General features: G+C 48.0%; 1 protein-coding gene and 1 long non-coding RNA gene across 9 annotated transcripts; both read right to left on the minus strand.

Moving 5' to 3' along the window:
- Nucleotides 1-11,567: 11,567 nt before the first annotated feature.
- LOC119363117 lies at nucleotides 11,568-19,233 on the minus strand. Of its 7 annotated transcripts, XR_005173781.1 has the most exons (11): nucleotides 18,984-19,233; nucleotides 18,626-18,887; nucleotides 16,387-16,628; nucleotides 16,179-16,290; nucleotides 15,587-15,688; nucleotides 15,371-15,507; nucleotides 14,601-14,753; nucleotides 14,360-14,495; nucleotides 13,064-13,245; nucleotides 12,475-12,714; nucleotides 11,568-11,898 (listed from the first exon to the last, which is right to left on the minus strand). It is a non-coding gene; the product is annotated as an uncharacterized LOC119363117 (long non-coding RNA). The 7 variants fall into 7 exon arrangements; XR_005173777.1 differs by having other exon boundaries at nucleotides 14,360-14,753; nucleotides 16,387-16,618; XR_005173780.1 differs by having other exon boundaries at nucleotides 14,360-14,753; nucleotides 16,179-16,324; nucleotides 16,409-16,628.
- A 1,266-nt stretch (nucleotides 19,234-20,499) lies between these two features.
- On the minus strand, nucleotides 20,500-25,843 carry LOC119363119 (probable mitochondrial saccharopine dehydrogenase-like oxidoreductase At5g39410). Of its 2 annotated transcripts, none has more exons than XM_037628426.1 (2): nucleotides 25,072-25,821; nucleotides 20,500-21,483 (listed from the first exon to the last, which is right to left on the minus strand). In XM_037628426.1, the coding sequence occupies exons 1-2, from the start codon at nucleotides 25,738-25,740 to the stop codon at nucleotides 20,794-20,796; spliced, it is 1,359 nt and encodes a 452-aa protein (XP_037484323.1). In that variant the 5' UTR covers nucleotides 25,741-25,821; the 3' UTR covers nucleotides 20,500-20,793. The 2 variants fall into 2 exon arrangements, with proteins under 2 accessions (XP_037484323.1, XP_037484322.1); XM_037628425.1 differs by lacking the exon at nucleotides 20,500-21,483 and adding an exon at nucleotides 21,937-22,841 and having other exon boundaries at nucleotides 25,072-25,843.
- Nucleotides 25,844-72,089: the final 46,246 nt, after the last annotated feature.

The raw sequence follows: 72,089 nt of genomic DNA on the forward strand, positions 1-72,089 counted from the left end.
GGCGCTTCCGACTATGGAAGATATCGACCTGCCGACAAGGTGCGAGGGAAGCCTGGGCCATGGTAAAGACGCGGTACACCAAGGTTGACCCGAATCACATGGCCCTAGTCGGTCCTATAGGGTTAGATGGGAAAGAAATTCCCGTTAGTCTGGTATATGACCAGGTAAGATTAGCCGCAAAGTATTCCCAACGGGATTGTAGGCTAGACAGCCTGTTGGATGGTATAGAAGAAGAATTTAGCCATTCTAAGTGACTATGTACTTTAGTGGACGTATTTTGTCCCTAGCCGAATTGTAAATCATTTGTCATGGCGGACCTTTTCGCTTCAGCCTCCGGACCCGACAGTCCGAAGTGTATCCGAATACCCGCTCAGTTATGTAAATCCGGGTACGCGTGGAAACCAGGCGTAGGGGTCATAAGTGCTTGAACAGACAAGTACCCAACTAGCTATGTTATATTACATGGATAGTAGGAAACATCTTCCAGAGAGAATAGTTCGGTTAAGGGTTCCTTTCCCTGGGTACACATGCATTAATGTGCATGTCCGAACTGCGAACAGAGATGCGGGATACAAAACATCTGGGGATTTATATTGTAATAGGTAAAAAACATAGGGCATAAACACAGGAGCCAGGCAACCCAGCTTGGCCAAAACTTAAGTCATATCGATGCATATAATGGCGAAGAAAAGGTACATATGGAAAAGTTACACATATGCAGTTGGCATGAAGCCCGGAAAATAGTTATATTAAGCTTCTGTATAAGAAGCCCCCAGGTATAGTTAGCGCGCATAGCGCGTCAAAATTGTGTAAACGAGTCACACTTGAAGCTTTTTAGGGCTATATATGAAAAGGAAAGAAAGAAAAAGAGAGAGGATATAATTTAAAAAGGCGGAGGTAAGGAGATGAACACAGAGTCTGACGCTAGGCGTAGAATCTTCGGAGTCTGGTCGCGTTCCATGGGTTCGGCTCTAGTCGATTATCTGATGCATCAGGCAAGCGGTACGCTCCTCCGGTGAGAACTTTATCAATGATGAAGGGACCCTCCCACTTGGGCTTGATCTTGTCCTTTTTCTTCTCCGGTAGGCGTAGAACGAGTTCGCCAATGTTATAAGTTTTGGCCCGTACTTCTCTGCTTTGATACCTTCGAGCCTGTTGCTAATACAATGCGGAACGGGCTTTTGCGATGTCGCGCTCCTCCTCCAGGGCATCTAGGTTGTCCTGCCAATCGAGCTCGGCTTCTCTCTCTTCATACATGAGCACCCGAGGTGAGTCATGAATTATATCGCAGGGCAATACCGCTTCTGCACCGTACACCATGAAGAATGGTGTGTATCTGGTAGTGCGATTCGGTGTGGTCCGCAGTCCCTATAGTACGGAGTCGAGCTCCTCGACCCAGTGCGTATCTGACTCCTTCAAGGATCGCACTAGTCTAGGTTTTATTCTGCTCATAATAAGACCATTTGTTTGTTCAACTTGACCATTTGTTTGGGGGTGATAGACAGAGGCGTAATCGAGCTTAATGCCCATGTTACCGCACCAAGTTTTCACCTCATCAGCTGTGAAGTTTGAGCCATTATCGATGATGATGCTGTGGAGGACACCGTAACGGTGTACAACCCCTGATATGAAGTATATCACTGGTCCGGATTCGCCCATTTTAACTGGTTTGGCCTTTATCCATTTGGTGAACTTGTCCACCATGACCAATAAGTATTTTTTTTCTTATGGCTTCCTCCTTTAAGGGGTCCGACCATATCGAGCTCCTAGACCACGAAGGGCCAAGTTATGGGGATTGTTTGCAGAGCGGCAGGGGCATAGGGCTTTGCTTTGCGAAAAGCTGGCAACCGACGCAATGTTGGACGAGGTCCTGTGCGTCTGCTCGGGATGTCGGCCAGTAGAAACCTGTACGGAAGGCCTTGCTTACAAGGGCCCGAGCTGTGGCGTGGTGGCCGCCGAGTCCAGCGTGAATTTTGGCCAAGAGCAGCCGCCCTTCCTCTTCGGAGATGCATCTTTGGAGCACTCCGGTAGCGCTTTTCTTATAAAGCTCTCCCTCGTGGACCTTGTAGGCTTTAGAGCACCGCACAATGCAACGTGCCTCATTTTGGTCCTCGGGGAGTTCTTGCCTATTTAAGTAGGCTAAGAAGGGTTTGGTCCACGGGGCGATGGCAGCCATGGTTACGTGGGCCGAAGGTGTTATTTCGGTGGCGGAGCCTCCGATTATGTCAGTATGTTCGGTATCTGGGGTTGTGATCGGATTCGGACTAGTATTGCCGGTCTCCCCTTGCCACAACACGGATGGATTGAACAGCCTTTCCAAGAAGATATTAGGTGGGACGGGGTCGCACTTGGCGCCGATGCGGGCGAGGATATCTGCCGCTTGATTATTTTCTCGGACCACATGATGGAATTCGAGCCCCTCGAACCGAGTTGACATTTTGAGGACGACATTACGATAGGCCGCCATTTTTGGGTCCTTGGCGTCAAAGTCTCCATTTATTTGATATATTGCTAGGTTCGAATCCCCACGCACTTCTAGGCGTTGGATGCCCATGGAGACTGCCATCCGAAGACCATGCAATAGAGTCTCGTATTCGGCTGCATTGTTGGAGTCCATGTATAGTATTTGGAGTACGTATTGGACTGTATCTCCGGTGGGGGATGTCAAGACAACACCCGCTCCCAGACCAGCCAGCATCTTAGAGTCGTCAAAGTGCATGATCCAATTGGAGTAGGCGCCGTACTCTTTAGGGAGTTCAGCTTCTGTCCATTCGGCAACGAAGTCGGCCAGTACTTGCAACTTAATGGCTCATCGTGGTTTATATATGATGTCGAACGGGAGGAGCTCGATGGCCCACTTAGCAATCCGGTCCGTGGCATCGCGGTTATTTATTATATCGTTGAGTGGTACTTCGGAGGCCACCGTGATCGAACACTCTTGAAAGTAGTGTGTGGTTTTCGGGATGCCATGAAGACCGCGTATGCTATTTTTTTATAATGTGGGTACCGTGACTTGCATGGTGTGAGGACCGTGGATACGTAGTACACCGGCTTTTGGATTGGGAACTTATGTCCGTCCTCTTCTCGTCCGACAACGAGCACTGCGCTTACAACTTGGTGCGTTGCGGCTATATATAGCAGCATGGGTTCGCCGATGTTTGGTGCGGCTAGGATTGGGTTGTCCGCCAAGAGGGCCTTTATTTCTTCCAATCCGGCCGTGGCCGCATCCGTCCACTCGAAGCGTTCGGTGCGTCGAAGAAGGCGATAGAGAGGCAGTGCCTTTTCTCCCAATCGGGAGATAAAGCGGCTTAAGGCAGCCACACATCCCGTTAATTTTTGGATTTGCTTGAGGTCTGTTGGGGTAGCCAACTGTGACAAAGCTCGGATTTTGGCCGGATTTGCTTCAATTCCTCTATTGGAAACAATGAAACCTAGGAGCTTTCCGGCAGGAACGCCGAAAACATATTTTTCTGGATTGAGCTTGATGTCATATGTTCGGAGATTGTCGAATGTGAGCCTCAGGTCGTCTATTAAGGATTCGACGTGTCTGGTCTTGATGACCACGTCGTCTACGTATGCCTCAACTGTTTTGCCGATTTGTTTTTCCAGGCATGTCTGAATCATGCGTTGATAGGTTGCTCCGGCATTTTTTAGCCCAAAAGGCATGGTATTGAAATAGAAGGGGCCGTATGGAGTGATGAATGCCGTTGCGGCTTGATCGGACTCCGCCATCTTGATTTGATGGTATCCGGAGTATGCGTCGAGGAAGCACAGTGAATTGTATCCTGCGGTTGCGTCGATGATTTGATCGATGCAGGGGAGAAGGAAGGGATCCTTGGGGCAAGCCTTATTAAGGTCCTTGAAATCGACACATAGGCACCAGGATTTGTCCTTCTTTGGTACCATCACCAGGTTTGCTAGCCAGTCCGGGTGTTTTATTTCTCTGATAAATCCATCTTCGAGTAACTTGGCTAGCTCCTCTCCCATGGCTTGTTGTTTAGGTTCAGAAAAGCGCCGAAGAGTCTGCTTGACCGGCTTGTATCCCTTCAATATGTTTAGGCTATGCTCGTCCAGCCTGCGTGGGATACCTGGCATGTCTAAAGGGTTCCAGGCGAAGATGTCCCAATTCTCGAGCAAGAACGCCCGCAATGCGGTGTCTATTGTGGGGTTCAGCTACGCCCCGATGGATGCTGTTTTTGTAGAGTTCGTTGGGTGGACTTGGAATTTGACTATCTCGTCCACTGGTTTGAAAGATGTGGACTTGGATCATTTGCCGAGTACCACGTCGTCCTTGTCCACTGTGGAGCGCAGTGCAGTTAGTTCTTCTGGCGCGAGGGCTTTGGATAGTGCCTCAAGGGCGAGGGCAGCGGTTTTATTTTCGGCGCGGAGTGCTACGTCCGGATCACTGGCTAGCATGATGATTCCATTGGTCCCGGACATCTTGAGCTTCATGTACCCGTAATGGGGTATAGCTTGGAAGCTTGTGAATGTGTCCCGCCCTAAAAGGGCGTGGTATCCGCTACTGAACGGGGCCACTTGGAATGTTATTTCTTCAGACCTGTAATTTTCTAGCGTGCCAAATACCACATTGAGTGTGATTTTCCCGCACATCGTGCCTCCCGACTAGGGATAATTCCTGTGAAGGTCGTGCTGCTTTGCTCAATGCGGCTCTTGTCTATTTCCATTTTGTTGAGAGTTTCCTCGTAGATGAGGTTTAATCCGCTGCCACCGTCCATGAGCACTTTAGCAAGCCGGAAGCCGTCCTCAATTGGACTAAGGACCAAAGCGGCTGGTGCTCGGACTATTCGGAATTGAGGTTCGTCACTGGCATTAAATGTTATGGCCGTGTCGTTCCATGGATTTATTACTGTAGCGCGGCAGACTTCGGCGAGGCTGCGGAGTGCTCTCTTGCGCCTATTATTTGAGGCGAAAGTCTCGAAGACTGTCAAAACTGTATAGTTGTTTTCTGTGGGATGATGCTCTGCGACATTGTTATCGAGGAGATCCTCGCCGCTCTTGGCCACCTGCCGAAGTATCCAACATGCTCTAAGGCTATGTGTTGATATGGTATCCGGCGTGGTATGAATTTTGCATGGCCCATTGAGCCATCCCTCCAATACGGTTCCACGCCCTGTAGTGGGCTTTAGTTTCTTTGTAATTGAATCGGGTGACTTGCAAAGAGTATGCCCTTTTAGTTTGGGCGGAGGGTTCTGTGAGAGCCAGAGGATCCCAGAATTTTGCTTGGGTTTTCCAGGCGCTTTCCATTGCATAGTACTTCTGTACTATGGCCACCAAGTCAGCAAAGTGTGCCATGTTACGGCGACTTATGGCGTTGAGAATTCCCTTGTCCGTGCAATTTTTTCGAAAGAATGAGATTGTGTCTTCTTCACGACAGTCCTTGACCTTGCTCATTACAAGGAGGAATCTGGCCCAAAAGTGATGTATTGTCTCTTGGGATTGTTGTCTAATGTGGGAAAGATCGCTTGTATCTGGGTGGGTGGGTGGATTTAAGTCCTAACCTTGACCCGATCTAAGACCCAGGGGAACTTCCGAGCTCGGCAGTTCGGGTTCCGGGATGTTACCCAATTTTTCTGGCCCGCTGCCCGATTCTAAGTTTGGGGTTTGGGTCATGTCCTCCCGCGAACGGGTATCCGGCTCAGAGAGCTCGGGAATCCGGACATAGTTCGTCCTCAGAATAGAGGAAGAATCGCCGCATTGTTCCTCCACCACCGCTATCTAATGGGTGACTGGCGGAGAGTCAATCTCTCTTTGATCGGGTTTAAGCCCAATCCGATCATAGTCCATAGCGACTCCCAAGGCGGTGATGCGATCTAAGAGCTCGTTCAAGGACGAGAGCTCCATTGGATCCATCTGCTCGGCGTATTCCGAGCTGACGTGGAGGCTGTTTTTGATGACCCGAGAAGTCATCGTCAGCGCGACCACTGAACGGGCGGTCATAATGAAGCCGCCTAGTCGGAGGGTTTGGCTTGAAGCCAAGGCTCCCCCAGAGGTGATGTTGTTCTTGATAACAAGGTGAGCCATCAAACCTTTTTCGACGTCACAGTGGAACTCTCAATGAAAGCACCAATGTCGGTGTCAAAACCGGTGGATCTCAGGTAGGGGGTCCCAAACTGTGTGTCTAAGGCTAATGGTAACAGGAGGCGGGGGACACAATGTTTACCCAGGTTCGGGCCCTCTCTATGGAGGTAGTACCCTACTTCCTGCTTGATTGATCTTGATGATATGAGTATTACAAGAGTTGATCTACCACGAGATCGTAGAGGCTAAACCCTAGAAGCTAGCCTATGATTATGATTGTTGTTGTCCTACGGACTAAACCCTCCGGTTTATATAGACATCCGAGGGGGCTAGGGTTACATAGAGTCGGTTACAAAGAAGGAGATCTACACATCTGAATTGCCAAGCTTGCCTTCCACGCAGAGGAGAGTCCCTCCCGGACACGGGACGAAGTCTTCAATCTTGTATCTTCATAGTCCAACAGTCCGGCATAAGCATATAGTCCGGCTGTCCGAGGACCCCATAATCCAGGACTCCCTCAGATGCCGCTTTACGGTGTTTGTGACAGTCCACGTCGGTTACTAGACGCGGCGGAGGCGCGAGGTCCTGCACCTGCTGGCACGTCCGCGCATCGTCGAAATTCATCTGCGAGCGTGGCCTCAAGAGGCGCCACACCGCTGCATCATACGCACTGGCGGGTGCGCGGTCTTGAACGTCCTGAGACCGAGACGCACGCCGTCGGAGCGGATCTCCGCATTGAACATGCCGGAGGGGCGCATGCGGACGCCGCGGTAGTTGGTGCTGCTCCAGACGCGCGACGACATGTCGGCGGCGGAGGGAGAAGGCGTCGGGAGAAGGGCGCTACAGCGAGGGGAGAAGGCGTCGGGAGAAGGGCGCGGCGGCGGGGCGCTGGATGCGAGGAAGAAGGGGGCGGCGGCGGGGCAGTGGGCCGGCTCGAGCGCGCGCATTTTATAGTGCGTGTCGGGCCGCTTTTTCGCGCGTCGCGCGTCGGAATTTCCCGCGCCCTCTGGAGCGTGCGCGCTAAAACACAGGTTTCCCCCGCGCGCGTGATATTTACCGCCGCCGTTGGAGATGCTCTTATGCTTTAGGCCTCGATATCCAACGGTCAGAAGCATGTAGTCGTTGTTTACCTTCCCTACCTCTTTTTTTTAACAATTCTCCCCTACCTCTTGGTTCTTCATCCTCCTTCTTAACGGCGGTTATCACTGCCTCATCGCCCTGACCTCCACCCGTAACTTTATTGGCCGTTACCCCAACCATCCCTTAAGCGATGAACAACTCTGGTGACCCCCCGCACCTCCTATCCTAATATAGACTAGATCGGCAACGCACCTTGGCGCGAGGGTGCCGGTCCTAACCTTTTGTCAAGCAGGTAATGCTAAATCAGTAAGAAGCACGCCCTGAAGTATGTAATCAATGCACCGTTCAACACCAAAAGCAATGCAAATCTTTAACCTCGTGAATTTTCCAATCAAAGTACATATCACAGAGTACAATTGAGGCACATGCACAAAGGAATAGGCCAAGTAATGTTTAATAGATCAGGCTTGAGTAGCACATAGGCAGCAAGACAGTACAAAATATTGAAAGCGAAGCATTTACACAGGAGGCTAGTGACAATCAGATAGCAGTCCTTCGCCAAGGACGGTTGAAATTCCTCGTCGCTAAAAGAAAAGTTCAGTAGCATTGGCCTAAAAGTGAAGAAAAAACCATATTCCTCGAGAAGATATCTCAACATTTTTACGACAATAGACATCTACAGTGACCAAGAAGGAACTATCAAGAAGGCAAGATTAATAAACCAACATCAAGCAACATATTCCTGGAAAGGTTTAGCACGATTAGTAAACTGACATTCTGTAGACCAAGGAAACATACATGTCTTTGACCAACCTAATTTAAAGGAGAATTTCTTTCAATCTTTGACCAACATGTAGTTATTGTCACTCCATCCACACCTTATAAAAATGATCAGAGGAGTAAAATAACAAAACACGGTGCTTTAGTTAATGCAACAAAATATGAACCCTAACAAACATGAAGGCATAGGATGATGGTTAAGAAAGTCAATAGCAAATAAGTAGTGAGAAAGTAGGTCACCTCACTTAATCTACCTTCTGCAATATACAATACGATCAACACTTCTTTTTTTCATGTAAAGACCAGTACCAACTCTGGGTGTTAGTGAAATAGTTAATGGAAAGACCAATGTTGGGGTTTGTAATGTTTCAAATAGATACTCTACATAGTAGGTGACAGATGCAAATCCAAAACTTTGTCACGAGACACTCTTGATTGTTGATCGGATGTTTTCCCTTTATTAGTACATTGTACAATTTTTTGGCTGGTGAGAATAGGCAACCAATACTAACCCTGTCATACAACAGTTCAGGTCCACAATGTTGTTAAAATCAATTCCATAGATCCATCAAAATAAAATGTTGCTCACAAACCATTCTCTTATGGAAGACCAAATTTTAGCAGTACCAAAATGATCCATGGTGCTACTGGTTTTACTAATGTGACAAAACAAAATCCACACTCTAAAAATGAATTACTAAACACATGATTAGGCAGTGGACACATTTTCTATGGCTTAGGCAGACCAAATTAAGGAGAACTGAGAACATCTTTGTTAACGTCACAGGGTGTACAATGTACAATGTTCTCAATTCTACTGACTATGAAACATATGTTCTCTACGGTCTTACAACATTATAAAAATTATCTTATCAACGACTGCATTAAGAAAGAGAACAAAGAAGTCCTAGCAAAATAGCGGACGGGAGCACATTTTAGTATCCACATGAATGAGGTACACATGATGCCGGTCCTTGTACCACCTAACTATCATTTTAACTACAAACTTTGGATCTTCAGTTGGATAAATCACAAGGCTTTGGTTTCAGTTAGATTTAAAAACTTTGGACCTTCAGACAACAAATGTACCAGCAATCAAATGTACCTTCTGCTGACCTGGGCGTCAAGGTTGGGGGTGACGGTGACCTCGCCATCAGGGTTGACGCTGCCAGCAACCTTGGGGTCGGGGTAGGGGCTCGCGACGATCTGGCCATCACGTCCTAGTGCAGTAAAGAGTAACATGGTTTCAATATTGTAACAAGCATCAACTAAAGAAGTGCACCTATATGTAGAACAAGCACATTTGTTGCTAGCTCTCGTCTCACATCACATCTTAATCCATTCATGTACAAAGACTAACAATCAATCATGGCAAGAATCTGAACCCTTTGGCTAACAAGTTGAACAAAATAGAGAAATAATGGATGGAGGAGAAGAGGACATTGGAGGGGAGTTCATACCTGCAGAGGCGGATCTCAGGTTGGCGTGGGTGCCACGAATCGGACCGGCGAGCTGCGTGCTGCTCTGGGGCTGCGCATGATCCGGCGAGCCACGTGGGCTCAGGGGCGGCCGGAAGAGCAGTGTGCCGCCGGTGTTGCCATAGTCGTGAGACATACACACGGATACGCCAAATGGTATTTCCCTGACGAAGCAGGGACACAAGATTGAACTCCATCTGTAGAAATAGCAATCATCAAATATTAGATAGCCTCCGGAGAAAAGATTAAAAGACAAACCCGTTGCGCCGATGGCTCAAGGGGCGAGAGTAAGCCAAGTACGAAAAGAGTGAACATAAATATATTAAGGGGCAGATTGGTACACATGGATTATTCATCATACATAGCGTTCTAAGTAGCTTACGATAGAATATTTACAATGCTATTAGGAAGGAAGGTAGACAGTGAGAGATTCATCTCATGGGCTTTATGCTTGGTGGACCATCGGTGCTGCAATTGTTTGTAGTGGCTGGGGTTGAATGTTTGCATTGTTCATAACAGAAATTCTTTCAACATCATCATCCAGGCTCCAGTAGTACTTGTTTGTTTGTTGGAGTTCATACTCTGATTGCATGGCTATATCAGTGAGACGATCAGCAACATATCTTACTTGCGGCAATATATGATTCAGATCATTGTCTTTGGATGTTGATCCAGCCGTGAAGTTGCTATCTATTATACGGTAAAGCTCCTTTGCTGTCATGTGATCTCCCTGAGGCTATGTCTCCAGCTGTTGCTAAAAGAGTCTATTAGGTTTTCCTTTTCTTTCTGTTGATGCTCAAGAGTTTCACACTTTTGTTGGAGTAGCTGCATCTTGTCGTAGCTTATGTCCTGCAGCACTTTATTGTGGATGCTCTTCATGTACTTGAGAGCTTCGTTTGCTAGTTGGTCTTCAGCATCTTCTAGGTTGTTGGATACATGGATTGATATTGATTGTCTTGGAAGATTGTTGTCGAGCTGATGCTTGGAGGGATAGAAGTGAATAGTTGCGTCTATACCAACTGCTCCTACTTCATGTGTTGAGTAGATTGCAGTTGGGAGGCCTAGTTGTTGAATCATGGCATCGAACAACACTTTTGTTGGGATTTTGATTTTTTTCATCACCGTAGGCTGATGACAAAGAAGAAGGTAGTATGAGTAATCGTCTATACATCATGTGAGAAGATAATAAAATGATTCAGAATAGGAGGGGTCTGATTTTGTTGTAAGTGCCATTGCACCGATGGCGCAAAAAGTAGGGTCGAACCATGGATGCATGCCGTGAGTATTCAAATATTGAAATACAAATTGAAGCACACCACAAATTACTTGGTGTGTTCTGATTGACCAAACAAAAAGATCTTGTAATATCATTCTCCAAGATCCAGCACTTCTTTTCGATTTATTCATACAATACTTTGAATGCGCAGTTGGATTATTAAGATGTCCAGCATTGTATACTACATGTGATAAAAAATGATGCAGATTGCAGTTTTTGGATGGTTTAGATTACCTGATCAGTAATGTTATGATTAGTACTCACCAGTATGAAATATGAACATGTATAAAATGATTTTTGAAAACATTAGTAAACAACATGAACAACAAAAGGGTGACATGTCATCAGTCATTTAGTCATGGTACAGAAGATGGCATCTTCAGCAACTATACAAGCAATATGATTAAATAGCATGAGCCAAATCTCAGCAAAAGCTGTCCTTTGCAGCCTGTCCTATATGGCCTCAAACAAATCTCAGTAGGATTAAAAATATTCAAAAGAAAAAGGCCAAACTAAATTTGCAGAGAATGTATATTCCATGGACATGGAAATAATTTAGATCAATAAAACTAAACTTAATTAGAATACATAACATATCAAACATACACACAAAGAGAGAGGGGAATAGGGCTAAGGATAAACTCGCCGGCGGAAGGGAAAATCTGAGTATGCAAAAGAAATCAACAATTTTGTCCCCTGGACCTGATAGCAAAGACAAATAATTTCTATTAGCAAGCAGCGAAGGTGAAAAGAAGAAATGCCTTTCAGAACAGTGATGATCAGCTTCCTTTGGTTCAATCTCGTGCAACACCATTGTTGCACCACCGCTCTTGTTGCACCGCCGCTCCTGGCAGCACAGTGAGAAGTCTCCATTTTCCTCGCCTAAAAAAATAGTCTATAGTTTCCTTTTATCAAAACAAACCTGATTGCTCATCGTTTCTTAACAATAGATAGATTGTACATAATCATATCTTGAGTCAAAACATAGCATCCAAGATCCAACAGTAGTTTAGCACACAGGCACACGAACCAAAATCGCAAGACTGGACATAACTAAAGTTTAACGACACATGACGCTTAATTTGACTTAAATTTAAAAACATCAAGTAGACAGCAGCAAGCAGCGTGCAAGATCAGTATCACTGGCATCCCCCAACTTGTAAACTTCAAGCTTCATTGGTCCTGCAGAGTTGAAGTAGGCACGGAAGCTTCTGTCCTCATGATTTCACGAGGCTCGGAGGACATCTACAATCAACAAAGTTGCATCGATCAATAAGGATTTAGTAATACGAGCAATGACCAAAATCCCCACTACTTGTTAGCAAGAATTCTGTATTACTCTAAAATAAAATAATATCTATGTGTGAACTGTACGCCTCGTTTAATACATGATTCACAACAGCATGGTCCTATAGATACAGTGAATGTACACTGACAACATACCGTTTTTGCAGTTGATATCTAACTAAGACATCTCTTCCCAAATTCCCCAGATTGAAAAATTGTTCCGATGGTTACCACAGCGGACGCCAGCCAACATAATGGTCGTCCTCAAATATTGTCGTGCCCAAACAACAAATAAGCGACAACTAACTCTAGTTGTTCACGGCAAAAGACAACACAACATGTGAATTGCACACGATCCCTGTACTTTTATTTTGGTTGCAAGACTTTCACATTCGTACAAAATTCAAAAGTTCAGATACAGAAAAAATCATCAAAAGTGCAACAAAGTCACTTCAGGTGAATGATCAAACCATACAGTCTACACAGCAATTGAATTAGGAATAGAAGACAGTGAGAAACAGAACAAGAACATACAGCCTGCAGGAACGTCCTGTGTCCGTCGACTCGTCGGTATTCTTCAGGTCCAGCAAATTAGCAGGATGGTTGCGCGGGTAAAACTACTTGAGCTGCTGGTTGTGCTCCTATGGATCCGTCTCCAGCGAGCTTGGTAGGGTACGGAGATCCTTCTCTCCTGTGACCGCGAGTCACGTTGCTAGGGCTGCCATCGACCATGGTTGTAGGAGGTCACCGGGGTGGGTCTCTTCTCTATCAGATCTGAGACAAACCATACAAAATCTATATTAACCATCAAGTTAGCATGGCATATATTTACATAGAAACAACACAACATCCTAATTGATAATTTTCCTTCTTCCTTATAGTTCTAATTTTGAACATGGCACAATGATTTATTCCCCATTTTAATCTTATACTCGAATTCAAATTCTATCTGTGACACGCATGTCTATACGCCCAATCTAAAATCTGAGAAGAGCGGAAAAAGTGAGGAAGTTCCCTCGGTTATCCCAAGTTTCTAGCTAAATGGAAGGTACATGAAAAAAATATGCATTGCTGGAGTCAGAAGCATGAAATTTAGCACAATCCCAGAATACAAAGTTCATACCTGCATGGTCGTCTTGTTTATTATCGCCATTGTAACCTAGAATGCAAAAATGCATTACTATCTTGCAAGGGCTTGATCGACTATAGTGTAGCCTGCTCATAAACAGCCAAACAGGCTCGACATGCACAACCCCAGAAAAACCTCCGCTCTGACAAATGGTAAAAACTCAAGTTTTACCCCGCCTGCAAGAACTGAACCTCCTCAGCAACATCAGAAATGTAGGACAAGGCATGTAAGTGACATTATTTTGAGGATGAAAAAAATGTATATATATATACATCAGTTGGGAACTGATTATATGCCTTTAGATTCAATAACTCAATTATCCTATAAAGATATTAAGCCTAGAGAGCCCTTTATAGCAGAAGAAAGCTTCACATACATGATAGCCATTTTTTTAATGTAAATCAATATAGCAAATGCAACGAGTAGTAGACGTGTGAGGTCAGTGTTGCTTGCTGGCAAGAAAATGGAAGCGGAAACATGTGAATAAACAACAACTGTATACATGTGGTATTACTAATATTTTTTGCCTTGGACAAACATGTGATATGGAATTTAACTGTTGGAACCATATATGAACTGAACAATGTGCATTGTCTAAAGCTAGCACAACATCTCTTCCTATGATATGGTTCATATGTATTCAACCAATTCAAGCCCTTGTGCTTAACCAGTTCTACTTTCAGTTCAGCATACAAAAGGAACGAATAGGAAGTTGAGTAAACGAAAACAAATTTCGATAAAAATGATGCTAGTGGTTGCTTTGGTAGTTGAACTGATTCACAGAACTGATCAAATCTGAGAAAGTTATTGGTTGCAACGGAAATGTGACATTATCCTACACACCTATATTAACCATCAAGTTAGCATGGCATATATTTACACAGAAACAACACAACATCCTAATTGATAATTTTCCTTCTTCCCTATAGTTCTAATTTTGAACATGGCACAATGATCTATTCCCCATTTTAATCTTATACTCGAATTCAAATTCAATCTGTGACACACATGTCTATATGCCCAATCTAAAATCTGAGAAGAGCGGAAAAAGTGAGAAAGTTCCCTTTGTTATCCCAAGTTTCTAGCTAAATGGAAGGTACATGAAAAAAATGCATTTCTGGAGTCAGAAGCATGAAATTTAGCACAATCCCAGAATACAAAGTTCATATCTGCATGGTCTGTCTTGTTTATTACTCGCCATTGTAACCCCAGAATGCAAAAATGCATTAATATCTTGAGAAATTAACTAAGCACTGGACCCAACTGGACCCCTGATCATAGAGATTTTACTTGCATGTGTCATCGATGAGACCGATATCTCCCTCAAACTGAGATCATCATCCAAATGAATCCAGGCATGCTTAATGACCTATACTTGGAGATGCAGTTGCTTCTGATACTCAACGGCCCCATCAAGAATTGATGCCTAACCCCGCAGACCAATGCAAACATGAACCCATTAATTTCATCACAAACATAAACGCAGGAGCACCAAATTCAGCGACAAAGAAAGAAGGAAAAATGGAGTGACCTTGTTGGAATTGGGTAGCAGGCTCTGCAACACCTTCAATCTTCCAGCCGATCGACCCAGGCAACGTCTTCCTTGCTCTTCTTGTTCCTCTTCTTCCTCTTTCATTTCTTCTCACCTTCTCACCCTCCTCTTTGCTCTTAGGTACCAAAGTGCCTGCACAATCACTACCATCAACAAAACTGGAAACCCAAGGTGTTACATGGAATAACCTTTTTTCAGAAATAATTCAACTCTATCGTGAAGCAAGCTATGAACAAAACAAGACCAGACCGTTCATAGTATATACAGTTGTTGAAGAGCAAGTAGTATATAAAATTTAGAGCTAAGTATCATTAAGGGCTCCTTTAACACAAGCAGAGATAGCATGATCATAATATACTCCCTCCGTTCCTTGATATAAGGTGTATAGATTTTTGAGAAAAAGTCCGAAATATAAGGTGTATTGCGTTGCACCACTCGTTTGGATAATTTTTTTAGGGATTGCAGACAGGAACTACAGACCGGACCACGATCGTAGCTAAAAGAACTGAAGAGCGAGCAAGCTCCCTATAAGTCGAAGTATATTCATAATTAAAGCAAGAATGAATCTACATTGTCTTGAGCCTAAAACCTCATCATGCTCAGGGAATCTCTTCCGGGCACCTCCGGCAAGGCAAGGCAAGGCAGATCTAACTGATTTAACACCTCCGGCAAGCACGCACGCACACAAAGAGTCACAGTATCCTCATTTTGATGAAAGCAAAAATGTATCATGTACTGTAAATACATACCTTGACCTGGAAAAGGTATGGCCCAGTCTCAATTGACAGTCTTAATGATTCATGTTGGCCTTTAGATAAGTTTTTTAACAACAATTTTGCTTGCGGCTTGTAGATCAACTATATTATCACAAGAAAATAAATGGCTCCTGAAATTACAATTTGGGTATTTGGTGAACTATCAAACAAAACAAATAATCAGAATATTTGATTAACAACGCAGGAAACCTCATGAGGAGCCGGAGAAACCAACGGCAGGTGACAGCGAGGCTCAATAAGTCACTTCCGTTAAGGTGCCTGTCCACCATCATACAAATGTCCATGTCATACCTGCACCAACAACAAAAACAATATTAAGACTCCCTCAATTTGATGCAGTGCAAATCACATATCATGTAGATAAAGTAGGAAACCACAACTTGAATCTCAGTATTATATCAAAAAGCAGAGTCCTGGGCATATGAACAGCAAATTTGAACACACACACACACCCACACACACAAGAGAGAGAGAGAGGGAGGGAGGGAGGGAGGCTACACTGCTACTACCAGCAGCTGTAGGCACACAGGAAAGGCAACAGCCATATGCATCCGCATGTTTTTTACACAAGCAAGCAATCAAACCACTTGCCCCGAACAATTTTTCTTCTGTTCTTCTAGCTGTAGTACGCTAATCAAGCATATGTTTGGGGAATAATTCTATGAATTATTGACTCACTTTCCTAGCATTGCTCGTCAGATTCAGAGGCATTTAAATTACAACAATGGAAATTTGAACTTAATAATCGACAAAAGGATTGAGAGAGAAGGCAACATCTTACCAGTTGAAAGAGATGCAAGAGTATGGCTTTGCCCAGGCCGTATTCTTCCACAACACCACCTCCTCCTGTGGTTGTGTGCAGCTACCCGCCGGAGAATCGTGTCTAGTGAAATCTGCCCGTCATGTGATTCTTCTGACAGTAAACAACTGTTGCAAAATCCAAGCAAAAAGAAGTCTCAAATCGGGTGAAAATAGAGGGAGGCACTAACCGTGAAAGGATCCGTGATGAACCTAGGATACACGAGCACGTTGTCGTTGACGGCCTCGAGGTACTTAAGCCCGGCGTCGAACACGGTGCTGCCCTCATCCCCTGCCGCCCCGTCCGGCGTCAAACCCGGCACTGCCCTCGTCGCCCTCGCCCCGCGTCGCCACGACGGAGATGGGGAAGATGAAGACCCGGGGCGAGGATACCGAGATGAGCGCGTCGAGGCCCCGTCCAAACTGAAACAAGCTATCAAGCAGAAAGTAAAAACCAAGAAACAGAACATGGCATATACAAAAGCAACCGGCAATGTGTTGATTCTACTTCAAACCAATGTTCAAGAAAGCGGAAAGCGTAAGCGAAGCGGAAGGCCACAGCTTAGAGCAATGAGCGCTTAAGCGCAGCTTAATCGCACTTAAGCGTTTTTTGAAATTGGCTAGAATTTGACAGATTTTGAATGATATACACATGAAAATAGGAAGCTTGGCACATGGGTAATTGAAGTAGCATCTGAAATACAGTTCACACAATAGCAAATACATATCAGGTTCGCATAGCAAGCAAAATAACAACTAAAATGCAGTTCAGTTCAAATAGACGTAACCTAACAGATATCATGTGGACAGAATTTTGCCAAAATATGAAGGAAATAGTTCTTGAACATAGCCTAGTAATAAGATAAATAGCATATTGCCATTATTGCACAAGCAGACCAACAGAAGTAGTACAAAAATTGCCAAATTTTGGTCAAATTTAAATAAAAAATGCTTAATCTACCGCTTAGGACAAAAGCGAAGCGCTTTGCCATCGCTCAGCGCTTAATCGCGCTTAAGCGTTGCTTAAAAACGCTTTCTTGAACACTGCTTCAAACCTGAAAATGGCAACAAAACCTAGAATGGCATCTATCCTTGAGATTGCTAGCTTGTACTCAGCTCTGATTAGACACGATTTTAAAATTTTTGAACTGATAAATGATGACACACAAAATATATGTGATACCAAATCTGATCCTCGGGGACTTCAAGGATATCAAAAAATATACCATTTCATGATTTAGATTGATTTTAGCTATTTGTCATGGCTCAACGTGGTGATCACTTCTTTGTATGGACCAATTTTTCAATTTTGTAATGAGAGGGGGAGGTTCAAGGAGAGGGTGAAGTTTCTGTTCATGTTGGGATAGAGCAGAAGCACCCTATGCATAGCAGATTGCTTACAAAAATTTGTTTCATTCTGCAGCACAACAATTCTCTATCATTACTTGCAAACAAAGTTGCAACAGAAAGATTCACTTTCTGCTTAGCATGTCTGCATGGAATTTCCTACATAATTTTCCTGGACTCAGGCAATGGCCTGTAATAATTAAGTAGACAATTTAAGTAGACTAATTTTAGTAGCCCAGATACGAAAACAATTAAATAACAAGCAATAGGAAACAATTAAAAGCCTGATCCAGAACTACAACCAAACTGGAGCGAGCAGTAGATTTCTTAGTCTGGCAAAATCTGATTTGGTAGTGCTTATACATCAAAAAATGTTTATCGACAAAAAAACTATGTGATGCAGTATTTACACAATCCAATATTTTCATATAGGGTCAGCACCAAAGAAACAATTCTGATGCACTGAGATAAACAATTCCAATGTACTTGTTCATATGAATGTTTGGGTGTTTCCACGAGCATGTTTGGGTGTTCTTACAATGCTGAAATTCTATTATTAAGACTAGTGCAATAAGCCATTAACCGACATTTTTATTTATTATTCTATCATAATGGCTATACTATCCAAGAGCTATCACTCCCCCTAATTTTCTATCTCGGAGAAGATGCACATTGGTCCATCAAAATAAAACACTAAAGCCTGGAGCTCGTTAGGAGGCAGTGATATCCCAACATGCAGCTAGCCGAAGATCACCTAAAGAAGGGACTATAGTACCATATAGTTGGAGTTGAATCATTGAGTTACATGCCTGGGAATTTGAATGGGACTCTAGATAATTCCCTGGGTTCAGAACAAGGCGCCTATATCTCCCCTCTTGTAGCAATTTACTCTTTATAATTCACTTCATCAAGTTCTAGCTATCTCTCTCCCAAATTGAGGGATGGGGCAGCAAATATTCATATGCTCACTTCAACAAGTTCTAGCTATCTCTCTCCCAAATTAAGGGATGGAGCAGCAAATACTCATATTCTCATGGGAAATAAGAAGACACGAAAAGAGAAAAAGGAGTGAGGAATTTTTACCTGCGCCACAAGGCTCGCAAATCTACGTCGCCCTCCGCCAACAACAGTGCCAAGATGTCCGGTTCTTGTGGATGGCGCCCATGGATTTGAAGTGGGGTGACTTCAATCCCCTCCCTTGATATGGCTTGCTGTTGCCTTTTGAAGTTTGTCCATGGAGAAGAGAAGCGGAGGTCGTTGGCCCAGCACCGCACCGGAGCAGACGACGGCGAGCTCGACCATGTGCGGGCCGTGGTGGTCGTCCTCGTCCATGGGAGGATGGTGGCTGCAGCACCGAATCGAAGAAATAAGCGAGTGGGGCGGGGAGAGACGGAAGAAGGGGAGAGGAGAGGGCATGAATCGAGGAAAGAGGAGAGCTCACCTCGCCGGAGTTGGAGGCGGCCGAAACCCTAGCCACGGGGAGGGGTCGCGCGCGAGTGCTCGCAGCCGTGAGGAGCGGATCTGGCCGGAGTGCAGCGGTGGCGGCGAGCTCGGCGGCTGGAGAGGAACGGGGAGGAAAGGAGGGTAGCGCGGCGGCGGCCGCAGGGCCTGCTAGGTAGCGGCGGCTAGGGTTGGGATGGGAAGGAGAGGGAGCTACGCGAGGAAAAGGATCGGGATGCTGCACGAGTGCGGGAGGAGCTGTCCACGGGAGGTGTTGGTTTTTATACGCCTGTACGCAGAATGACCAAAATACCCCGGTGGGGGCACGGTATTTACATTTTGCTGCCATTACTATTCATTCCAGCAGTGTTCATCTCGGATCCGACGGCCCGGGTTCATCCAAATCTTGATCCGAAGCCCAGAAATGCATCAAGCAAATCGATCCGACGGCCGAGAGTCGCTGATCTCTGAGGAGGCTTGTACATCCATCCTTCTCTTATTTCTGGATAATAGGATTGTTGCTTCCACCTAGAAAACGAAGCTATAGCTTCCCCTAAAATAGATAGTGTGGTTGGTTCTCCGGTGAGGTGCGGCCTCCCCATCTTGCGCGCTCGGGAAGAAAAAAAGAAGAAGAAAAAAGTGACTAACGCAACAAAAAAATTCAGGTACCCAATAAATAGCAAAAACCGATATAATACACATGGAGTTGTGTAGTGGCAAAGCAACTTGACCGTGTGCGTGCGCAACAACCTCCTGGTTTTGTTTGGCCTGGTGCGATCGGGCGGTCGCTGTCTTGGACCATGAGTCCACGGTCCACCATGGCCGCTGTTCATGGAGACCAAAGGCGGCAAGCGGTCAAAGATTGCGATGGACGGCTGTTTTGCGATGCACATGGTACTAGCATGGAAACACACCGTCCAAGTCTTTTACAAAGCCGTTGGTAAAGCGCGTGGGTCGGTGCTCAATCCATGGCCATGGGGGGCAGGGCAAAAGCGCGGTCTCAACAGAAAGCTCACGGATCATCATGATCCAAAACGCGACGCGAACGTCTTCCATCATGGCGTCGTCCCGTATCGGATCCGTAGGGGACACTGCACTACTGGAACGGGATAAGGCGAGGCGTGCACGGCTGGTCTGGTGAGGTGAGTCGCCGCTGTCTCACTGCCCGGCGCGCCGCTGTTGGCTTCCTCCTCGCAAGTACCCAACCAAAACCTTTCCGTTTTGCTTTCCTCCGGTCTAGGAAGGCTGCTGCCGAGCGCGTGTGGGCGGGCAGGAAGGCGCCGCTCGCGCGTGTTGGCTCGATCGACCCACCTACACACAGATGAGATAAGTTTCCTAGAACTGCTACAGGACAAATGTGTCGTCCGATACTCATCCCACGGTAAGCCATCGCCCTTGGATCAAACATTGGACTGCAAATCTGACCATGCTGTGAGAATGCCGGTTCCAGAATTCCAGCAGACAGCGCAAACAGGATGAGATAGACATGCAGGTTCCACATCAATCTTGAACTAACGTCACAACATTTCTTCCCTTCAGGGACTACACGCTTATTATACGTATGTTTCACCCATACGATTCACATTACACGACCACATCCTATTCTTTCTTTCATTCATGCGCGCTAGTAATAACAGTAGTAGTACGGTTTACTTCACATAAACACAGCATACAGGACACTGTTTCTTCACAAATACGTAGTATAAGGCCATTGAGCCTGCTAGACACTCAGGTGACAGGTGGTAGAGAAGCAGCGGCAGATAGCTGGTTTAACGATGAGATCAGGTGTAGGAAGCACGAGCCTGTTAATCTCAAGGGAGGGTCTTCGTAGATATGAGCTCGAACGACAGCCCATTCTCCTCGAGGCGCTTCTGGAGATCTGTGGGGCCGAAGACGGCGCCCGGCGTGTAGACCCCGCCCTTCGGCAGATTGGCCCGCTGGCTCAGCAGGACGAGGGCACACTGGACGAGGACGATCGGGGTGGTGATGTACCCGATCTCAGGCCCCGAAACTCTGGTCACGATCTCCTTGTCTGGCTTGCTTCCACGCTCTGATGCGCGGGCCGAGTCGCTGTACCCGCGGCCGATGAACCACATTTTGAACAAGGCGCTGCAGACCTCCTCTTCTGTTGGCCCGGTCTTCCTGAACAGCCCGATGGAGAAGAACTCAGGGAATTTCAGCAAGAGGGACCTGCCGAAGGAGAAACCCCCCAGGATGCCGATGAAAAGTCCAGTGCACAGCCACAAGAAAAGGCCCAGGATCGAACGGCTGCTGATCTTCACACCGAAATGTGCAGGTTTGATAGAGGACCAGAATTCCTTCCTATGCTCCGCAAATTCTGGGGTTTCGTCCGCACCAGGAAGGCCCTCGGGATGCTCTGTCACTTTTGCTAGGGTTCTCTTCACAACCACTGTGTCGGCAGAAGGTAGCTTCATCACCCACAGTCCTAGTGCCTTGTCATGCTCAATCAGTGATCCTTTGGGAGGCGGAGGCCCCGGAATCTGCACAAAGGGAGAAGAAACCTTAGCATCAAATGTGATCATTATACAATAAAAGAATGATTCCATCATAATTTCACCAACTCATCATCGCAGGCATTGGATTCAGGGATTCAAAGGCTATAACAAATGTGGTGGACATATTCGCTAGGATCTTTATTCCACGACTTACTAGTTACTACTCCCTCCATTCCTAAATATTTGTCTTTCTAGAGATTTCAACAAGTGACTACATACGAAGCAAAATGAGTGAATCTACACTCTAAAATATGTCTATGTACATCCGTATGTGGTAGTCCATTTGAAATCTCTAAAAAGACAAATATTTAGGAACCGAGGGAGTATAAAACATTTAACAATATTGAAGATTATATCACAAGAAAGGTCAGGGCAGCTTCTGATGATGGGGGTGGGGGAGAACCTTGCCGCTAACACAAGGAAGAGGAAAGCGAACAATGGGATTTCATAGACACTTGTGATATATTTTACCCATACGATTCACATTACACAAGCACATCCTATTCTTTCTTTCAGGCGCGGTAGTAATACTGTCTTGTCTTATTTCACATACGACACTCAGGTGATAGCTGGTTTAATGATGAAAGAAAGCAGACTGATTGTCCAAGAACACCACAGATCAGGTTCAGGAAGCACAAGCCTTTTTGTTAATCTGAAGGGAGGGTCCTTGTGGAGATGAGGTCAAACGACACTCCGTTCTCCTCGAGACGCTTCTGGAGATCTGTGGGGCCGAACATGACGCCCGGCGTGTACACCCCGCCTTTCGGCAGATTGGCTCGCTGCCTCAGCAGGACGAGGGCGCACTGGACGACGACGATCGGAGTGGTGATGTACCCGATCTCTGGCCCTGAAACTCTGGTGACCACCTCCATGTCTGGCTTGGTTCCACGCTCTGATGCACGGGCCAAATCGTTGTACCCATGGCCGACGAACCACAGTTTGAACGAGGCGTTGTTCACCTCGTCTTCTGTTGGTCCAGTCTTTCTACACAACCCAAGGGAGAAGAACTCGGGGAATTTTAGCAAGAGAGACCTACCCAGGGAGAAACCCCCAAGGATGCCGATGAAAAGTCCAGTACACAGCCACCGCACAAGGCCCAGGATGGAACGGGTGCCGATCTTCACACCAAAATGTGCAGGTTTGATAGAGGACCAGAATTCCTTCCTGCAGTCCACAAATTCTGAGGTTTCATCCACACCAGGAAGGCCCTCAGGATGCTCTGTCACTTTTGCTAGGGTTCTCTTCACAACCACTGTGTCAGCAGAAGGTAACTTCACCACCCACAATCCTAATGCCTTGTCATGCTCGATCAGTGATCCTTTGGGAGGTGCAGGCCCCGGAATCTACCCAGAAGGAGAAACCTTGGCATCAAATGATCATTCTCCAATAAAAATTTGATTCCATCATAGTTTCGCCAATTCATCACACATTGGATTCACAGATTCAAAAGCTATAACAAATGTGGTAGACATTTTCGCTAGGATCTTTACACTATGACTTGCTACAAAACATTTAAGAATATTGAATATTCTATATGACATGTCCAATCTATCACAACAAAGATGGGGGCAGCTAGAAATAATGGGCCTAAGTTGAATTCAGATTGTGGCATTGCCGAAGCCAACCCATTTTGCTTTGTCTTTATAAAACATTCAGCCACACAAAAATTTGTGTGGGCATCGGTATTTAGATCAACCACACAAAATTTACATCCAATCCAAACGGGCCCCAAATGAAAGAATGAATCCATTATTAAGGGCAAGCAAGGCAAATGTGGAGTGAATTACTACCAACAAAATGGCAAAGGGGTAATATTAGCCATTAGAAATACCCATTCTTCATGAAGTAGCAGTGTAGCACATACATTTACACAACAAAAGGCATGGCAGACACCATTCATATGTGAGAAGACCAATGTTAATCTGAGCTTAAGAATTATTCAGTAGCTAGTAGTTGGTCCATGATACTCCCTCTGTTCCTAAATATGTCTTTGGAGAAATTACACTATGGACCACATTCGGAGCAAAATGAGTGAATCCACATTCTAAAATGCATCTATATACATCCGTATGTAGTTCATAGTGAACTCTCTAGAAAGACTTATATTTAGGAACGGAGGGAGTATATGTCAGCTTGATTTTATAGTCCTTATTGGAGCAGCCAGTTAGCACAACATACACGGCCGAACAAAAGAACTACATATAAAATTTTGACGCCTTCAAACAAAGGTGATGATCAGGCGTAAGCAATCTATTATTTCTAAGACAATAAAGAAACAGAACTATACCAGGTTGTACACAAGTACGCAAACACCATATATAACCCAGACATCAGCAGTAAGGCGACGGTCAGGAGTAGGCAATAGTTTTCTTGCAAGAAAATAAAAAGGCAAAACTAACAATACCAGGTTGTCCACGACCACAAGTGCCCCTAGACCATACATAGCACAGGCATTAGCAGTAGTGTATATTCATTCTTAATGATAGAAGACAAGCAACTAGATTTGTGTCCTCCCTATCGTCTGTAAGTCTCTATCTAGCTATAACCGTCCGCCTTCTTAGTTACTCCCTCCGTCCGGAAATACTTGTCATCAAAATGAATAAAAGGGGATGTATCTAGATGTATTTTAGTTCTAGATACATCCCTTTTTGTCCATTTTGATGACAAGTATTTTCGACGGAGGGAGTATATAATAAGAAACTATGCCACACATATTCCGTCGTATCTCGACCTGCATCAATAACTTTTAGATTGTATTTTCTAGTGCTAGTAGTACACTATACCAGCACACATAGTACATACTTCCTCCATCCCAAAATAAGTGTCGCGGACTTGGTACAACTTATTTTGGGACGGAGGGAGTACATCTTTGTAGGTGGTCCAAAATTGGCACTTAGAAAGAAAATCCAAATGTTCTGAGACAGATAACTGGATTTTATAATAAAGAAAGTGCCAGTTTTATGATAACTAACAGAGCAATGCTATTTACAGATTCTACAAAAAACATTACGTTCTGGTTCAATCTGCCGATGGCTAGCTATAACCATGGGGTACTTGCAATTCAAAAAGAACTAGTACGTACAGTTTTCGTAAAAGTCTTATGTAGAAATAGGATTTTCGTAGGTGCAAAGGCAAGGATCAGGGATCTGGCCTAACAAAGCTGTCAATTAGCAGTGTTATGGTATGTGCGCTTATCATGAAAGTCAAGGATAAGGAAAGACATAAATCCTCCTTCTAACTGAATGTATTAGTTTCTATGGGTTTGCTAAAGCACATCTAGATGTGCCATCTAAGTTTTGCACATCTAAGTTATATGTCATTGATTGTACGCAGAGATTCGTGCGGGTATTTTCTCTTTTCTTTTTCCTTCTCTTTTTATGTTGATAGTCACTTAGATGTGCACTAACTAGACTACTAGAGCACGTCTAGATTTGTCCTAGTTTCATCCCTATGACGGCGTACTGTTAATCCCCTCAGCCTCAGCCTCATGAATCACTACCGTCCAAGCAGATTGCTGTGATGAAATAAGTAAATCAATTCCGAAACTACAATGCGAGAATTTTAGTAACTCACCCTGGGCTTCGCCGGCCTTGGCCTGGATCGGCGCAGCGCCTGCAGCTCGCTGGCGTTGGCCACGCCGAGAACGGCCGACTGAAACGTGCCGAAGTTCCCGACGATCTTCCTGTCTGACTCCAGGTTGACGTAGGCGACCACGCTCACCGGCGCGGAGGGCGGCGTCCACTGCCTGGAGTTGAACAGGAACCCGAGCTCCGCGGGGATGGAGTCAAACCCGCAGGCGGAGACAATCAGCGACCCGTTCTTGGCGGCGACCTCGTGGAGGTCGGCCTCGACGCGCTCCATGAACTCGGGCTCGCCGGAGATGTCGAGGCAGTCGGCCCCCGCCTCGGCGCAGGCCGCGGCCACCTGGCGGCCGTGGAGGCGGAAGGGCCCTGCGCAGGAGAGCAGGACGCGCGCCCGCGCGGCGACCGCGGCGAGGGAGGCCGGGTCGGAGGCGTCGGCGACGAGGATGGGGACGTCGGGGGCGGGCCCCGGCGCGGCGGCCCAGCGTAGCGCGGCGGCGACGCGGTCCCGGCTGCGGCCCGCGAGCGCGAGGGAACGCAGCGGGGAGGCGTTGGGGGGCAGGAACTTGAGCGCCTCGCGGATGACGTACTTGCCGGTGAAGCCCGAGGCCCCGAAGATGACGACGTCGAACACCTCCGGCCCCGGCACTGGCGCCGCCATGGAAGAGGGGCTTGGGCTCTCACTCGGGTGCGGCGCGTTGGAGTTGGACTGACTGGTGCGAGGTGGCTTTGGCCTCTCCTTCTCGGTGCGACCGCTTTTGACGTTGCTGTGGGAGGGACGCCGTCACGTTTTCAAGCCTGATCTCGCAGCGTTTTGTTGTGCGTAGTTTGCAGGTAGGTGGCTGTTCGCTGCTTGCAATTTGCATGCAATGCACAGTTGGTTTGCTAGCAGGTGTGGTGTTGCTCGAGCATCAGTCACAATAGGAGTATGACGAATTACGAGTGGACATGATGCCACGCGAGGCTGGTATCACATCCGTTCGTTGTGTGTGATGCATGTCGTATTCATATAACTTGTTGGATATGTGCATTTCACAGTTTGAAGTGACCATGTCCGACCAGGCTGACAAGAGTCGTTCATCTATACACAACGGGCGGGCTAACGGCATGCACCACCGGTTTAAATGCAACATGCAGACCATCCTGCGTTTCCTCTTTCACCTATCATGCTTCTCTATTCTTACGACTTTGTTTCATGTGCAACATGGCTACTAGTTAGAACTCACTCATGGAGATGTGGAGCTCCCTCTGGAAAAAATACCCCCATCCCAGCTCATAGCTCCTCCCCTCTCATTCCCCCTCTTTCCCTTAGCCATTTTCTTTCGTTCTAGTGCTTGAGCAACTTTTATGGCGTTGTGCATAGTGCACAACGGTGAAGATAGGCTAATTTGTTCTACAGGATGATCCAGCTCTTCTCATGTAGCTTGTCATTCAATTAGTATTTCTCTTAAGGTCCGCCCTACGTGTGCTAAGTAGTAATCATCACTTAGTTACCGACGATGTCATCAGTTAGATATAACCCACTATGAATGGCAAACAACATTTTCTTCCAATCCTGGATTGCGTTGTCCAGCATGCTCACTAATAAAATAAAATAAAGTAACTCATATAGATTAAATAGACTATTTGAATCAGGACCAGCTACTCTACGACATGAATCAATTAGCATGGTGTGAGGAGGCAAAAGTACATTGAGGCTTGATTTGTTTATATCTAACAGTGGGCGGTTGAAACCTACTAGGAGTAGCAACCCAGAAGAGCTTCACATAACAGAACATGGAGTGGCTTATTATGCCTAGCAGATCAGACGCCAGACTTAGAAAATGCACCTAAGCGGGTGTTATTTATTGCTTGGCTACCCGTTGCCTGGTTGGGATCCCTTAGACCGAACAAAACATTGTCTGGCGAATAACTCCACCAATTAAATGGTGTAATGCATGTTGTTGGCAAATTAACATTTCTGCCATTGCACTGAAAATGTATGCAATCTCCTTTATGGTTGACATTTAAAATGGAAACTATAGTTAGTTGAGCATAAAAACTTGTTTGAATTGGATTGCTTCAGCATTGATGCACATGACGGTAATATACAATATTTAGATTATTAGATATAACTGCTTGTTTTAGGAGATGATTAACTGGCCAGTGCAACATGGAGCAGCTAATGACCCCTAGAGCTTGGATCTTGAGATGAACTAGCAGAGTCACTTCGGAAGAGGATGAATGGAAGGGGTAGACGACATCAGGAGGAGCTTCTTCTTCAGCGACAACATCTCTCACTGAACTTGACAGTACTAGGGAACACCCAACTCCTCTCCTCACTATGTGCTACCTCCCCGTGTTACTCCCTCACACTCCTCTACTCGCTGCTCCACTCGCACACACACATGGCGAGAGAGAGAGAGAGAGAGAGAGAGAGTGTGGAGACGAGGCACATATCCTATCACATCTCCCCTGGCATTGGGCAGCATTAATGCCAATTATGTTCTCTGGCCTGTTCCAAGTATTTACATCATGTATTTGCAAACTCTACGATTGCTTATCCCCTCGTATTCAATTCATCGCTATACTAAGTACGCATCTCAAAGCTTCAATGGACTACCTGAATATCATCCTCGCGTGCCACCATGTCCCAAAAATTTGCCTCCAATATGGCAGTATTAAAAAGCTAAGGAACAAAGTATTTTAGTTGTTAAACAAAAAAATTAGGAATGTTAGCTAAAAAGCTAAGCATCAATGCATTGAAAGAGAACAATTAATAAGATTTTTAATACACTTAGCACCTCATCTAAGCATTCGTGCATTAAAAAAGTCCTGATACTACCTACTATCAAGATTGCCAGTTGAACAAGATAAGGTAGGTATACCCGGGTCTCCTAGATTTTTCGGTATCTTCTCTTCAAAGGGGTATTCTGTTATCGTAGCCACATGTTCTTTTAGATTCAAACTTCTCTTATTGTTAACAATGTCGTGCATGAACTTACCAAAGGTAGGAATTTCCAGTAACCAGTTACATGCAAAGAAACTTTAAGATCAACAACAGCTTTAAGAAAGGAAGAGTAGTGTACATCATTTGAAGGTGGTCTTACAACTTTAAGGTAAGGTAGGGTTTTCTTAGTTTTACATCTCTTTTTTCTCTTCACCTTTTTCTTTATTTTTTAAGCCTGACTGCTTTCTCCTCTAGTTGGATAAGGTGGAAAGGTGTTCTATTCCACTCTTGTCTCTTTAGTTCTTTCATCTTCTGGTGCTTCTTCTTCTTCATTATTATCACCATCTACCGTTTCTGTATCGGGATCAACTTCTTTATCAGCCTCTTATTTTGCTTCATTGTTTTGTGCATCTTGATGGACATGCTCCTCTGGTTCTTCTTCCCCAAATAGGAGTTCTATATTTTCTGGAGTTTGGTTCTGACTCTCTCTTCTCCTCTCTTCTTGTTCCTTCTTGTACAATTCCAGTCCTTTAGGGTCCTACGTTCTTTTACCACAACGCGTTTCAACTCCATCAGCAGAAACAAAGTTGTATTTATCTAATTGAGCAAGAATTAAAAATTAAGTTTCAGAATTTGAGAGCATTGGATTTCTATCATGCGAGAGTGTTTATCAAGATTCTTCACTGCATAACTTAGCCCTTCTACCTCCTCGGAGAGGTAGGCTATAACCTTCTCATTATGAAGAATGCATCTTCGGAAGTGTCTGTTGAAGTTGTCTTGGTGAAACTTGAATTTATTCATCGTTTCTTGAAGTTCGTCATCCTGCTGATAGATACTAAGTATATCCACCTTTTCATTGATAACTTGTTCAACAAGTTTACCTTTTTAATAACCTTTTTAAATTCTTCCATGTCTTCAACATGATATATTTTTCCAGTTGGCTTCATTGGCTCCTCAATATTCCACTGCTCTTTAGCAATCATAATCTTTTATATAAGTGCTCGTCCTTCTTCAAGAGTTAGAGACATGAAACATCCTCCCGCCTTTAGATCAAGAATAGATTTTTGATCCATCGTTAATCCTATGATAAAAGATCTGAAGTATGACATGTTCAACATAACCATGGTTAGGGCAAAGGTTTAAATTTTTAGAACATTTTTCCCAGGCTCCATTGTCAGTGTACAAAAGTATGGGCTCTTTTGTACCCCTTACTTATGCACGGGCAGTTGTAGCCACGCCTATGGCCGGGCCCGGCAGGGTAGCAGAGGATAAAACACGAAGACTACCAAGGAAGATACTCAAGTCAAGGAACAAGGAGCAGAGGGCGAGCTGGACCTCCCCCGGCAACACCCTTGCCGGGGCAACCTACGCAGCACCAGCGAGCCCATCACCCTTGAGGCTGAGACTTCTGACACCATCGACAATGTTAAGACCAAGATTTAGCAATGCATGCATGATAGCATACAGATCTTCACGGAGATTGATAGCCTGCGGGTCCATGTGGGACCAGAAGACGAACACCCCCAGCAAGACCCTTGCCGGGGACAACTGCAAGGCCCCCGACAAGCCTTGCCAGGAACGATTGCTGGGCCGCAGCCAGGCCCGCGCCCGGCAAGGATTTGCCACCTCACCACCACTCCAGTACAATGTCCAGTGTGCCAACTAAGCAGGCGCCTGCGTGGCGGCATGCAGATCTTCGTGGAGGCTCTACCATCGCGCCAACATAGCAACTAGTTAGCCAGCATGGCACTGCATACCTCGTTAACCTGGACGCGTGTCGGAGCAAGGAGGGGCGGCAACAGACAAGATGGCTTCTGTTGCCGTCCCTGATAAAGTATGAGGGCACGTAGGCAACGCATTAAATGCGTTTGTCCTACGGTGCCGAGTGATAAGCTCATACACTGTAGCTTGCTTTCCACCTCCTGTGTGCCACTGTGGCAACCCCTTTATGTATAAAAGGAGGCCCGGGGCGTACAGAGAGAGGATTCGGACTTTTGGACCATGCATGCACTACAGGCTAGTTCAAAAGCTCAAGAACACATATATCCAGACAAGCAGGACTAGGGTATTATGCATCTTTGCGGCCCGAACCTAGGTAACCCCCCCCCCTTTGTGCTGACTGCTAGACCTGCTCTTCATGCAGCTACTTTCCCCGCCGAACGTAGAAGGGATTCCTGTGATCCCATATGTGTTCGTTTCCCCGACATCTTTGGCGTGCCAGGTAGGGGGAGTTAGTTGTGAGAATCTGGTCTATTAGTTAGTGCAGTAAGTTTCTTCATCGCCATGGCTTCGAAGAAGAAGAGGATCGCGGCGGTCGGCCCGCACGGAGCCGCTCTGCCCGTGCCCTCACGGGCGAGCAATGTAGCAGACGCCAGTGGTGGAGGAGATCAAGATCGTCCACGCCACCCAGATAGGAGAAGCCAGACGAGCGGCGTCGTCCGCAATGGAGACAATGGTCCGCACGCTGCCACGCCCAAGGATGGAGCTGCGCTACCTGCGGGTGGCGCGGGGACCTCCAAGGGCAGGAAGACAACCCCGCCAGCGCATGCGCTGCGGTCCTCTCAGCTCGTGTGCGACGAACATCGCCGTGATGTTGAAGACCCCGGGCGTCGCCACGACAAAAGCCCTCAACATCACTCTCAAGACGCGCAGGGCTGACATGCACGCCATGATGCTGGCGAAAAGGGCGCGCGGGCGCAGAATCGTGATGGGACTCCTTCTAACATAGTTAGAAGTCCGAGTTCCTCCCATTCCTTGCGCCTGTCGCTGCCACCCACACGAGCAGAAGCATTGGCACGAGCGCAGCTACTCCTCGACTTTCCTCCTGCTCTAGAGAAGCAAGAAGAGTGGAGGGTTGCCATCCAAAGCCTTATTGGCCATGCCAACAGGGATGGCCACTAGGAAGCAAGTCCCTCGCGGTGCCGGGCCACCGAGCCGGCACGCATTGACAGTGGAAGGGTTGGAGGCACCGCAACCACGGTGCACTCCCCTCCATCGCGGCCAGCCCGTCGGGTTGACGCCCGTGACAATGTGTCCATGGCGTTGTCTGACCCATGGGCACGTTGCGACCAACATCAAGTTCTTCGAGAGCGGCTCAAGGAAGACGCCCAGACCACTATCGAGCGGCGACGGGAGGCACGTCACCAATCTGATAGGCGTGATGGGCCTACTGCATACAGGCCTGCGCTAAGGAATGTTGGCGACTTTCCCTATGCAATAACTTGTCCAGCGTTCATCCATGAGCTGTGGCAGATTCAGTGGCCCAACACCCGCACGTTCAAACTGGAGGTTCCGGAGAAGTACGATGGCAAGACCCATCCGTCTAAGTTCCTGAGCGTTTACACCATCGTGACACAAGTCGCCGGAGCACGGGACGACAAGGTACTTGCCAACTATTTCCCGTTGGCACTCAAGCCCAACGTCAGGTCATGGTTGATGCATTTGCCGATAGACTCCATCTCCTCTTGGTCCGATCTGTGCCACGAGTTTGTTGGTGCCTTCACGGGCGGCCACGTAGCTCCTGGCTAGGCAAGCGATTTGCATGTGATCCCCCAGAGGGACGGCGAATGCTTGCGCAAGTACATATAAAGATTCAGCCGCGTGCAGTACAACATCCCCGATGTTCATCCCGCCGCTATCATCAGCGTGTTCCATTAGAACGTGCGCAATCGTAAGATGCGTGAAGAGCTAGCGATGAACAAGGTTGCAGATGTTGCCGAACTATATGTTCTGGCCGACAGATATTCCCGAGCTGAGGAAGGAAGAAAGTACCCCGGCGAACATGCCGACATGGGAAGTGACTCAGAAGACGAAGACATCATCGCCCCGGCAAAGAAGGGTCGACGATGTAATAGGAAGCGCAAGGGCAAGATTGTCCTTGCCGTCAAAGAATCTGGCGACCCCGGCACCGCCAAGAAGGCCAAGGTTGACGACCACGACAAGGAGATTGCCGGGTGCAACGCCTGCCGGCCTTGCGCCGGCAAGTCAGAGGGCTCCGACAAGCAGTACTGCAATATTCACCATACCAAGGGCCACGACCTCCAAAATTGCCGCCAAATGGAGCTGCTAATGGAGAAGTAAATGGCTGAGTATGAGAGACGAGACAAGGAGAAGGGCCAAGGTGGCGCTGAAGGATCCGACAAGAAGCACGGCAGCCGAGGAGGTCACGGCGACAAGGAGAAGCAACAAGAGAGGCCTACCCGAGGCCACGACAAGAAAGGGGAGGATGACGACCATGATGATGATGATGATTCCACCGAGCATGAGTTTCAGAAGGCGACAAAGGTCATGTGTGTTGACGGAGGTGCCTCGTTGCATTCCTCCCACCGCCAACTAAAACAGTGGGCGCATGAGATTAATGCAACGGAACCGATGGTCGACACCCAAAAGCCACTAAGGTGGTCCCACACACCTATCATTTTCGACGCCGAGGATCACCCTGATTGCACAACCGCGATCGGGTGTTTGTCGTTGTTGGTGTCACCAACAATACGCAACCTCAAGGTGACGAAGATGTTAGTTGACAGTGGGGACAGTCTAAACTTGATCTCGCCCAACGTGATCAAGAGGCTGCAGATCCCTGACGAAGATCTTGAGGAAACGGGTACGTTCCAAGGGATCAATCCGGGGAGGAGCCAGCCCAAGGGAAAGGTCACGATACCAGTCATGTTTGGTGGCGACGTAAACTACAGGAGAGAGAGAGAATCATTTTCGATGTTGCCGAGATCCTGTTGCCATATAACAGGATCCTTGGCTGCCCGGCGCTGGCCAAGTTCATGGCGGCGTCATGCTACACATACAACAAGCTGAAGATGCCCAGCCCGATGAGCATCATCACCGTCAGCTGCGACAAGAGGGATGCGCTCACCCACGCCGATCAACTCTATCAGGAGGCAGTTGTAGTGTCCGCCGCCAAGACACCTGCTCCCGCCATCGAGAATAAGACCAGCAAGGCCTCGGCCACCGGCAAGACTCCTGGCTCCGACAAGGGTTCCTGCGCTCATTCCGGCAAACACGCCTCTTTGGAGTGTTGTGTTCCCGCTGAGGACGTGCCAGAGAGCTCTACTGGCAAGAGCAAGAAGTCTAAAGCGGCCCCACCAGAAACCAAGAAGGTGCCTGTCAAGGAGGATGGCACGGGCGGAGCTTTTACCATAAGCTCCACCCTTGAAAGCAAATAGGAAAGCACGCTCGTGCCTTCCTGCGGGCGAATGTCGATGTGTTTGCATGGCAAGCATCCGGCATCCTCGGCGTTCCCAGGGAGGTGATTGAGCACCATCTTGATGTTTGCCCCCATGCACGGCCCGTCAAGCAGAAGGTCAGAAAGCAGCTTTGGAGCACAAGAGTTCATCATCGAGGAGATCAGGAAGTTGGAGGCGACAAGCTTGGTCAAGGGAGTACTCCACCCGACGTGGTTGGCCAATCCAGTGGTAGTACGTAAGGCGAATGGGAAGTGGAGGCTATGTATTGTTAGGGAACGTAGTAATTTTAAAAAATTCCTACACACACGCAAGATCATGGTGATGCATAGCAACGAGGGTAGAGTGTGATCTACGTACCCTTGTAGATCGCAACGGAAGCGTTGACACAACGTAGAGGAAGTAGTCGTACGTCTTCTTCTCGATCCGACTGATCCAAGCACCGTTACTCCGGCACCTCCGAGTTCTTAGCACACGTTCAGCTCGATGACGATCCTCGGGCTCCGATCCAGCAAGGCGTCGAGGAAGAGTTCCGTCAGCACGACGGCGTGGTGACGATCTTGATGTACTACCGACGCAGGGCTTCACCTAAGCACTGCAACAATATGGCCGAGGTAGAATATGGTGGCAGGGGGCACCGCACACGGCTAAGGAACGATCTCAATGATCAATTGTGTGTCAAGAGGTGTCCCCTGCCCCCGTATATAAAGGGGCAAAGGGGGAGGGGTGCGGCAGCCATAGGAGGAGTCCTACTCCCGCCGGGAGTAGGACTCCCCTCCAATCCTATTCCAAATAGGACTCCCCAAGTGGGGAAAGAGAGAGGGGTTGGCCGGCCACCTTCCCTAGTCCTAATAGGACTAGGGAAAGGGGGGGAGGCGCGCAGCCCATGGGGCAGCCCTTTCACCTTTCCACCAAGGCCCATGTTGGCCCATTTGGCTCCCCGGGGGTTCCGGTAACCCTCCCGGTATTCCGGTAAAATCCCGATTTCACCCGGAACACTTCCGATGTCCAAACATAGGCTTCCAATATATCAATCTTTACGTCTCGACCATTTCGAGACTCCTCGTCATGTCCGTGATCACATCCGGGACTCCGAACAACCTTCGGTACATCAAAATGCATAAACTCATAATAACTGTCATCGTAACGTTAAGCGTGCGGACCCTACGGTTCGAGAACAATGTAGACATGACCGAGACACGTCTCCGGTCAATAACCAATAGCGGGACCTGGATGCCCATATTGGTTCCTACATATTCTACGAAGATCTTTATCGGTCAGACCGCATAACAACATACGTTGTTCCCTTTGTCATCGGTATGTTACTTGCCCGAGATTCGATCGTCAGTATCCAATACTTAGTTCAATCTCGTTACCGGCAAGTCTCTTTACTCGTTCCGTAATCCATCATCCCGCAACTAACTCATTAGTTGCCATGCTTGCAAGGCTTAAGTGATGTGCATTACCGAGAGGGCCCAGAGATACCTCTCCGACGATCGGAGTGACAAGTCTTAATCTCGAAATACGCCAACCCAACATCTACCATTGGAGACACCTGTAGTACTCCTTTATAATCACCCAGTTACGTTGTGACGTTTGGTAGTACCCAAAGTGTTCCTCCGGCAAACGGGAGTTGCATAATCTCATAGTCATAGGAACATGTATAAGTCATGGATAAAGCAATAGCAACATACTAAACGATCGGGTGCTAAGCTAATAGAATGGGTCATGTCAATCAGATCATTCAACTAATGATGTGACCTCGTTTAATCAAATAACAACTCTTTGTTCATGGTTAGGAAACATAACCATCTTTGATTAACGAGCTAGTCTAGTAGAGGCATACTAGTGACACTCTGTTTGTCTATGTATTCACACATGTATTATGTTTCCGGTTAATACAATTCTAGCATGAATAATAAACCTTTATCATGATATAAGGAAATAAATAATAACTTTATTATTGCTTCTAGGGCATATTTCCTTCAGTCTCCCACTTGCACTAGAGTCAATAATCTAGATTACACTGTAATGATCCTAACACCCATGGAGTCTTGGTGCTGATCATGTTTTGCTCGTGGAAGAGGCTTAGTCAACGGGTCTACAACATTCAGATCCGTATGTATCTTGCAAATCTCTATGTCTCCCACCTGGACTAGATCTCGGATGGAGTTGAAGCGTCTCTTGATGTGTTTGGTCTTTTTGTGAAATCTGGATTCCTTTGCCAAGGCAATTGCACCAGTATTGTCACAAAAGATTTTCATTGGACCCGATGCACTAGGTATGACACCTAGATCGAATATGAACTCCTTCATCCAGACTCCTTCGTTCGCTGCTTCCGAAGCAGCTATATACTCCGCTTCACATGTAGATCCCGCTACGACGCTTTGTTTAGAACTGCACCAACTGACAGCTCCACCGTTTAATGTAAACACGTATCCGGTTTGCGATTTAGAATCGTCCGGATCAGTGTCAAAGCTTGCATCAACGTAACCTCTTACGGTGAGCTCTTTGTCACCCCCATATATGAGAAACATATCCTTAGTCCTTTTCAGGTATTTCAGGATGTTCTTGACCGCTGTCCAGTGATCCACTCCTGGATTACTTTGGTACCTCCCTGCTAAACTTATAGCAAGGCATACATCAGGTCTGGTACACAGCATTGCATACATGATAGAGCCTATGGCTGAAGCATAGGGAACATCTTTCATTTTCTCTCTATCTTCTGCATTGGTCGGGCTTTGAGTCTTACTCAATCTCACACCTTGTAACACAGGCAAGAACCCTTTCTTTGCTTGATCCATTTTGAACTTCTTCAAAATCTTGTCAAGGTATGTGCTTTGTGAAAGTCCAATTAAGCGTCTTGATCTATCTCTATAGATTTTTATGCCTAATATGTAAGCAGCTTCACCGAGGTCTTTCATTGAAAAACTTTTATTCAAGTATCCCTTTATGCTATCCAGAAATTCTATATCATTTCCAATCAGTAATATGTCATCCACATATAATATTAGAAATGCTACAGAGCTCCCACTCACTTTCTTGTAAATACAGGCTTCTTCGAAAGTCTGTATAAAACCAAATGCTTTGATCACACTATCAAAGCGTTTATTCCAACTCCGAGAGGCTTGCACCAGTCCATAAATGGGTCGCTGGAGCTTGCACACTTTGTTAGCTCCCTTTGGATCGACAAAACCTTCCGGTTGCATCATATACAACTCTTCTTCCAGAAATCCATTCAGGAATGCAGTTTTGACATCCATCTGCCAAATTTCATAATCATAAAATGCGGCAACTGCTAACATGATTCGGACAGACTTAAGCATCGCTACGGGTGAGAAAGTCTCATCGTAGTCAATCCCTTGAACTTGTCGAAAACCTTTTGCGACAAGTCGAGCTTTGTAGACAGTAACATTACCATCAGCGTCAGTCTTCTTCTTAAAGATCCATTTATTCTCAATTGCTTGCCGATCATTGGGCAAGTCAACCAAAGTCCATACTTTGTTCTCATACATGGATCCCATCTCAGATTTCATGGCTTCAAGCCACTTTGCGGAATCTGGGCTCATCATCGCTTCTTCATAGTTCGTAGGTTCATCATGATATAGTAGCATGACTTCCAGAACAGGATTTCCGTACCACTCTGGTGCGGATCTCACTCTGGTTGATCTACGAGGTTCAATAGTATCTTGATCTAAAGTTTCATGATCATCATCATTAGCTTCCTCACTTACTGGTGTAGGTGTCGCAGAAACAGTTTTCTGTGATGTTCTACTTTCTAATAAGGGAGTAGGTACAGTTACCTCGTCAAGTTCTACTTTCCTCCCACTCACTTCTTTCGAGAGAAACTCCTTCTCTAGAAAGTTTCCGAATTTAGCAACAAAAATCTTGCCTTCGGATCTGTGATAGAAGGTGTATCCAATAGTTTCCTTTGGATACCCTATGAAGACACATTTCTCCGATTTGGGTTCGAGCTTATCAGGTTGAAGCTTTTTCACATAAGCATTGCAGCCCCAAACTTTAAGAAATGACAACTTTGGTTTCTTGCCAAACCATAGTTCATAAGGCGTCGTCTCAACGGATTTTGATGGTGCCCTATTTAACGTGAATGCGGCCGTCTCTAAAGCATAACCCCAAAATGATAGCGGTAACTCAGTAAGAGACATCATAGATCGTACCATATCTAGTAAAGTACGATTACGACGTTCGGACACACCATTACGCTGTGGTGTTCCGGGTGGCCTGAGTTGCGAAACTATTCCACAATTTTTCAAATGTACACCAAACTCGTAACTCAAATATTCTCCTCCACGATCAGATCGTAGAAATTTTATTTTCTTGTTACGATGATTTTCAACTTCACTCTGAAATTCTTTGAACTTTTCAAATGTTTCAGACTTATGTTTCATTAAGTAGATATACCCATATCTGCTTAAGTCATCTGTGAAGGTGAGAAAATAACGATATCCGCCACGAGCCTCAATATTCATTGGTCCACATACATCGGTATGTATGATTTCCAACAAATCTGTTGCTCTCTCCATAGTACTGGAGAACGGTGTTTTAGTCATCTTGCCCATGAGGCACGGTTCGCAAGTACCAAGTGATTCATAATCAAGTGGTTCCAAAAGTCCATCAGTATGGAGTTTCTTCATGCGCTTTACACCGATATGACCTAAACGACAATGCCACAAATAAGTTGCACTTTCATTATCAACTCTGCATCTTTTGGTTTCAACATTATGAATATGTGTGTCACTACTATCGAGATTCATCAAAAATAGACCACTCTTCAAAGGTGCATGACCATAAAAGATATTACTCATATAAATAGAACAACCATTATTCTCTGACTTAAATGAATAACCGTCTCGCATTAAACAAGATCCAGATATAATGTTCATGCTCAACGCTGGCACCAAATAACAATTATTTAGGTCTAATATTAATCCCGAAGGTAGATGTAGAGGTAGCGTGCCGACCGCGATCACATCGACTTTGGAACCGTTTCCTACGCGCATCGTCACCTCGTCCTTTGCTAGTGTCTGCTTATTCTGTAGTCCCTGTTTCGAGTTGCAAATATTAGCAACAGAACCAGTATCAAATACCCAGGTGCTACTGCGAGCATTAGTAAGGTACACATCAATAACATGTATATCACATATACCTTTGTTCACCTTGCCATCCTTCTTATCCGCCAAATACTTGAGGCAGTTCCGCTTCCAGTGACCAGTCTGCTTGCAGTAGAAGCACTCAGTTTCAGGCTTAGGTCCAGACTTGGGTTTCTTCTCTTGAGCAGCAACTTGCTTGCTGTTCTTCTTGAAGTTCCCCTTCTTCTTCCCTTTGCCCTTTTTCTTGAAACTAGTGGTTTTGTTAACCATCAACACTTGATGCTCCTTCTTGATTTCTACCTCCGCAGCTTTCAGCATTGCGAAGAGCTCGGGAATAGTCTTGTTCATCCCTTGCATATTATAGTTCATCACGAAGCTTTTGTAGCTTGGTGGCAGTGACTGGAGAATTCTGTCAATGACGCAATCAGCCGGAAGAGTAACTCCCAATTGAATCAAGTGATTATTATACCCAGACATTTTGAGTATATGCTCACTGACAGAACTGTTCTCCTCCATCTTACAGCTATAGAACTTATTGGAGACTTCATATCTCTCAATCCGGGCATTTGCTTGAAATATTAACTTCAACTCCTGGAACATCTCATATGCTCCATGACGTTCAAAACGTCGTTGAAGTCCCGATTCTAAGCCGTAAAGCATGGCACACTGAACTATCGAGTAGTCATCAGCTTTGCTCTGCCAGACGTTCATAACTTCTGGTGTTGCTCTAGCAGCAGGCCTGGCACCTAGCGGTGCTTCCAGGACGTAATTCTTCTGTGCAGCAATGAGGATAATCCTCAAGTTACGGACCCAGTCCGTGTAATTGCTACCATCATCTTTCAACTTTGCTTTCTCAAGGAACGCATTAAAATTTAACGGAACAACAGCACGAGCCATCTATCTACAATCAACATAAACAAGCAAGATACTATCAGGTACTAAGTTCATGATAAGTTTAAGTTCAGTTAATCAAATTCACTTAAGAACTCCCACTTAGATAGACATCCCTCTAATCCTCTAAGTGATCACGTGATCCAAATCAACTAAACCATAACCGATCATCACGTGAGATGGAGTAGTTTTCAATGGTGAACATCGTTATGTTGATCATATCCACTATATGATTCACGCTCGACCTTTCGGTCTCCGTGTTCCGAGGCCATATCTGTATATGCTTGGCTCGTCAAGTATAACCTGAGTATTCCGCGTGTGCAACTGTTTTGCACCCGTTGTATTTGAACGTAGAGCCTATCACACCCGATCATCACGTGGTGTCTCAGCACGAAGAACTTTCGCAACGGTGCATACTCAGGGAGAACACTTCTTGATAATTTAGTGAGAGATCATCTTATAATGCTACCGTCAATCAAAGCAAGATAAGATGCATAAAAGATAAACATCACATGCAATCAATATAAGTGATATGATATGGCCATCATCATCTTGTGCCTGTGATCTCCATCTCCGAAGCACCGTCATGATCACCATCGTCACCGGCGTGACACCTTGATCTCCGTCGTAGCATCGTTGTCGTCTCGCCAATCTTATGCTTCCACGACTATCACTACCGTTTAGTAATAAAGTAAAGCATTACATCGCGATTGCATTGCATACAATAAAGCGACAACCATCTGGCTCCAGCCAGTTGCCGATAACTCGGTTACAAAACATGATCATCTCATACAATAAAATTTAGCATCATGCCTTGACCATATCACATCACAACATGCCCTGCAAAAACAAGTTAGACGTCCTCTACTTTGTTGTTGCATGTTTTACGTGGCTGCTACAGGCTTAAGTAAGAACTCATCTCACCTACGCATCAAAAACCACAATGATAGTTTGTCAAATAGACTCCGTTTTAACCTTCTCATGGACCGGGCGTAGCCACACTTGGTTCAACTAAAGTTGGAGAGACAGTCGCCCGCAAGCCATCTATGTGCAAAGCACGTCGAGGGAACCGGTCTCGCGTAAGCGTACGCGTAAGGTTGGTCCAGGTCGTCTCGTCCAACAATACCGCCGAACCAAAGTATGACATGCTGGTAGGCAGTATGACTTGTATCGTCCACAACTCACTTGTGTTCTACTCGTGCAAATAACATCAAACCATAAAACCTAGGCTCTGATACCACTGTTAGGGAACGTAGTAATTTTAAAAAATTCCTACGCACACGCAATATCATGGTGATGCATAGCAACGAGGGTAGAGTGTGATCTACGTACCCTTGTAGATCGCAACGGAAGCGTTGACACAACGTAGAGGAAGTAGTCGTACGTCTTCTTCTCGATCCGACCGATCCAAGCACCGTTACTCCGGCACCTCCGAGTTCTTAGCACACGTTCAGCTCGATGACGATCCTCGGGCTCCGATCCAGCAAGGCGTCGAGGAAGAGTTCCGTCAGCACGACGGCGTGGTGACGATCTTGATGTACTATCGACGCAGGGCTTCGCCTAAGCACTGCAATAATATGACCGAGGTAGAATATGGTGGCAGGGGGCACCGCACACGGCTAAGGAACGATCTCAATGATCAATTGTGTGTCAAGAGGTGCCCCCTGCCCCCGTATATAAAGGGGCAAAGGGGGAGGGGTGCGGCAGCCATAGGAGGAGTCCTACTCCCGCCGGGAGTAGGACTCCCCTCCAATCCTATTCCAAATAGGACTCCCCAAGTGGGGAAAGAGAGAGGGGTTGGCCGGCCACCTTCCCTAGTCCTAATAGGACTAGGGAAAGGGGGGGAGGCGCGCAGCCCATGGGGCAGCCCTTTCACCTTTCCACCAAGGCCCATGTTGGCCCATTTGGCTCCCGGGGGGTTCCGGTAACCCTCCCGGTATTCCGGTAAAATCCCGATTTCACCCGGAACACTTCCGATGTCCAAACATAGGCTTCCAATATATCAATCTTTACGTCTCGACCATTTCGAGACTCCTCGTCATGTCCGTGATCACATCCGGGACTCCGAACAACCTTCGGTACATCAAAATGCATAAACTCATAATAACTGTCATCGTAACGTTAAGCGTGCGGACCCTACGGTTCGAGAACAATGTAGACATGACCGAGACACGTCTCCGGTCAATAACCAATAGCGGGACCTGGATGCCCATATTGGTTCCTACATATTCTACGAAGATCTTTATCGGTCAGACCGCATAACAACATACGTTGTTCCCTTTGTCATCGGTATGTTACTTGCCCGAGATTCGATCGTCAGTATCCAATACTTAGTTCAATCTCGTTACCGGCAAGTCTCTTTACTCGTTCCGTAATCCATCATCCCGCAACTAACTCATTAGTTGCCATGCTTGCAAGGCTTAAGTGATGTGCATTACCGAGAGGGCCCAGAGATACCTCTCCGACGATCGGAGTGACAAGTCTTAATCTCGAAATACGCCAACCCAACATCTACCATTGGAGACACCTGTAGTACTCCTTTATAATCACCCAGTTACGTTGTGACGTTTGGTAGTACCCAAAGTGTTCCTCCGGCAAACGGGAGTTGCATAATCTCATAGTCATAGGAACATGTATAAGTCATGGATAAAGCAATAGCAACATACTAAACGATCGGGTGCTAAGCTAATAGAATGGGTCATGTCAATCAGATCATTCAACTAATGATGTGACCTCGTTTAATCAAATAACAACTCTTTGTTCATGGTTAGGAAACATAACCATCTTTGATTAACGAGCTAGTCTAGTAGAGGCATACTAGTGACACTCTGTTTGTCTATGTATTCACACATGTATTATGTTTCCGGTTAATACAATTCTAGCATGAATAATAAACCTTTATCATGATATAAGGAAATAAATAATAACTTTATTATTGCCTCTAGGGCATATTTCCTTCATGTATCGACTATACTGATATCAATAAAGCATGTCCAAAGGATCCTTTCCCATTGCCACGTATCGACCAGATAGTGGACTCCATTGCCGGGTGTGACCTGCTGTCATTCCTTGACGCCTACTCAGGATATCATCATATCTTCATGACGAAGGTGGATGAAGAAAAGACCGCGTTCATCACCCCATGTGGTACATACTGTTTCGTATGGATGCCTTTCGGGTTGAAGAGTGCTGGTTCGACATTCGCCCGAGCAGTCCAAATTGGTTTTGAGCCCCAGCTCCATAGAAATATGGAAGCCTACATGGATGATATAGTGGTCAAAACCAAAGACAAGGCTACGCTCGTGCAGGACCTGGAAGAAACCTTTGCCAATTTACGCAAGATCAACCTCAAGCTCAACCCAGAGAAGTGTGTGTTCGATGTCCCATACGGCAAACTTCTCGTGTTCTTTGTGTCTCAATGCAGAATCAAAGCGAATCCTGACAAGATCAAAGTGATTGAGAAGATTGAGGCGCCCAGGCGAGTCAAGGATGTCCATAAGCTTGCTGGTTGCGTTGCCGCCTTGAGCAGGTTCATCTCTAAATCTACTGAGCGTGCCCTCCCCTTTTTCAAGATTTTGAAAAAGGCAGGTCCAATGAAATGGACTCCGGAGGCAGAGGCAGCGCTGCAAGATTTGAAGAGGTACCTCTCCTCTACGCCGATACTAGTCGCACCCAAACCACAAGAGCCGTTGCTACTATATTTAGCAGCAACGAATCAAGTGGTCAGTGCTACGCTGGTGGCGTAGAGAGAAGTCGTGGAAGAGGCAACAGTGGCAGCAAGGCTATCGGATGAGGAATCAGGGCCGGCAGGGCCCGATGCCGGCAAGGCAGAACCCCTGGCAGAGTCCAGTTCCGGCAAGACAGAGTCTGCGCAAGTAAGCAAAGTTAGGCAGAAGAAGGCGAAGGTGGTGCATCACCCAGTCTATTTTGTCAGCCCCCTCTTGCAGGGGGCTAGGTCAAGGTATTCTGGCATGCAGAAGTTGCTTTTCAGCCTTCTTATGGCCTTGAGAAAGCTGCGCCACTATTTTCAAGCACATGATATCACCGTCATCACTCCTTCCCGTTGCAACGAATCTTGCACAACCTTGATGCAACTGGGAGGATTGTGGAGTGCGCGTTAGAGCTGTCGAGCTTTGGGCTCAAGTTTGAAAGTACTTCGACGATCAAAAGCAGAGCCTTGGCAGAGTTCATAGCAGAATGGACATCCACGCCTGACAAAGAAGTTCAAGAAACCACCCTTCCCGGCAAAGAGGCAAGTAGTCATTGGATTATGTACTTTGATGGGGCTTTCTTGTTGCAAGGTGCTGGTGCCGGCGTGCTGCTCATCGCACCCACAGGAGAGCGCCTCAAGTACGTAGTCCAGATGCATTTTCCCTGGGAGAAGTAAACAAACAACACCGTAAAGTACGATGGGCTGCTTGCCGGTCTCGGGATCGCGGCAGACCTCGGGATCAGGAAGCTCTTCATCAGAGGTGATTCGCAGCTTGTCATCAAACAAGTCAATAAGGATTATCAGAGCCTACTGATGGAGGCCTGCGTCGATGAAGTGAGAAAGTTGGAAGAGTGCTTCGATGGTCTGCAAGTAGAGCATGTTCATCGAGCAGAGAACAACATTGCCGATGACCTGTCAAAACGCACTGCCCTCAAGTTGCCTGTGGAACCAGGTACCTTTGTGCTTCGATTAACCCAGCCATCTATTGAACCATCAGCAGGACAGAACAAGCGAAGGAAGGCGGGGCCCGACAAATACTTTCCCACATAGCTCCCAGGAGCCACCGACAAGGAAGTTGTCGGGTACCCCAAGCTTGTCAGGGAGCAGCAATCTCCGGCAGGGCCCTAAGCCCTTGCCGTAGAGACAGCTACCCCCGCGGCAGAAGACATGCCTTTAGTCCTTGCCATCAAGCCTCAGGCTCCAGCATTGGCGCAGCATATAGTTTGTTTCCTCCAAATAGGGGAGCTCCCTGAGGAGCAAGAAGAAGCAGAAAAAGTAGCCCGTCGGTCTCGCATGTACCAGTTTGTGGATGATGTCCTATACAGAAGGAGACCGAACGGCGTGAAATTGAAGTGTATTCCTCAGGAGGATGGACTGGAGCTGTTGGCAGAGATACACAGAGGCATATGTGGCTCCCACATAGGGTTAACATCCCTTACTGGCAAAGCATTCCGGCAAGGTTTCTTCTGGCCCACTGCCCTCCAGGATGCAACGACACTAGTAACCAAGTGTGAAGTGTGCCAGTTTCATTCAAAGAAGCTTCATCAACCAGCCCAGGCTCTTCAAACAATTCCTCTTTCCTGGCCATTTTCGGTCTGGGGGCTCGACACACTAGGACCCTTTCCCCGTGATGTCAGAGGCTTTGAGTACTTGTACGTTGCGATTGACAAGTTCACAAAGTGGCCGGAAGTGGAGCCAGTGAGAAAGGTAACAACACAGTCGGCCGTCAAGTTCTTCAAAGGACTCGTTTGCCTCTTTGGTGTGCCAAACAGAGTCATCACCAACAACGACACACAGTTCACGAGCCGCACCTTCATGCATCATATCCAAAACCTTGGCAGCAAAGTTTCCTTTGCTTCTGCTGCTCATCCAAGAAGCAATGGCCAAGCAGAAAGGTCAAATGCTGAAGTGTTGCGAGGCCTCAAAATGAGAACTTTCGATAGGCTGCGCAAATGTGGAAGGCGCAGGATTGATGAATTGCCAACAGTTCTTTGGTCAATCAGAACGACACCAAATCGAGCATTGGCCAGACACCCTTTGCCCTGGTATAAGGGGCGGAAGTAGTTCTCCCCATGGAACTCATATACGGGTCACCTCGAGTGCTCGCTTATGATGAGCTTGAGCAAGAGCAGTTGTGCCAAGATGATGTGACGCTTCTTGAGGAAGATCGTCTTCGAGCTGCTGTGCGAGCCGCTCGCTACCAGCAGGCCTTGCGCCGCTATCATAGTCGCAAGGTCCACACCCGAAGCCTTGAGGAAGGCGACTTTGTTCTTCAGCGTGTTCAGTCCACCAAGAATTCAAACAAGTTGACGCCAAAGTGGGAAGGCCCTCATCGGGTAATACGAGTCACCAGGCCCGGCGTAGTCCGCCTGGAGACCGAAGATGTCATTCCGGTGAGCAACTCCTGGAATATCGAACATCTTCGCAAGTTTTACCCATAGGGCACGGTTGCCGGGAGCCCCTGCAACCCCCCTTTTGTACTGGCCTTGCCGGCAAGGCATGTAACCCTATGTACAAAGCCAGGCACAGAGCCTATGCGCAGTTAGATAGCTTTTAGTATGTACAGTTTCCTGCTAGTTTCCATGTCTATGTATATATATGTATGCATGCATGCCTTCCTAGGATGTTGTGCTACCTTAGATCCTAGCAGGTACCAGGGAACCGCCAAGGCTCCATGCCCCTGTCCTCTCCTCCTTTCAGCCGCAATGACAATGCTCCAGCAAGAAATTGAGAAGACTGCTCGGCACGTCGTCCTTGACAACCCAACCAGATAAAGTTCATCTCCTGCCCATCCATGTTCGTAACTTGTGACTTGTGCATTAGAAAACCTCACCACTCTGTTTAGACTTAGGTGCTCCCATCCCCAACTCTAACGTTGTTTTGGTCAGGGTGGTTGCAGTAACCTTTGGTAAAAAGAGATTGGCAGGGGGCTGGACTCTGCGTGTGTAACCCGGCAGATGTGACTCTCGGCAGGCACAGAGGGCGCCGGCAAGGTAGCTTGCCGGGGAAACTCATTTATTTTATTAAAGGGGTGTTTCGCCTCTGCACGAACATGTACGTGCATGAGTTCCCGACAAAATCTCATCTTTTTCATTGATATGCTGATGCAAGTACAAATGTTATAGAACATAAGCATGGGCTCGGGAGATTACATTTTCTAGAAGGTTAAGAATTGGCAAGTACCTACAAATTGAGAAAAAGAAAAGTGCCCCGTAATCCCCATTCTTGCCCTTTTCATCCAAGGCACAACAGGTGGAGACAGGGACGAGCATGGGGAACACATCGATGGAGAGCTTGACGGGGAAGCCCGTCCACCACCGACGCCAGAGCCAGCAGGACGCAACCCCCGGTGAGGCGTGTTGCTGGGGGAGGAAGCGAAGCAGATGATGGTGTTGCCACTGATGGTCAGCTGGAGTCAGAGTCGTCGTCCTCCCACCCGCTGCCATTGTCGTTGCTGGTGCTGTCCTCCTCGCCACTGTCATTCGAGGAGGAGCTTTTGTCGTCAGTGGAACTCTCCACGCATCACCCTAAGCGGATTCCTGAGCAGGCCGTTCTCCATTAACTTAAAATGGAGAACATGCCCCTCTGACAAGCTATTGACGCGTGCAAAAGTTTTCCACCCGCGGCGGAGGTACATGACGTGAGGGCGGGGGAAGCCGACATCAACCCATGTGCTGTCATTCCCGCAGCCCCTCATGTGTAGCCTAAAAGCTTGTGGCGGATCCTGCTCCATCACCCGAGCAAACGGGGTAGGGAGGCGGAGATGGCCGCACATGCGCTTGTACAACCTGATGAAGAACTCGTAAGGCTTGTCTCCGACGTGGTCATCCATTAGAGGAGGGGCCGCCGACAGAGGCGCAGCCAGCGCGCCACCCGATCCTCCTCTTCCCCGAGTTCTTCGATGACCTTGGCCTCGTCCCTTTCCTCTCCCCCTCGCGGTGGGCTCCACTGTTGGAAGATCCGGGGGAGGAGGAATGCATTGTTGAGCAGAAGCCCATGTCGCCGCTGTCGACGCGCCAACACGCCCTCTCACCATGATGAGTAGAGGAAGGATACCAAGCAGAAGAAGGAGAAGAAGGCGAGTGCGGAAAGGCACCGTCTGAGGGAGTCCTGGATTAAGAGGTCCTCGGACAGCCGAACTATACACTTTGGCCGGACTGTTGGACTATGAAGATACAAGATAGAAGACTTCGTCCCATGTCCAGATGGGACTCTCCTTTGCGTGGAAGGCAAGCTTGGCGATTCGGATATGTAGATTCCCTTCTCTGTAACCGAACTGATGTAACCCTAACCCCCTCCGGTGTCTATATAAACTGGAGGGTTTAGTCCGTAGGACCAAGAACAATCATAATCATAGGCTAGCCTTTGGGGTTAGGCTCCTCGATCTCGTGGTAGATCAACTCTTGTAATACTCATATCATCAAGATCAATCAAGCAGGAAGTAGGGTATTACCTCCATAGAGAGGGCTCGAACCTGGGTAAACATCGTATCCCCCGCCTCCTATTACCATTAGCCTTAGACGCACAGTTTGGGACCCCGCCGGTTTTGACACCGACATTGGTGCTTTCATTGAGAGTTCCACTACGACGTCACCATAAGGCTTGATGGCTCCTTCAATCGTCTACAGCGATGCAATCCAGGGTAAGGTTTTCCTCCCCGGACAAATCTTCGTATTCGGCGGCTTCGCACTGCGGGCCTACTCGCTTGGCCATCTGGAGCAGATCGATAGCTACGCCCCTGGCCATCAGGTCAGGTTTGGAAGCCTGAACTACACTGCCAACATCCGGAGAGACTTGATCTTCGACGGATTCGAGCCCATGACAGGTGCGCCCTACAGCCGCGATGAGCATGACTTGGATCTGCCATCAGACAGCGATCAGGAGATTACACCTATGGCTGGCCCGGCTCTTAATCTGGAGCAGATCGTGACATCCGAGAACGGGTTGATAGACCCCACCACGGAGGCCGCATACTCTACGGCGTCGGAGCCGAACACAGATTCAGCCTCTATCAAGGCCTGTGTCGTCGGACCGCCGGACTCGTCTCCGGATACGGGTTCCGAACCGTGTGTGTCCGTGCCCGTCGAAACGGATTGGGCGCTGACCTTGGAGTTTACCTCCGCGGACATCTTGCAGCACTCGCCCTTGGGCGACGTGTTAAATTCATTAAGATATCTCTCCTTGTCAGGAGATTCTTGGCCGAATTATGTCCGGCTTGAGTGGGAAACGAACGATGAACTTCGCTGCCCACCTACCACCCACTTGATAGCCACTGTTGACGACTTGACTGACATGCTCGACTTCGACTCCGAAGACATCGACGGTATGGACGACGATGCAGGAGAAGAAGATGAACCACCGCCCACAGGGCGATGGACAGCCACCTCGTCATATGACATTTACATGGTGGATACCCCCAAAGAAGATAATGGCGAGGACTAAAAGGATACAGGTGAGGATAAACCTCCCGAGAAGCAGCCGAAGCACTGACGTCAGCGGCCGCTCTAAACCACGCCATGGTAAAAACAGCAATACCGGCACAGGAGACAATAGCATTTCGGACGATGCAGAAGACAATGAAGATGACCCCGCCCAGCCAGGATTCGAACAAGCCGGACGAGAGGACGGGCAAGCCAGCCCTAATGAACAGGCCACGAATGAAAACTCGGAGGAGGACAACTACATGCCCCCTTCCGAGGATGAGGTGAGCCTCGGCTACGATGAAATTACCGTGCCTGAGGATCCCACCGAGCAGGAACGCTTCAAGCGACGACTTATAGCCACTGCGAAAATCCTGAAGAAGAAGCAGCAGCAGCTTCAAGCTGATCAAGATCTGCTAGCTGATAGATGGAATGAAGTCCTGGTAGCTGAGGAATATGGACTCGAAAACCCAAACACAAGCTACCCGAGGCGGCAGTTGTTACCTCAATTCAAGGACGAGGCACTAGCACAGGATGCGGCTGACTGACCACCCGTGGCCGAGATAAAGTGACGTATCAGCCCGAACACTAGCCCGCACCACGTCGCCGAACAACTCAAAACACCAAGGCCCGGGGCTACAGACATGACCTGCGAGACGAACTGGAAGACAAAGCAGGACAGCCAAGATCGATCTACGGATCACGGGGGCGCGCCTCAACACGTGACGATGACTGTCACGCCGGATACACTGCATACAAATCCACCAGGGCCGAATATAGTAGACCAGCTACATCTGAACTGCGTCGCGAGGTGGCCCGGCACAGAGGCACCGCACACCCCCTATGCTTCACGAATGAAGTAATGGAACATGAATTCCCAGAAGGGTTTAAACCCGTGAACATTGAATCATATGATGGAACAATCGATCCCGCGGTCTGGATTGAAGACTTTCTTCTCCATATTCACATGGCCCGCGGTGATGATCTTCATGCCATTAAGTACCTCCCACTAAAACTCAAGGGACCAACTCGACACTGGCTAAACAGTCTGCCAAAAAACTCCATTGGCAGTTGGGAGAACCTGGAAGATGCATTTCTCGACAACTTTCAGGGCACTTATGTACGACCACCGGACGCTGATGACTTAAGCCATATAACCCAACAGCCCGGAGAGTCAGCCAGGAAATTCTGGACTCGGTTCTTAACTAAAAAGAACTAAATTGTCGACTGTCCGGATGCCGAAGCCCTAGTGGCCTTTAAGCACAACATCCGCGACGAGTGGCTATCCCGACACCTCGGCCAAGAGAAGCCGAAATCTATGGAAGCCCTCACAACACTCATGACCCGCTTTTGCATGGGCGAGGATAGATGGTTAGCCTGTAGCAGCAGCACGTCAGGAAAGCCTGGCGCCTCAGTTGCCAGAGACAGCAACGGCAAACCCTGACACAACAGATTCAAGCGTCGAAATAATGGCAATAACGCCGAAGACATGGCCGTCAATGCTGGATTTAGTGGCTCCAAGTCCGGTCAACGGAAGAAGCCATTTAAAAGAAACAATCCGGGTCCGTCCAGTTTGGACCGCATCCTCGATCGTCCATGTCAAATCCATGGCACCCCCGATAAACCAGTCAACCACACCAACAGAGAGTGTTGGGTGTTCAAACAGGCCGGCAAGCTAAATGTCGAAAATAAAAAGGGGCTGCACAGCGATGACGATGAGGAGCCCCGACCACCGAACATAGGGGGACAAAAGAAATTTCCTCCCCAAGTTAAAATGGTGAATATGATATACGCCACCCATATCCCCAAGTGGGAACGGAAGCGCGCACTAAGGGACGTCTAAGCGATGGATTCAGTCGCCCCAAAATTCAATCCATGGTCTTCCTGTCCGATCACCTTCAATCACAGAGACCATCCGACCAGTATTCATCATGGCAGTTTAGCCACACTGGTCCTTGACCCCATCATTGACGGATTCCACCTCACAAGAGTTCTCATGGACGGTGGCAGCAGCATGAACCTGCTTTATCAGGATACAATGTGTAAAATGGGTATCGATCCCTCAAGGATCAAACCCACCGAAACCACCTTCAAAGGTGTCATACCAGCTGTAGAGGCCCATTGCACAGGCTCAATCACACTGGAAGTGGTCTTCGGATCCCTGGATAACTTCTGAAGCGAGGAGTTAATCTTCAACATCGTCCCCTTTCGCAGTGGTTACCACACACTGCTTGGACGAACCACATTCGCGCGATGAAATGCGGTGCCACACTATGCCTATCACAAGCTCAAGATGCCCGAACCCCGCGGCGTCATAACAGTCAACGGGAATACGGAACGCTCCCTCCGCACTGAGGAACACACCGCGGCACTGGCAGCAGAAGCACAGAGCGGCCTTTGTAGGCAGAACCTCAATTTGGCAATAAGGCCCCCGGACAATCTTAAACGAGTCTGAACTACTCTGCAACAGAACCATCCGGCTCGCCCGGAGCTCACGTAGCAATTCGGCCTCCGTTCTAGTCCTAGTCAAGCGGCACAATTTGTGTCACGCGTACATAACTACGCACTTAAGATACCATGGGCATAGATGGAGGCACAGCTAAATGGCGGTCCACAATGCGGCTCAACCGCCCCAGGATTCACACACCTTAACATTTTTCTCTCTTTTAGGGTTTTCTCTTCATGAGGCTTTTCTGGTAACCTAATCATCGGACCCATAGCGGGACGGATATACCAAGGAATTAAGGAGCTTGGACATACAAGGGAATCCCCAGGTGCTCTCTGCTAACGATCGTTATACCTGTTCTACATACCCACATGCAGCTCGCTCTTGGTAAAGGCATGTCAAATAGCCCTACTTGCTTATCGCGCCACTTGTATACATATGCCTTGTCGTATCATTCAAATAACAATGGAAAACAATTTACAACATTAGCTTATTATTTCATTCATTTTCCTTGACTGTGTATTTATTACAAAATTGCACCCGTACATTCTGGTATGCTTTAAATCGCCAGGGGCTTCAATGCACCCATAACACGGCAAGAAAGTTCGAACACTTTATAGTATAGCTCGGCACCCTGAACTTATAGCATTATATGCATTGGCTCCGAATCATGTCTTTGGTCAAATGTTGGGTTTGCCCGTCTCCCATGTTTTGCCACCTTACGTTCCGCTATATCAGCTAAGGCGGCACAGGAAGAACTACTGCAATTGTGTCCCGGTTCTTCCGGACGAGCACCTCAGTAGAGAAAGCCGAAAATTGACTGTCATGATGTAGCAAGAGCTGGTCGCTGTTCGAGAGGTCTCAAAATCCTTAAAGATTTTTCCGCTTCAAGTGAGGAATCGGTTATCGTTCGATTTAGGAGTGTATAGCGCCCCAAGTCCGGCCTTCCGAATACTAGGGGCTTCACCAAAATTTAAAGTTATAGAGCTCCTATGGCTAAGTGAGAGTGATAAAGCCGTGTAGTCTGATTGCCTTGTTCGTCGCGCTAAACACCTCCTTAAAGGACCAAAAGATTTGGATAAAGAGTGTTTAGATTCATCCCGAACACCCCTGTACTAGTTGCATGGGGGCAGAAGTCGACGACTGGCCAACTCTCAGTATTTCATAAACGGCCGCACAGGAGAGACACTTTTAAATAAACATGCAATACATATTGCGTAGCGAACTTGTTTTATATTACAAGATAGGATAAAACGAATATGTTCATTCAAAGATTACATCCTTCGCACATTGCCCCGCCATAATGCGGGCTTCCTCTAGGACACCATCATAATACATTTCAGGACGACAATGCTCCTTGCCCTTTGGCGGTCCCTCGGTCATCAACGCCTTGGCATTCATCTTCGCCCAATGCACCTTCGCATAGGCAAACGCCATCCGTGCACCCTCAATACACACCGACCGCTTTATGACGTCAAGTCGTGGGCAGGCACTCACAAGCCTCTTAACGAGTCCGAAGTAACTGCTAGGCAGGGGCTCGACCGGCCACAGCCGGACTATAAGGTCCTTCATGGCCAGTTCAGCCGCCTTGTGCAGTTTGACTAACTGCTTCAGCTGGTCGCTCAAGGGCCTCGGATGCTCTGGCCCAAGGTACTGGGACCAGAACAACTTCTCTGTCGAGCTCCCTTCTTCGGATCGGTAGAACTCCGTGGCGTCTGCTATGCTGCGCGGGAAATCCGCAAATGCTCCTGGAGAACTCCGAATTCGGGTAAGTAAAAAGAATATTTCCTTCACATGCTTGCTTTGCATAACAAATGCCTTACCCGCCGCAATTTTTTGGGCCTCCTGGACTTCCTGGAGGGCTCTCTGGGCTTCGGCTCTGGCATCCTGTGTGCTCTGGAGGGCCTTAGCAAGCTCGAACTCTTTAGTCTTCGAGTCACGCTCCAAGGATTCGCACTTCTTGACGGCATCTTGGAGCTCTTGCTGCACCTCGCCGACCCGGGCATCATGCTTCTCGCATGCGGCGCATTCCTTGGCCGCTTTGTCTTTGGCCTCGGCTAACGCCTTCTTCAGGGTCGCCACCTCGGTCGTGGCCCCTACAACAGTTAATAACGCTTTCATCAGCACGAACCAATTATCACTCATAAGTATAAATATAGGGTACTATATACCTTAGCTCTGCTCCAGCTGCCTCTTCACATGGCTGTGTTCTTGCTCGGTCCGCTCCAGACTCTGTTTTAGTCCAGAGACCTCTGTAATGCGAGTGGCAGCGGCTAGCAGCGACGCCTGCTTATTCACATAAGACATCTTTTGTTAGACTCCTGCGACTATTATTTGATCCTCCATTCAGCTTTTCTTTCCGAACACCTAACAGAGCATCAGGGGCTACTGTCTATAATGTGATATTTTCCACAATTTTATTGCTTACCTCAAAGCCTGTTAGAAGGCTAGCGCAGGCTTCTGTTAGTCCGCTTTTAATAGGCTGAACCTTCTTAATCACCATTGAGGGAGTTTCGGACTAGGGGGTGTCCGGATAGCCGAACTATCATCATCGGCCGGACTCCAAGACTATGAAGATACAAGATTGAAGACTTCGTCCCATGTCCGGATGGGACTTTCCTTGGCGTGGAAGGCAAGCTTGGCGATACGGATATGTAGATTTCCTACCATTGTAACCGACTCTGTGTAACCCTAACCCTCTCCGGTGTCTATATAAACCGGATGGCTTTAGTCCATAGGACGAACAACAATCATACCATAGGATAGCTTCTAGGGTTTAGCCTCCTTGATCTCGTGGTAGATCCACTCTTGTAACACACATCATCAATATTAATCAAGCAGGACATAGGGTTTTACCTCCATCAAGAGGGCCCGAACCTGGGTAAAACATCGTGTCCCTTGTCTCCTGTTACCATCCGCCTAGACGCATAGTTCGGGACCCCCTACCCGAGATCCGCCGGTTTTGACACCGACATTGGTGCTTTCATTAAGAGTTCGTCTGTGTCGTCACCGATAGGCTCGATGGCTTCTTCGACCATCATCAACGATGCAGTCCAGGGTGAGACCTTTCTCCCCGGACAGATCTTCATATTCGGCGGCTTTGCACTGCGGGCCAATTCGCTTGGCCATCTGGAGCAGATCAAAAGCTACGCCCCTGGCCGTCAGGTCAGATTTGGAAGTTTGAACTTCTCGGCTGACATCCGCGGGGACTTGATCCTCGATGGATTCGAGCCACAGCCGAGCGTGCCGCACTGTCACGACGAGCATGATTTAGCTCTGCAGCCGGACAGTACCCTGGAGGCCGCACTCGAACCCGCTCCGATCTTCAATTCGGAGCCGGCTGCGCAGATCGAGGACGGGTGGCTAGACACCGCCTCGGGAGCTGCAACCTCTATGGCGATAGAGCCGAACAATGACCTTGTCCCTCATGAAGCTCGTGACTCCGAGGTGCCGGACTCCTTGCCGGACTCCGAACCTCCTGTGCCCCCTCTGATCGAATCCGACTGGGCGCCGATCATGGAGTTCACCGCAGCGGACATCTTTCAACACTCACCTTTTGGCGACATCTTGAGTTTGCTAAAGTATCTCTCGTTATCAGGAGAGCCCTGGCCGGACTGCGGTCAGGACGGTTGGGATGCGGACAATAAAGAAATTCAAAGCCCACCCACCACCCACTTGGTAGCCGCTGTCGACGATCTAACCGACATGCTAGACTACGACTCCGAAGACATCGACGGTATGGACGAAGATGCCGGAGACGACCAAGAACCAGTGCCTACTGGGCACTGGAAAGCCACCTCATCATATGACATATACATGGTGGATATCCCAAAGGATGGGAGTGGCGAAGGAACAGAGGAGGATGACCCCTCCAAGAAACAGCCCAAGCGCCGGCGTCAGCGGCGCCGCTCTAAATCCCGCCACAGCAAGAATGAAGATTCTGGCACCAGAGATAATAATACACCGGACAATGCCGAAGATAACCCACTCCAGCAAGACCCAGCGCAGGAGGATGGAGACGCCAGCCCTCATGAGAGAGCGGCAGAAGAAGAGGTAGAGGATTATATGCCTCCCTCTGGAGACGAAGCAAGCCTCGACGACGATGAATTCGTCGTGCCTGAGGATCCCGTCGAACAAGAGCGTTTTAAACGCAGGCTTATGGCCACGACAAACAGCCTCAAGAAAAAGCAGCAACAGCTTAGAGCTGATCAAGATCTGCTAGCCGACAGATGGACTGAAGTCCTCACGACCAAAGAGCATGAGCTCGAACGCCCCTCCAAAAGCTACCCTAAACGCAAGCTGCTCCCCCGATTAGAGGAGGAAGCGTATGAACCCGCATCACCAGGAGACAATACGGCTGACCGACCACCCCGTGGTCGCGACAGAGAAGCCTCTAGGCCCTTCACTAGACCCGTACCCCGGCATCGCTCGAAAAGCACAAGGCCACAGGGGAACGCTCCGGACTTGCGAGATATATTGGAGGATAAGGCAAGACAATCAAGATCGATCTATGGATTGCGTGGGCGCCCCACGGCACGTGACGACAGCCATCGCGCCGGACACAGTAAGTCCGGCCGGGCCGAACAAAACAGACAAAGCTCTTTTGAGCTCCGTCGTGATATCGCCCAGTACAGAGGCGCCGCACACCCACTATGCTTCACAGATGAAGTAATGGATCATCAAATCCCCGAAGGGTTTAAACCCGTGAATATCGAATCTTACGATGGCACAACAGACCCCGCGGTTTGGATTGAAGACTATCTTCTTCACATCCACATGGCCCGCGGTGACGATCTTCACGCCATCAAATATCTCCCCCTTAAGCTTAAAGGACCAGCCCGACATTGGCTTAACAGCTTGCCAGGAGAGTCAATTGGGAGTTGGGAAGACCTAGAAGCCGCATTCCTCGATAACTTCCAAGGCACGTATGTGCGACCACCAGATGCTGATGACCTAAGCCACATAATTCAGCAGCTAGACGAATCGGCCAGACAATTCTGGACACGGTTCTTAACCAAGAAAAACCAAATCGTCGACTGTCCGGATGCGGAGGCCCTCGCGACCTTCAAGCATAACATCCGCGACGAGTGGCTTGCCCGGCACCTGGGACAGGAAAAGTCGAAATCCATGGCAGTCCTCACATCACTCATGACCCGCTTCTGCGTGGGTGAGGATAGCTGGCTAGCACGCAGCAACAACCTCAGCAAACATTCTGGCAGTCCGGATTTCAAGGACCAAAATGGCAGGTCGCGTCGTAACAAAAACAAGCGCCGCATCAACGGCGACAATAGTGAGGACACGGCAGTCAATGCCGGATTCAGAGGCTCTAAACCCGGTCAGCGGAAAAAGCCATTCAAAAGAACTGCTCCGGGTCCGTCCAATTTGGACCGAATACTCGACCTCTTGTGCCAGATACACGGCACCCCCGAAAAGCCAGCTAACCACACCAATAGGGACTGTTGGGTATTCAAGCAGGCAGGCAAGTTAATTGCCGAAAACAATGACAAGGGGCTGCATAGCGATGACGAAGAAGAGACCCGACCGCCGAACAATAGAGGACAGAAGGGTTTCCCCCCACAGGTGCGGACGGTGAACATGATATACGCAACGCACATACCCAAAAGGGAGCGGATGCGTGCACTCAGGGATGTATACGCGATGGAGCCAGTCGCCCCGAAGTTCAGTCCATGGTCCTCTTGCCCGATCACTTTTGACCGAAGGGACCACCCCACCAGCATCCACCACGGCGGATTTGCCGCATTGGTCTTAGACCCAATTGTCGATGGATTTCACCTCACCAGAGTCCTGATGGACGGCAGCAGCAGCCTGAACCTGCTATATCAGGATACAGTGCACAAAATGGGCATAGACCCCTCAAGGATTAAACCTACCAAGACGACCTTTAAAGGTGTCATACCAGGTGTGGAAGCCAATTGTACAGGCTCAGTTACACTGGAAGTGGTCTTCGGATCCCCGGATAACTTTCGAAGCGAGGAGTTAATCTTCGACATAGTCCCGTTCCGTAGCGGCTATCATGCCTTGCTCGGACATACCGCGTTTGCAAAGTTCAACGCGGTGCCGCACTACGCATACCTCAAGCTCAAGATGCCAGGCCCTCGAGGAGTTATCACGGTCAACGGAAACACTGAACGTTCTCTCTGAACGGAGGAACATACAGCGGCTCTCGCGGCAGAAGTACAATGCAGCCTATTAAGGCAATTCTCGAGTCCGGCCGTTAAGCGGCCAGACATAGCTAAGCGCGCTCGGAGTAACCTACAACAAGACCACCTGGCACGTTCCGAGCACGCGTAGCAGTGCGGCCCCAACCCCAGCCCCTGCAAAAAGTCAAAACAGGTCCTTCGCGTACACCATTACGCTCTGAAGATACCATGGGCATGGAAGGAGGGGCACGACCACAATAAGCCCAGACTGCGGCTCAACCACACCAGGGGCTCTCAAGTGTGTTGTTCTTTTTTTTCTTTTTTACCTTTTATTTTTTACCCACAGGACTCCGTTCGTCAGAACCCTGTCCAGCAGCAGACCTACCGAACTCACGATGCAATAGCCAGGGAAGGATAAAGGCTACAATGAATATACAGGTGGTCTCCATCACGAGCATTTTTATACACCAATCCGCAGCCTACCCCTGGAGGGGGACATGTTTAACAGTCCCATCCCTTGCTTATCGCACTATTTGTATCGTTCTGCATTCATAGCAGCACTTATTGAATAAAACAATGCAGCACCTTTTTGCTTATAATTGCATTTCTTTTTCATACATATGTTAAATTACGACATGTCGCATATGTACACTTTGGTACGGTTAAAACACACCAGGGGCTTATGTTTCCCGCATCATGGTGTGATAAGTCCGAACACTTTCACAAGTGCGGCACCCCGAACTTATAGCATTATATGCATCGGCTCCGAATCATGTCTTGGGTCAATAGTTGGGTTTGCCCGACTCCCATGTTTTGGTACCTTATGTTCCATTATATCGGCTAAGGTAGCACTGGGAGAACCACTGCGATTGCGCCCCAGTTGAGCTGGGTTAACGCCTCAGTGGAGAAAGCTAAAACTGACTATCATGATGAGGCGAGAGCTGGTCGCTGTTCGAGAGGTTTTTGCGAGTCCTTAAAGACTTATGCCGCTTAGAGCGAGGAGCCGGATCTTGTCCGGCCCAGGCGTGGATAGCGCCCCAAATTCAGCCTTCCGAAGACTAGGGGCTTCGCCGAAATTTAAAATTATAGAATTCTATGGCTAAGTGAGAGTGTTCAAGCATTATAAGTCCGGTTACCTTGTTCGCTGTGTTGAGCACCTCCCTAGATGGACCCAAATATGGGAACAAGAGTGCTCAAGTTTATCCCGAACACCCCAGCACTTGTGGCATGGGGGCTGAAGCCGACGACTTGCCATCTCTTAGATTTGATAAACAGCCGCACAGAAGGTAATATTTTAAATTAACAAGCGTTGCTTAGCGCATATGAACTAAGTTTTTAGCGCACAGGATAACAAAATGCGAGTCTACTCAAAAATTACATCTTTGGAGCACTCCCCCGCAATAGTGCGGGCGCCCTTTAGCACACTCTTATAATACATCTCGGGCGTGCGATGCGCCTTGCCCTCTGGTGGCGGGTCCGTCACAAGCTTCTGGGCATCCATCTTGCCCCAATGCACCTTCGCGCGGGCAAGGGCCCGACAGGCACCCTCAATACAGGCGGAGTGCTTGATGACCTCAACCCACGGGCACGCATCCACCAGCCGCCGCACCAGGCCGAAGTAGCTCCCAGGCATGGCCTCCTTAGGCCACAGCCGAACTATGAGGTCCTTCATGGCCTGTTCAGCCGCCTTGTGGAGCTCGACCAGCTGCTTCAGCTGGTCGCTAAGGGGCACCGGATGTCCGGCCTCAGCATACTGGGACCAAAAGACCTTCTCCTCGAGCTCCCCTCCTTGGCCCGGTAGAATGCGGCAGCATCGGACACGCTGCGAGGAAGATCTGCGAACGCTCTTGGAGAGCTCCGAATTCGGGTAAGCAACAGGTAATTAACACTCACATGCTTACTTTGCATGAAAAATGCCTTACCCGCTGCTATTTTCTTCACCGCCTCAATCTCCTGGAGGGCCTTGTAGGCTTCGGCCTTAGCGGCTTTGGCACTCTCAAGAGCCGTTGCAAGCTCAGACTCTCGAGTCTTCGAGTCACGCTCCAGGCTCTCATGTTTTTTCACGAGATCCTGGAGCTCTTGCTGTACCTACGCCACCCGCGCCTCCTGTTTCTCTCGCTCGGTGCGCTCTGCGGCCGCATTTCGTTCGACCGCGGCCACCGCCTCTTTCAGGGTCGCCACCTTGTTAGTGGCCCCTGCAATACCCACGTTATCCTCGTCATTCTTTTTGCAACCAAAATCCTTTTCTGTAAGGTACAATTTTAATAAGGTGTTACTCACCTTCCTTGTCCTCGAGCTGCTTCTTGGCACGGCCGAGCTCGCTCTCGGACCGCTCGAGGTTTTCCTTCAAAGTATTGACCTCCGCAGTCAGTGCGGCAAAGGTCAGCAGCGTAGCCTGTAATCCCATATTGACATATTTTTTATGACTCCTGCGTATATCTTTTTAGATCCTCAGTCCGGCTTTTCTTTCCGAACACCGAACCGAGCATCAAGGGCTACTGTCTATGCGGTACCATTTTATACATATTGAAATTCTTACCTCAAAGCCTGTTAGAAGGCTGCTGCAGGCTTCGGTCAGCCCGCTCTTGGCGAGCTGCACCTTCTGAATCACCGCACTCATAACAGTGCGGTGGTCCTCTTCGATGGAGGCGCTGTTGAGTGCCTCCAGCAAGTTATCCGGCACCTCCGGTTGGACGGAGGCAGCCGGCGTCACGGTCTTGCCCTTCTTGCGAAGGGGTCGCCCGCCGGACTCCGGAGCCACTGTGGGTTCCGGGGCCGAGTCCGGTGCAAAGTCCGGGAGGTTGTCCTGCGACACCTCCGGAGCCCTCTCCTCCTGGTGGGTCCCTTCCTGGGATCCCACCTCGGCGTCGTCCACATCACGGGGGGTGGAGGCCGTCGGAAGGGAATCCATATCCGACACACCTAAGGACCCGCTCGACGAAGTGGGAAGATCATCCTTAGGCGGTCTGCAGGGTTGTATGCGGCATTATAAAGACATTATGTGGCAAAAAATAAAAACCTTTAAGTTATTCGGGAGTCCGAATACTTACGATCTCGCCAGGGGCTTGGCCCTTGGAGGCCAGTCCTCGTCGTCATCACTGTCGTTGGCGGAGCAGTCCGGGGGAAGAGTTTTTCCCTTCTTGGACCCTTCGGCCTCCCTTGTTGGGGAGGCCTTCCTTTTCTTCCCTCCCCCCGCTGGGGGAGAGGCTTTCTTCTTCTCCTCCTCGCCTTGGTGGGAGGAGTCGGCCTCAGATTCATGATCCGATAGAACCTGAAAACGGGAACTCTTCCGGGTCCCCGTGGCCTTCTTCTTGGCCTTCTTCTCCGGCACCACGTGGGGTGCCGGAGCCAGCAGCCCCGTTAGGCGGGCGTCCGCTGGGTCCTCTGGCAATGGGGCCGGATAGGTAGTCCGTTCGGCCTTCGCCAGCCATTCCTGTCAAAGGTAAAGGGAGTTTAGATCCCGCATAGAGTCAAACTATGGAAAACAAGTGGTGAAATCACTTACCTCGTCAGCTGGACGCTGCGAGCGGAATCCACGATCTTCGGTAGCGGATGCGGGAGCCTCGGTGCCCTTGAACAGCACCTTCCAGACATCTTCGTACGTAGTGTCGAAGAGCCCGCTCAGGGTCTGGTGCTGCGCTGGATCGAACTCCCATATGTTGAAGCCCCGTCGTTGGCACGGGAGAATCCGGCGGATGAGCATGACCTGGACTACATTGACAAGCTTGAGCTTCTTGTCCACCAGCTTCTGGATACAGGCTTGGAGTCCGGTCAGCTCCTCCGGATCCCCCCAGATCCGGCCACTCTCTTTCCAGGAGGTGAGCCGTGTAGGGATGCCGGATCTGAATTCAGGGGCCGCTGCCCAATCAGGGTCACGCGGCTCGGTGATGTAGAACCACCCCGATTGCAACCCCTTGATGGTTTCCACGAAAGTGCCCTCCAGCCACGTAACGTGGGACATCCTGCCCACCATGGCACCTCCGCACTCCGCTTGGCTGCCCTTCACAACCTTCGGCTTGACACTGAAGGTCTTGAGCCACAAGCCGAAGTGGGGCTGGATGGAGAGGAAGGCCTCGCACACGACGATAAACGCCGAGATGTTGAGGATGAAATTCGGGGCCAGATCATGGAAATCTAGGCCGTAGTAGAACATGAGCCCCCGGACAAAGGGATGAAGTGGGAAGCCCAGTCCGCGGAGGAAATGGGGAAGAAATACTACCCTCTCATGGGGCCTGGGGGTGGGGATGAGCTCTCCCTCGTCGGGGAGCCAGTGCGCGATGTCGCTGGACAAATATCCGGCGTCGCGCAGCTTCTGGATCTGCCCCTCCGTGACGGAGGAGGCCATCCACTTGCCTCCCGCTCCGGACATAGTTGGAGAAGGTTGAGGTGAGAAGTGCGGACTTGGGCGCTAGAGCTCGAGTTCGCGGAGATGGATAAGCCAAGGAGGAAGAAGGCGCAGGTAAAAGGGTTGGATCTTTATCCCCTTATATGGGCAGACAAGAACATGTGTCCCCACCGGCCTGGTAAAACTCGCTTATCTCCCAAGCGTCACAATCAATGGCGCGGTTGGGTTACCCACGTCCGTATTGATGGGAATCCCGGAATAAGGGGAACACGATCTCTGCTTCGACAAGACGTGCCAAGGAAACCGCCTCGCTAAACGCACGGAGGTGGAATAATAAAAACAATTTGAGTAAAGGCTTGGTAATGGTGTGATGTCACGCCAGAAAATACGTCAGCAGATTGAACTTGTGTAATATTATTCTCTCTACGGTGGTACGTGGAATTTATATTTGCAAAGCCGGACACTATCCTGGTGTTCACAATCTTCTATAAATTATTCGGAGGAAGAACCCGCCTTGCAATGCCGAAGACAACATGCCCGCCGGACTCGTCGTCATTGAAGCCTGGTTCAGGGGCTACTGAGGGAGTTCCGGACTAGGGGGTGTCCGGATAGCCGAACTATCATCATCAGCCGGACTCCAAGACTATGAAGATACAAGATTGAAGACTTCGTCCCGTGTCCGGATGGGACTTTCCTTGGCGTGGAAGGCAAGCTTGGCGATACGGATATGTAGATTTCCTACCATTGTAACCGACTCTGTGTAACCCTAGCCCTCTCCGGTGTCTATATAAAACGGATGGCTTTAGTCCATAGGACGAACAACAATCATACCATAGGCTAGCTTCTAGGGTTTAGCCTCCTTGATCTCGTGGTAGATCCACTCTTGTAACACACATCATCAATATTAATCAAGCAGGACGAAGGGTTTTACCTCCATCAAGAGGGCCCGAACCTGGGTAAAACATCGTGTCCCTTGTCTCCTGTTACCATCCGCCTAGACGCACAGTTCAGGACCCCCTACCCGAGATCCGCCGGTTTTGACACCGACAACCATACTCATCAGAGTATGGTGTTCTTCATCAATGGCAGCGCCGCGAAGCGCTTCTAGCAACCTGTCCGGCGCCTCCGGATGGACGGAGGTCATCAATACAGACGGCTCGCTCCCCTTTCTAGGGGCGTCCCTCTTTCCCACATCCGGAACCTTTTGGGTTTCTCGAGCTGAATTCGGCTTGGGGCCAAATTGGATGCGGCCCCCGAACTCGGTGTCCATGGGGGCCTTGCCCCCCAAGTGTTCGGTAACCGGGGTTTTACCCTCCGGCGCCTCCGGAACGGTCTCCCCGTGGCTTGGCATCCTTCGAGACAACACCTCGGTGTTGTCCGCACCCTTGGGGGAGGAAGTTGTCGGAACGGACTCGCTGCTCATTGCCGGCGGGTCCAACGATCCCTCCGAAGAGGAGGATATCTCTATGTTGGACTTGGCCGGGCTGCAGGAGCATGACTAGTACGGTAAGACGCGACAAAACAAATAGATCTGGCATACTAGTATGTCCGGATGCTTACGATTTGGCCAGGGGCTTGACCCTGGGTCCCACTCCTTGCTGCTGTTGGTAGCCGCGGCGGAGTAGTCCGGAAGGGAAGTCTTTCCCTTCTTGGACATGTTGGCCTCCCCGTGTGTGGAGACCTTCCTCTTCCTCCCCCCCAGTAGGTGGGGGACGGATTTCTTCCTCCTCCTCATCGTCTTCGGTGGAGGAGCTCGTCTCGGTGTCCTCACATGACATGTCCGAGGCACCCTTGCGTCGGAGACCATCTTTGGTCCCCGTTGCCGCCTTCTTGGCCTTCTTCTCCGGCACCTCATAGGGTGCTGGAAATAACATCCTCGTCAGGAGAGGTGATTCTGTATCTTCAAGTTGTGGGGCCGGACAGTCGATCCTCTCCGCCACCGCTACCCAATCCTGAAAGATTGGTATGGAGGCTTAGGTTCCTCCCGCAGGCATGTTAGTAAAAGGGGATGTCTCACGAATATGATAACTCACCCGATTAGCTTGGCGTTTTGCGCTGAGCCCGCGTTCTTCGGTCATGGGCGGTGGTGTCTCCCCAGCCTTGAACAGCACCTTCCAGATGTCTTCGTGCGTCGAGTCAAAGAGCTCTTTCAGCATCTGGTGTTCGGCCGGGTCAAACTCCCACAAATTGTAAACCTATCTCTGGCACGGAAGGATTCGGCGGAAGAGCATGACCTGGACCACATTGACGAGCTTGATTTTCTTGCTCACCACGTTTTGGACACATGTCTGGAGTCTGGTCAGTTCTTCCGCTAAGCCCCAGGATAGCCCCTTCTCTTTCCAGGAGGTGAGCCGCATGGGAACGCCAGATCGGAATTCAGGGGTCGCTGCCCAGTTAGTGTCGCGTGGCTCAGTGATGTAGAACCACCCCGATTGCCACCCCTTTATGATCTCCACGAAAGAGCCTTCGAGCCAGGTGACTTTGGGCATCTTACCCACCTTGGCGCCTCCGCACTCCGCTTGTTGGCCTCTCACCACTTTTGGCTTCACATTGAAAGTCTTCAGCCATAGGCCGAAGTGAGGTGGGATGCGGAGAAAGGCCTCGCACACAACAATAAATGCCGAGATGTTGAGGATGGAGTTGGGGGCCAAATCATGGAAATCTAGCCCATAATAGAACATTAGTCCATGGACGAATGGGTGTAGGGGGAATCCCAGCCCGCGGACAAAATGGGAGAGGAATACCACCCTTTCCTGGGGCTCCGGGGTAGGGACGACCTGCCCCTTGGCCGGAAGCCGATGCGTGATGTCCTTGCATAAATATCCGCCCCCTGGAGTTTCTTGATGTCTTCCTTCTTGATGGAGGAGGCCATCCTCTTGCCTCCCGCACCGGACATGTCTGGTGTGTTTTTGCAGAGAAGGCAAAGGCTTGGGCGTTGGAGCTCGAGAATGGATGAGCAGAGGAAGCAGAAGGCGTGGGTGAGAGAGGGGAATCCTTATTCCCTTATAAAGGTAGATCACGCGCCTCCCCACATGCCCTAAAGCTCGCTTATTCCCCAAGCATCGTGCTAATAGTTCGGTTGGGTTACCCACACCCATATTAATGAGTATCCCGTGATAAGGGGACACGATCTCTTCTTTGACAAGACGTGCCAATAAAGCCACCTCGTAAATCGTGTTGTGGCAGGCTAATAAAACGGTTCGAATAATAACCGGGCCGTGGTGTGATGTCATGCTGTGAATAAACTGTCAGCAGATTAGATCCATGAAATATTATACTCTCTACGATGGTATGTGGAATTTGTTTTTTGCAGAGCCGGACATGATTCTTGTGTTCAAGATCTACTTTGGAGTATTCGGAGAAGGAACCCGCCTTGCAATGCCGAAGACAATCTGCACATCAGACTCAATCGTCAGTGAAGCCTGGTTTAGGGGCTACTGAGGGAGTCCTGGATTAAGGGGTCCTCAGACAGCCAGACTATACACTTTGGCCGGACTGTTGGACTACGAAGATACAAGATAGAAGACTTCGTCCCGTGTCCGGATGGGACTCTCCTTTGCATGGAAGGCAAGCTTGGCGATTCGGATATGTAGATTCTCTTCTCTGTAACTGACCTGATGTAACCCTAACCCCATCCGGTGTCTATATAAACTGGAGGGTTTAGTCCGTAGGACCAAGAACAATCATAATCATAGGCTAGCTTTTAGGGTTAGCCTCCTCGATCTCGTGGTAGATCAACTCTTGTAATACTCATACCATCAAGATCAATCAAGCAGGAAGTAGGGTATTACCTCCATAGAGAGGGCCCAAACCTGGGTAAACATCGTGTCCCCCGCCTCCTGTTACCATTAGCCTTAGACGCATAGTTCGGGACCCCCTACCCGAGATCCGCCGGTTTTGACACCGACACCGTCCCACCCCTTTTTATAGAAGGGCGGGGCCGGAGCCTGGCCTCCTAGCCCAAGGGGCGGTCGCCCCGCACGGCCAGTGCAGCCTCCCAAAGCACAAGAAATCGGGACCGACCTGCTGCCCCAATCAGCGACGTCTCGTTTCCTGAAGGAAATATGCCCTAGAGGCAATAATAAAGTTGTTATTTATATTTCCTTATATCATGATAAATGTTTATTATTCATGCTAGAATTGTATTAACCGGAAACTTAGTACATGTGTGAATATATAGAGAAATACAATGTCACTAGTATGCCTCTACTTGACTAGCTCGTTGAATCAAAGATGGTTAAGTTTCCTAGCCATAGACATGAGTTGTCATTTGATTAACGAGATCGCATCATTAGAGAACGATGTGATTGACTTGACCCATTCCGTTAGCATGTTGGGCCTTGGTGGAGAAGAGGAGGGGTGACCAGGGCAGGCCGCGTGGCCCCTCCCCCTCTAGTCCGAATTGGACAAGGAGGGAGGGGGCGGCGCCCCCCTTTCCTTCCTCCTCTCTCCTTCCCTTCCCCCTTCTCCTACTCTTACTAGGAAAGAAGGAGTCCTACTCCCGGTGGGAGTAGGACTCCCCCCTTGGCGCACCCTCCTCCTTGGCCGGCCGCCTCCCCCCTAGCTCCTTTATATACGGGGGCAAGGGGGCACCCCAAGACACACAAGTTGATCATTGATCTTTAGCAGTGTGCGGTGCCCCCTCCACCATAATCCACCTCTTTCATATCGTAGCGGTGCTTAGGCGAAGCCATGCGTCGGTAGCTTCATCAACACCGTCGTCACACCGTCGTGCTGACGGAACTCTCCCTCGAAGCTCTACTGGATCGTGAGTTCATGGGACGTCACCGAGATGAACGTGTGCAGATCGCGGAGGTGCCGTATGAAGGAAATATGCCCTAAAGGCAATAATAAAGTTATTATTTATTTCCTTATTTCATGATAAATGTTTATTATTCATGCTAGAATTTTATTAACCGGAAACTTAGTACATGTGTGAATACATAGACAAACATAATGTCACTAGTATGCCTCTACTTGACTAGCTCGTTGAATCAAAGATGGTTAAGTTTCCTAGCCATAGATATGAGTTGTCATTTGATTAACGGGATCATATCATTGGAGAATGATGTGATTGACTTGACCCATTCCGTTAGCTTAGCACTTGATCATTTAGTATGTTGCTATTGCTTTCTTCATGACTTATAAATGTTCCTATGACTATGAGATTATGTAACTCCCGTTTACCGGAGGAACACTTTGTGTGCAACCAAACATCACAACGTAACTAGGTGATTATAAAGGTGCTCTACAGGTGTCTCCGAAGGTACTTGTTGAGTTGACATATTTCGAGATTAGGATTTGTCACTCCGATTGTCGGAGAGGTATCTCTGGGCCCTCTCGGTAATGCACATCACTATAAGCCTTGCAAGCAATGTGACTAATGAGTTAGTTGCAAGATGATGTATTACATAACGAGTAAAGAGACTTGCTGGTAACGAGATTGAACTAGGTATTGAGATACCAACGATCGAATCTCGGGCAAGTAACATACCGATGACAAAGGGAACAAACGTATGTTGTTATGCGGTTTGACCGATAAAGATCTTCGTAGAATATGTGGGAGCCAATATGAGCATCCAGGTTTCGCTATTGGTTATTGACCGGAGACGTGTCTCGGTCATGTCTACATAGTTCTCGAACCCGTAGGGTCCGCACGCTTAAAGTTTGATGACGATTATATTATGAGTTTATGTGTTTTGATGTACCGAAGGTAGTTCTCCCGGATGAGATCGGGGACATGACGAGGAGTCTCGAAACAGTCAAGACATAAAGATCGATATATTGGACGACTATATTCGGACTTCAGAAAGGTTCCAAGTGATTCGGGTATTTATTGGAGTACCGGAGAGTTACGGGAATTCGCCAGGGAGTATATGGGCCTTATTGGGCCATACGGGAATAGAGGAGAGAGGCCAAAAGGAAGGAGGCATGCGCCCCTCCTCTAGTCCGAATTGGACAAGGGGTGCAGCCCCCTTTCCCTTCTTCCTCTCCCCGTCTTTCCTTCTCTCCTACTCCAACAAGGGAAGGAGGAGTCCTACTCCCGGCGGGAGTAGGACTCCCCCCTTGGCGCGCCCTCCTCCTAGGTTGGCCGCCTCCCCCCTTGAACCTTTATATACAGGGGCAGGGGGGCACCCCAGAGACACAACAATTGATCTCTTGATCTATTAGCCGTGTGCGGTGCCCCCTCCACCATATCCCACCTCGATAATATCGTAGCAGTGCTTAGGCGAAGCCGTGCATCGGTAGAACATCATCATCGTCACCATGCCGTTGTGCTGACGGAACTCTCCCTCAAAGATCGACTGGATCAGAGTTCGAGGGACGTCATTGAGCTGAATGTGTGCAGAACTTAGAGGTGCTGTGCATTTGGTACTTGGATCGGTCAGATCATGAAGACGTACGACTACATCAACCGCGTTATCATAACACTTCCGCTTTCGGTCTTCGAAGGTACGTGGACACACTCTCCCCGCTCATTGCTATGCATCACCATGATCTTGCGTGTGCGTAGGAAATTTTTGAAATTACCGCGTTCCCCAACAGTGGCATCCGGGCCTTGTTTTATGCGTAGATGTTATATGCACGAGTAGAACACAAGTGAGTTGTGGGCGATACAAGTCATACTGCTTACCAGCATGTCATACTTTGGTTTGGTGGTATTGTTGGATGAAGCGGCCCGGACCGACATTATGTACGCTTATGCGAGACTGGTTCTACCAACGTGCTTTGCACATAGGTGGCTGGCGGGTGTCAGTTTCTCCAACTTTAGTTGAACCGAGTGTGGCTACGCCCGGTCCTTGAGAAGGTTAAAATAGCACTAACTTGACGAACTATCATTGTGGTTTTGATGCATAGGTAAGAACGGTTCTTGCTCAGCCTATAGCAGCCACGTAAAACTTGCAACAACAAAGTAGAGGATGTCTAACTTGTTTTTGCAGGGCATGTTGTGATGAGATATGGTCAAGACGTGATGAGATCTAAGTTGTTGTATGAGATAATCATGTTTTGTTGAAGTTATCGGCAACTCGCAGAAGCCTTATGGTTGTCTCTTTATTGCATAAGATGGAAGCGCCAAATAATTGCTTTACTTTATCGCTATGCGATAGCAATAGTTGCAAGAGCAATAGTTGGCGAGACGACCATGTGACGACACATTGATATAGATCAAGATGATGGAGATCATGGTGTCGTGCCGGTGACAATAGAGATCATGACAATACTTTGGAGATGGAGAGCAAAGGCGCAAGATGATCATGGCCATATCATGCCACATATTTTTTTATTGCATGTGATGTTTATCTTTTATGCATCTTATTCTGTTTTGATTGACGTAGCATTATAAGATGATCTCTCACTAAATTTCAAGGTATAAGTGTTCTCCCTGAGTATGCACCGTTGCGAAAGTTCTTCGTGCTGAGACACCACGTGATGATTGGGTGTGATAGGCTCTACGTTCAAATACAACGGGTGCAAAACAGTTGCACACGCGGAATACTCAGGTTAAACTTGACGAGCCTAGCATATACAGATATGGCCTCGGAACACTGAGACCAAAAGGTCAAGCGTGAATCATATAGTAGATATGATCAACATAGTGATGTTCACCATTGAAAACTACTCCATCTCACGTGATGACCGGACATGGTTTAGTTGATTTGGATCACGTGATCACTTAGATGATTAGAGGGATGTCTATCTAAATGGGAGTTCTTAAGTAATATGATTAATTGAACTTTAATTTATGAACTTAGTCTTGATAGTATTTTGCAAATTATGTTGTAGATCAACAGCTCGCGTTATAGCTTCCCTATGTTTTTATATGTTCCTAGAGAAAAACTATGTTGAAAGATGTTAGTAGCAATGATGTGGACTTGGTCCGTGATCTGAGGTTTATCCTCATTGCTGCACAGAAGAACTATGTCCTTTATGCACCGCTAGGTGACAGACCCATTGCAGGAGCAGATGCAGACGTTATGAATGTTTGGCTAGCTCAATATGATGACTACTTGATAGTTTTGTGCACCATGCTTTATGGTTAGAACCGGGACTACAAAAACGTTTTTGAAACGTCACAGAACATATGAGATGTTTCAAGAGTTGAAATTGGTATTTCAGACTCATGCCCGTGTCAAGAGGTATGAGACCTCTGACAAATACTTCGCCTAAAAGATGGAGGAGAATTGCTTAACTAGTGAGCAAGTGCTTAGATTGTCTGAGTACTACAATCGCTTGAATCAAGTGGGAGTTAATCTTCCAGATAAGATAGTGATTGACAGAGTTCTCTAGTCACCATCATCAAGTTACTGGAACTTTGTGATGAACTATAGTATGCAAGGGATGATGAAAACGATTCCTGAGCTCTTCATGATGCTGAAATCAACGAAGGTAGAAATCAATAAAAAGCATCAAGTGTTGATGATTAAACAAGATCACTAGTTTCAAGAAAAGGGCAAAGGAAAAGAAAGGGAACTTCAAGTAGAATGGCAAGCAAGTTGTCACTCTCGTGAAGAAGCCCAAAGCTGGACCAAAGCCTGAAACTAAGTGCTTCTATTGCAAAGGAAATGGTCACTGGAAGCGGAAATGCCCTGAATATTTGGTGGATAAGAAGGATGGAATAGTGAACAAGGGTATATTTGATATACATGTTATTGATGTGTACCTTACTAGTGTTTATAGTAGCCCCTGAGTATTTGATACTTGTTCGGTTACTAAGATTAGTAACTCGAAACAGGAGTTACAGAATAAACAGAAACTAGTTGAGGGTGAAGTGACGATGTGTGTTGGAAGTGGTTCCAAGATTGATATGATCATCATCGCACACTCCCTATACTTTTGGGATTAGTGTTGAACCTAAATAAATGTTATTTGGTGTTTGCGTTGAGCATGAATATGATTTGATCATGTTTATTGCAATACGGGTATTCATTTAAAATCAGAGAATAATTGTTGTTCTATTTACATGAATAAAACCTTTGATGGTCATACACCCAATGAAAATAGTTTGTTGGATCTCGATCGTAGTGATACACATATTCATAATATTGATGCCAAAAGATGCAAAGTTGATAATGATAGTGCAACTTATTTGCGGCACTGCCGTTTGGGTCATATCGGTGTAAAACGCATGAAGAAACTCCATAAAGATGGACTTTTGGAATCACTTGATTATGAATCATTTGATGCTTGCGAACCGTGCCTTATGAGCAAGATGACTAAAACTCCGTTCTTCGGAACAATGGAACGAGCTACATTACAAAAAAATACACTTCTGTGATGATACGTGTTTGTCATAGTAGGTCACGTTTTCTGTCATGCATGTACATCCATGACGATTTTATGATAGAATCAAGATAGTCATACCTGTGTTGTCGTAGAAGTGTTCCATGACATTACCAAAATTATCATCACGGAAGTGTCCACTTCCATGATGATAAATCGCACGTCATAGAAGTGCTTTCGTCAAGGGTGACCGACACATGGCATCCATCGTAACGGAACGCCGTTAAGCTATCGGGTCCTGTTTTGGATCCGATAACCCGTTAACAGCCGGACCAATGGGGATTTTCCATGTGTAAAATCATCATTGGCCGCAGGAAACACGTGTTGCCTCACCGTTGGGACAGATTTCGTCCACTCATTGGACAGGAGGCACCTATGATAGGTCGACACGTGGCATGGCCCAAGAGTGGCCCATTTCGATGAAAAAGGCCGGCCCAGTAAAAGTTAGCAGGCCGGCCCATATAAGGCCTACTTGTGTCAGATCCATTTAAGCCCACGACCCATACGAGATGTGCCAATTCGGCCGGTCAACGGTCCATTAAAGATTTGACACCATTGTAGCCCATCGTCAGTTCGAGCCCATTAACAGCCCGCTATATATTTGGGCTCAATATCGGCCCGATGAGATTTTGGCCTGTTAATGGCCCATTCAATGCATGGGCCAATTTTCAGGATGTACATCTTTCGGCCATTTAGCGACCAATTTAAATGTTGGGCTAATTTCCGGCCCGGTGTGTCTTTCAGCGTGTTGACGGCCCATAAATCTGATGGACCATTTGTAGTCGGACCTGAGTTTCGGCCTTTTAGCGGCCCATTTAAGTGTTGGGCCAATTTCCGGCCGGTGTCACTTTCAGCCTGTTGACGTCCCATAAATCAGTTGGGCCATTTATAATCGGACCTGAGTTTCAGCCTTTTAACGACCCTTTTAAGTGTTGGGCCAATTCCCGGCCCTGTGTGCCTTTCGGCCTGTTAACGGACCATAAATGAGTTGGTCCATTTGTAGTCGGACCCTAGTTTTTGTCTTTTAATGGCCCATGCCCTTCATGGTCCGATACCAGCCCGGTTTCTCTTTCTGCCTACTAAAGGCCCACAACACAGTTGGGCCATTTAGAATACGACCTGACTTTCGGCCTCTTAGCGGCCCATGCTCTTCATGGTCCAGTACAAGCCCGCTGTCTCTTTCAGCCTGCTAAAGGCCTACAGTACAGTTGGGCCATATGTACCCCAAACTAAGTAACGACCTGTTAACGGCCCGTGAAATAAATTGGGCCCACCTATTGCCGCTTTGATGTCGGCCTGTTAATGACCCGGGAGGTAAGAGGCAGACCGACCATTAACTTTCGACCTAGTAACGTCCCATTAACTTAATGGGTCCACTAAAGTTCGTACATGTCTTTAGGTCAAATTAGATAATTTGAGCCCATTACGACGAGCAATTATGCACAGGACCAAAACCGATCAAGCAAAGGTATGACATACAGGGAATAACGTTGCACATCCAGCATATATTACATGAAA

This window comes from Triticum dicoccoides, chromosome 2B (genome assembly GCF_002162155.2).
Source record: "Triticum dicoccoides isolate Atlit2015 ecotype Zavitan chromosome 2B, WEW_v2.0, whole genome shotgun sequence".
Lineage (NCBI taxonomy): Eukaryota > Viridiplantae > Streptophyta > Magnoliopsida > Poales > Poaceae > Triticum > Triticum dicoccoides.

Excerpts from the sequence above, each read along its gene's own strand:
- LOC119363119 (XM_037628425.1), bottom strand. The coding sequence starts at position 25,740 with ATGGCGGCGCCAGTGCCGGGGCCGGAGGTGTTCGACGTCGTCATCTTC. Across the intron at positions 22,842-25,071 it reads CAAGGCCGGCGAAGCCCAGG|ATTCCGGGGCCTGCACCTCC; the intron begins GTGAGTTACTAA and ends CCTTCTGGGTAG.